Source organism: Rattus norvegicus, chromosome 3 (genome assembly GCF_021556685.1).
Source record: "Rattus norvegicus strain SHRSP/BbbUtx chromosome 3, alternate assembly SHRSP_T2T, whole genome shotgun sequence".
NCBI lineage: Eukaryota > Metazoa > Chordata > Mammalia > Rodentia > Muridae > Rattus > Rattus norvegicus.
Window position 1 is genome coordinate 139079295 of NC_141536.1, and position 72089 is coordinate 139151383.

At 41.6% G+C, this 72089-nt stretch overlaps 1 protein-coding gene, 1 long non-coding RNA gene and 1 pseudogene across 39 annotated transcripts; all 3 read right to left on the reverse strand.

The window, feature by feature from the left end:
• Positions 1–4009: 4009 nt before the first annotated feature.
• Positions 4010–31572, reverse strand: 1810024B03Rikl (RIKEN cDNA 1810024B03 gene like). 38 transcript variants are annotated; one of them, XR_015683894.1, is made up of 15 exons: positions 31402–31555; positions 30368–30498; positions 28309–30091; positions 26992–27741; positions 26740–26882; positions 25880–26395; positions 21496–21692; positions 20389–20540; positions 19877–19972; positions 17979–18122; positions 8387–8522; positions 6896–6985; positions 6004–6171; positions 4630–4786; positions 4010–4135 (listed from the first exon to the last, which is right to left on the reverse strand). XR_015683894.1 is itself a non-coding variant. In XM_087654996.1 (4 exons), the coding sequence occupies exons 2-4, from the start codon at positions 30378–30380 to the stop codon at positions 29245–29247; spliced, it is 822 nt and encodes a 273-aa protein (XP_087511122.1). In that variant the 5' UTR covers positions 30381–30498; positions 31402–31541; the 3' UTR covers positions 29146–29244. The 38 variants fall into 38 exon arrangements, 1 of the variants encoding a protein (XP_087511122.1); XR_015683899.1 differs by lacking the exon at positions 21496–21692 and having other exon boundaries at positions 17979–18098; positions 25880–26108; XR_015683895.1 differs by lacking the exon at positions 21496–21692 and having other exon boundaries at positions 6004–6275; positions 25880–26108.
• Positions 31573–49866: 18294 nt separating this feature from the next.
• LOC148006571 (uncharacterized) lies at positions 49867–54884 on the reverse strand. Its single transcript, XR_015683916.1, has 2 exons — positions 54752–54884; positions 49867–51258 (listed from the first exon to the last, which is right to left on the reverse strand). It is a non-coding gene; the product is annotated as an uncharacterized LOC148006571 (long non-coding RNA).
• Positions 52252–53220, reverse strand: LOC148006572 (induced myeloid leukemia cell differentiation protein Mcl-1 homolog pseudogene; annotated as a pseudogene).
• Positions 54885–72089: the final 17205 nt, after the last annotated feature.

Genomic DNA, 72089 nt, shown 5'->3' on the forward strand with positions numbered 1-72089 from the left:
CACTTGTCATTGAAAATTTTAACACACTAGAGGGAGGGAACAATGATACCTGTAAAACCTCTTAAACTTTCTGATTGTACAGAGGTGAACCAGTGTTCCTACAGTTGCCATAGTATTTAGGGACCCTCTACTGGAGCAGTTAGGAGACAACAAAAAGGACTATATGAGGTAGAGTGTGCCTCTTCCCCTATCTACACTGAAGTGGGCATTCCCAGAAAAGTTCTGACTCCATCATTGACTCATCTCAAAACAAGTCTTGCAATGAGACTGAGTGGAGCACAAGCATAAAGAAATTTAACAACAAGCAGATAGTCACAAAAATCAAACTTTCCTATTATCACCGAGAGAATTAAGAACCCAAGCACAAGTATGATCTCCTCAATGTATTGGAGTAAGAGCACAAGGATAGAATCTACAGAAGACAGCAGCCAATTCTGAAGGAAAGAGATGCCCAGGAGCGACTATGGTGCCTCTGCATAGGTGTGAATATTTGACCCCGCAGGTCCACAGCATGGCACAATCTGAAGAACTTCTCACTGATATCTGCAGCCTTGAAGTGGTCTTCTGCTTTTCAGTGATAAGGCTTCTTAATTAAGAGACTCAGAAAGTTCAAATAAGAACATAGATAGAATTTGTTCTTTCTGTGATCACCTCATTGTCTCTTCCAAGAATTTGAAGTGCCGTATGTTTAAATAGTAACAAAAATAGGCCAAAAATGATCACTGCATGGCACTCCTATGGAAGTTCTATGATGTAGAATCAATATACGTTTCTTTAGAAGCAATCCAGAAGGACACTACCCAAAGGTAGCATCAGAAATGTGTTAATGGGGTTAGAAATACAGGATGTCAAACATATTCTAAAATGGCAAAACCACAGCCATGTGATGGTAACTTATCTTAATTTTGAAAAGGAAGTCCTCCTGATAGAACAAATTTAAGCACAATAAAGGGCAGTGTAGTACACGGTCACATTTACAAACTCACCAACTTCCTCTCTATTTGTAAGGAGAACCACTTCCCCTTCCTCTCCCACCTTCCTGTTGCCTACTCTGCCTGAGCTTCCTGGACACAGCAGGAAAGGCTGTAGGAGGCACAGAATTGCTTCCATCCCGTGTTCCTGGAACAAATCAAAGGGCAGATTCCATGCTGAGACTTGTATCCCAGATGAATTCTCCCCAGCGCGTAATGATGTACGTCACCATGTAATGACAGTGGATACCGGCCCTTTCATTTGTTTTGCCTTTCTTGATTTTCTACGATGACACTTATTCATTCGTACAACCCACAGTTTGTCCTTGATTTGCTCTGATATTTCCCTAAGCCCTTCATCTATGTTTTGACTGGTTCTTTAAGTATCTGTGATAATTCATGTCAGGATTTATACTATAAATGGCTTATTCTAGATATAATTTACTTCCCTAACATCAATATTTGCTGTTGGTAGTTTTCATGTCTTTCAAAAAAAGCAAATTCTGATGCTGATATGGGAGCTCAAGGTCAGTTTCTCTAAAGAGAACATTTTTACAAAATGTGTTATCTCTTGGCACCCTAGGGTCAGAGCCCTTTGTTTTCTATCCTATCACTCACTACCTGGTGGCCATCAACTTCTGAGAAGGGACAAGTGTCCAGGTGCCTTGATTAGTTCTCAGCCTGGGCTCCTGAAAACATTGCCTCATGCTCACATCACACAACTGCTTCAGGCCATGGAGACAAGGAAAAAGTCCTACCTGGTTATGGAGTATGCAGCATAGGGAACCCTGCTGAAATTGGTTGCTACCAGTTCATATGTAGAGGAGGCCCATCCTCTCTTTACAGAAATTACTTTGGCTATCATAGCTTTGTATAGTCAGTGTGCTGTTAGTAACATACTGAGCATGAAAACATCTCAGTAGATTAGAGAGGGCTCATTAAACTCTGTTATGTTCGTTTAGAAAAAAAAGACTCTACTCGAAACAAAAAGGTCACAAGTTTCATGGTATCAGTGAATACCGTTCTCCCAAGGTGTTGTGGCACACAGAGTCTGAAGGGCTTCTATTGACATGGTGTGACCTATATTGATACTATATTATTTAGTAACATGACATCTCCCACGTCAGAGAGAGAATTCAAAAATCAAAAAGCCAGGTTTACGGATGGAAACTTTGATACTTAATAACATTTCCCAAAAGCTTAAAGATCTACTAAATGAATAATTGAACATAAAATACAAACGGTCCTTTAATTCTGGTCTAGATTCAGAAGCTAGATAAAAGCACATCCTTCTTCACAGGAGTATTGGGTTCTTTTCCAGGGAAGATACCCACAGGAAGAACACAAGCATAAAACCTATAAATGTTAGAAGCCTGTCCTTTAGTGAAACACACCCTCTGCAGCACTTCAAGGGTTAAACAGGGTTTCTATTAAACTGATCATTGTGTCCCTGGGGTACTGAGAAGCACACACACTGAAGCTCTATGAACGTTCCATTCTTAGAGGCAGAATTCAAAGGCCAAATGGTAGATACCTTCATAAAACTTATACCCTCACGTCATCTAACCCCAGAGCCTGAAAATCTATATAATCAATAAATTGTGGAGGATGCCACAACAGGCCCATAATTCTGGAGGTTCTGGCACACTTGCTACATGATCCAGGTCAACAGAAGAAATCTGGAAGGAACCAGGCTTCATAAATGGAATGGAAAATATGGGATATCAAATACTCTTTAAAGTAACAAAGTACATGGAACCACATTTAATTATATGCTAGAATTTAATTTGCCAATGAATATTTGAACACAACAGAAGCAGGGAACAAAGACCCAAGTAAAATCTCCAGAACTCCCTCTGCTTCTAAAGAGGGAAACCATTGTTTCTACACTTGCCACAGCTTCTACTCTGCCTATGCAAAAGAGGACATTACCAGCAAAATCTGCCCCCATCACTTAAGACTTGTCTCAAACAGGACTCACAGAGAGACTAGGGGTAGGTAGTATTAGCTCTGAGGAATTATTACCGAGAAGCACATATTTACCAACCTCATACTATGCTGTGACCACTGACATCACAAAGAACCTAGGGTCAAACACAGGCTCCTCTCTGGACTGAGGCCCTTTTCTAGTGAAGATGTTCAGAGTAAGAGCACAAGCCTAGAATCCTCAGAGACAGCCCATCCTCTAAGGAAAGAGATGCTCAGGAGAAGCTGTGATGTCTGTGCAATGGTGTGAATAAGGCGAAATACTGTGCTGCATGGGTGGTCAGGAGGATTATCTGAAGGGCTTCCCACTGATACCTTGGGCCTTGCAGTTGTCCTCTGCTTTTTAGTGATGAAGAATTTATATTGAGACTGAAAATTCAAATAACAGCTCTTATCCATGAACAAAATTTATTGATATAATATATATATATATATATATATTTAATTGTCAATGATTCTTTAAGAAAAAATCCATAGGGACCTTGCACAAAGGTATCATTAGAAACATTCTCAATGTGGTAGGAAAATATCAAAGGCCCTTTAGAGAAACAGTACCATGAAATAAAAACCTACTTAATCCTGAAAACGAAGTCCTTTTTGGTAGCACAAATTTGCCCACAATAAAGATCAGAGCAGTATCATGAAATATTCATGACCTCTCCACCCTCCTCTCATTCTAAGGAGCAGAACTAGGTCACATTTACAAGTAGAGCCTTGGAGTGGTCCTCTAAGTTTTAGTTAACAATCTCACCCTAGTCAGAAAAACAGAATTTAAGGTTCAATATCAAACTTTTTCCTGAAACATGTGTCCTCAATTGTTTCTCCCAAAGCATACACATATATTTCTTTGAGTACTAATAGCAGTTGACGGAATGAAGTGTTTTAAACACCCTAACCTGCGCTTTGATGTACATACATCAAAGATTTCAGCAGTCAAAATCCTATAAGATCCAGATCTCAATGTTGCATTCAAAATGTTTTTAACAGGATACAAAAAGTTAAGTGAAAATGAAGATGACTACATGTCGAAACATAATTACAGCTGCAAAACATTAGAGAACAAATTTTTATTAAATTAACCCTGAAAGTCAGCATCACATAAAAAGTGCTGTAATTCTTCCAGAATCACTGTAATCCCAACAGGCAGATTAAGGGCAGGGACAAATCAGCACTGTGACCTAAAGATAAAAATGTTTACATTAGTGGTCAGCCCATGCAAAATTGTGTATTAATACTGCAGCCCTGGTACCATTAATAATAAAAATACAATACTTGTGTGTTTTCAAGGAGCTCAATATTAAAATACAATGTAACCTTAAGTTCTTCCTGCCTCTGGGCTTTGTTTCCCCAGTTTATTCAAACCTGTCTGCCACTGCTCTATAGGCAGTGGACCTAGGAGAATGGAGCCCCAATATAAGGTATATTAAAGTCTTATGCTAAAGCCAAATTCATTTAAAGCCTCAGTGTGTGTGTGTGTGTGTGTGTGTGTGTGTGTGTGTATTTATATGTATGTATATATGAAGTTCAAAATATAATTCTCCTGATTTCAAGCTGTATACAATCACAAGAACTAGCTACAACCTGCCAAATATGGTTTTCCATAAAGGTATATAAAGGGTAGTTTAAACACTTACAATAGCAAGCAATAATGAGTAATTTGAAGTAAACTCACCTCTATCCAAGACACCAGGGAGGAGCATGAAAACACAGTCCATGGACAATTTGGTATTTTGAGGAAACTTTGGTCACAAGGCCAATGTCTGGATTTTTAGGAATATTCTCACAAGCACTGAGAAGTCTTCTCACAGTACTCTATTCTTCGACCATATCTGATACCAGACAAAGTAATATAGTAGTTTACAGAGATAGATAATTAATGGATTATTTCTTAATCTTTTATTAGATTTATTTCTTTACTTATATTTCAAACTTTATTCCCCTTCCCGATTTCCTGTCCATAGCTCCCATTCCCTCCTCTCCCTCTACCCCGTACGGGTATTTCCCCTGTACATCCCCCTTATTGCCCACCCCCATTATTCCCCTGCACTGGGGGGGTCAAACCTTGGCACAACCAAGGGCTTCCCCTTCCCCTGGTGCCCCAACAAGTCTATTCTCTGCTACATATGCAGGTGGACCCTGGGTCAGTCCATGTATAGACTTTTGGTAGTGGTTTAGTTCCTGGAGGCTCTGGTTGGTTGGCATTGTTGTTTTTATGGGGTTGCAAGCTCCTTCGACACTTTCAATATTTCCTCTAATTACCCCTAAGGTACTAATGGACTATTAATTTGAGCAGAATGCAAGATAAACCATCTATCTTATGCTTATGGTCCTGACACAGTAAAAAATGTATGAAATTTAATAAAATTGTTTCATTCATTAATATTAAAAATAACCTAGAATGCAGGGACTGTTTCACTGATAAAATAGAGCATCTCAATGAAGCTGTCTGAGGTACACACAGGGAGCTACGCTCAAGATTGTGCTCTATAGAAGTACTAACCAAAATGTCACACAAAGGGTAGGCAAAACAATATACTTCAAGAATAATGTTACTAATATTGAAATATTTTCTACATAAGCTAAATGCAATAATTCTCTGGTACATATACATACAAACATATATATACATATTAGATATGTATGTATGTATGTATGTATGTATGTATGCATGTGGAGAATGTGTGTGTGTGTGTGTGTGTGTGTGTGTGTGTGTGTGTGTGTGTGTGTAATGATTACACTTCCACAGCACTAGAAATCATCAGAGGATGTCAGGATAGAAAATCAAACAGGGCAGGAATCTGTAGGCTGAAGCTGAAGCAGAGGTCATGGACGGGTGCTTCTTACTGGCTGATAACACATGGCCTGCTCTCTGAGACATTTTCTCAACTGTGACCCCCTTCTCTCTGATGACTCTAGCTTGTGTCAAGTTGACCCATAACTATCCAGCACATCCACTTTCCTTAAACCACTTCATTTCCCTGCATAGACTGCTCTTTTGCCCCAGCAGAATGTGTTACATACAGGCTTTTACTTTCCCTTCCCTTACCTATGGTCCATATGAGCACAGCCAAAAGTCCCTGTGTGTGTACTCTGCAGGGATCTGTAACTCATCCCCTTTTCTCTATGTCCCAGACACAGTGATGTCTGTTCCAGACAGATCACCTGGGAGCATCACAGTCCTCTGTCACGCTGCTGCAGGGTCTCCATAAGAGGACTAAATATAAATGAGTAATAAGCATGATAATGTGAGCTTGGCACAGCAGCAAGTTGTTGTGTAGTTCTTTTCCAGTTGGTTCTCATTACAGAGCTGTGCTCCTACTGAGAAGGGACATGGAGACAGAATTGTGCCATTTTTTTCTGACTGCTAATTATCAGCAAGTGTTTCATCCACCCACAAAGCAGACTCAAGACTGAGAACACAGGGTCCTAATGCACGTTCTTCAGAACCCTCCCCAAACCACATCCAATCCCATCATATGTTGTTCTTCTATTGATCAGTGAATGTGTTCACATTCTTGCCAAAGCTCTTCCCCAGAGAAGATCATGAGAATCTGTAGGTGACAGGAACACACAAATCACTTCCGTAAACCTGGAGGAGTGACAGATGCCAGAGCCATGGGATGGTGGCCCATTTCCCATGTCCCCGTGTCCCAGACTCGTCTCCACTGCCTTTCTAAGTACTGTGTCTCTTCCTAGCACTCATGCCCTCTCTGCCTTTTGTGTTCAGTGTGTGGAGCAAGGACCAAGTCACCAGGCTCCCAAAGCCTTTCCACAAACAACTGCATGAAGAACAGCAGTAGGAAAGAGCACTCTCATGAGAAGCATCATTCCTGACAAGGGCAGTCTTTCGGAACACCATAGGGATCCAGCAGATGCTCTGCCTGCTCTCTGCCACACCCACATTCATTTGAGCAACTCTTCTGAAGACCATACCTTACCTATAAAAAGCTTGTCTGGCCAATGTGCTGCTGGAATAGTCACAATGACTTAGGAAAATTGTATCTGTCTCTGGGCCTCAGTTTCACCAACTGTAAAATGAAAGAAGAAAACCCACGTGGTAGTTTGATAGCACAAGGTTGACAGTTTTAGTAGATTTATTGCTCTGCATCAATCAATCAATGCAAACTAAATGGTACTCTGATTTGCACTTGCCTAACAAATTCTGAGTCTTGGGATGGATTGATGGCTCAGTACTTTCTAGTTTAATTATCAGTAACCACATGGGTAGCCAAAATTGGCTATGCTCCTGGTGTTCAAAAGTGATCTCTTGATCTCCTTATTTATCTCTGTTTGTGTGCCCATATCCACCATACCCTACACTGATACAAATATACTGCACATAATCAAAAAATAAAGCACCCAGATTAAAGTCTCATAAAGAAAGAAAACAAACATCCTGTTTTAGAGTTAAAATGGCTAAGAACCAGAGCTCCCACATGGTCCTCTGAGGACAACCTCACAGCGGTGGCATCATTGCAGCTGGCAGGCATCCATAACAGGTAGCAGGATGAAAATGATGCCAGAGATATTCCTTCCCTCCAAAGGTTTGACTTGAATAAATTATAAATCTCCAGACCAACCCAAATGTGACTGTGTTGCATTAAGGAAAATAAATTCAAGGGCAGAACTACCCCAAGAGCAAGCCCAGATTAGAATTCTCTACTTCTCTCTCCCTAGGTCTTGAGTTTTTCCTGTGTGTTCTATGAGTCTGAATTTGTGCCTGCCTGAATGTTGTCTTATTAATTTGTTTACATGTCTGTGTTTGCATTTCTGTCTCTGTATGTCTATGCCCCAAAGATCTTCATTATCTCTTTCCTTGAACAACACAGAAAATATCCCATGTGGTGAGAATGAGGAATACTTCACAGAAATCTTTAACACTCATAGGGGATTGAGTCACTGACTTCAGCTGACCCCACATTCCACAGGTAACAACAACAAGCTGTTTTGCCCATATACGGCTGATCAATTGTCATTTAGTAGCAGTGCTTTCAAACTGTATTTTTCCTTCCCAGCATGCATTCCCATAACTGCTAATAGTTCAGAAGCATCGAAGAGTAGATCATTTGAAAGCTTAGGCTGTAAGAGGGGTTTTCACTGGAGATCCAAGGCAAGTACAGTTGTTTGTCATATTGTTCTCTTAAAATCAGATTCAGCAGACAGCCTGATTACACAGTGAAATATCACTCTTAAGTGACCTCACAGTGTCTCACTAACTGTGGCTCTGAGGTCCACGGAAAGTTACAGTGTGTTAGGAAAGAAGAGATACTTTCAGAATAACGCGTCATCACACCAATGGAGCTTTCACAAGGTGGGCATCTAGTACCCTAATCATGCCACATTGGACCCCACCTCGGAAAATGTATACTGTCTCTCTGTATTACCAGGCCAGGTAGAAGTACTCAACCTTAGATCCATGTGTAGTATACCTTCAAATCATCTCCAAAGCATGCATAAACAGAGACAACTGTCCTTCGGTTAACTTATCTCTTGAACTCTTTCAGCGGAGATATTTACTCAAGTGACTGAAAGAACTTCCTTTTGGTTGTTCTTAAGTCGGGACACCTAGGAACACATGAAAAACACAGCTCAGCTTCTGAGAGCAAAAGCACTAGAGATGTTTACACTGTGGAAACCAAAATTAAAAGGTAGTAAGTAACTCATACAGCCCCAATATGCTTCAGTGGGCTCCCAGTATTTTAGAAGGCTTGGGATATAAACATTCAACAAAATTCGTGTTTCTGCACATTATTGCCCACATCTGGCCTTCAAGTACTGCACAAGGGAAGGTACCCTTTTGTAGGTATCAAGACCTCACAGAAGACCAATCTTAAAAATTCTTCCTGTCAAATCTGCAACTAACAGGGCAGAGGAAAATAGGGGCATCTCCAGGAAGAGACAGAGACCTGGGATAGGATAGGTGCCTAAAAGTCAGTGTGGGTCTCATTAGCTGTGACTCACAGCAGTGGGAATATGAAGCCTGAGGAGGTTGCCTCTTGTAGCCATGCAGGAATCCCAGTGGAGAAATAGGCACATGAAATAACCCACAAAATGTCAACCCAAAACTTATCCTGTCTATAAAAGATTCAGGGACAGGGAATGGATCGGAGATTAATGAACAGCCAATCAACAACCTACCCAATTCGAGACCCAACTCGTGGGTAAGCACCAGTTCCTTACACTATTAATGATACTCTGTTAGGCTTACAGACATATGTTCTCTGAGAGCCCCCATTCAACAACTGACTCAGATAGGTACAGACAACCACAGCCAAAGAGTGGATGGAGTTTGAGTGGAAGGAAGGATTACACCCTGTAAGAGGATAGGAACTCTACAGGAAAATCAATAGAATCAACTAGTCTGGATGCTTCGGGCTCTCAGAAATTGAACCACCAACCAAAGAACAGTATCAGGCTGGATGGAAGCCTTTCCGTATATAAGTAGCAGATGTGCACATTGGTCTTCATGTAGATTCCAAAGAACTTGATTGGGATCTATCCTAAAAACTGTTGCCTATATGTAGGATATGTTCTTCCAACTGGGTTGTCTTGTCGAGCCTCAGTGGGAGAAGAAACTCCTAGCCTTTAGAGACTTGAACAGCCAAAGTTGGGGGATACTCAGGTGACCTCTATTTTCTTAGAGCAGAAAAGCAGAAGGGGATGGAAAAGGATTTTGGGAATGGGACAGTGGGTGAGTAGGATGTTCATTTAATTGACTAATTAATTAATAATTATTCCTCATTGGAACTAGAAAATATCCTGGGTGAGGTAACCCATATGTGAAAGGACATGTATGTTATGTACTCATTCAAAAGTACATATTAACCATAAAGTACAGGCTATACATGCTACAATCCACAGACCTAAAAGAATCTAAAAACAAGGAAGGTACAAAGGAAGATGCTTGAATCTCACCCAAGAGGAAATAAAATAGTCATCTGAGATGGAGTGTGAGAGGGAACTGGAAGGGATAGAGAGAACAGAAACTAGAACAAGGACATCAGTTATAGGGGAAACTAAGAAGAGAGGGTAGGGGAAAGTGACCAAAAGTGTTTTTGTGTGGGTGGGTGGGTGGGTGGTCATTTGTAGAATGTGCCAGAGACCTGTGATGAGGAAGAGTCCAGAAAGTCTATAAAGGGGATTCTAGCTGAGACTTTTGGCAGTGGGGAAATGGAGCTTAAAGTGGCCACCTGCTGTGGACAGCCAGAACTCCCAGTGGAGGGAAAGGGCAACGACATACCCACAACATTTCAACCCTAAAATTGGTAACTTATAAGAAATACAAAGACAAAGAGGTTGCAGAAACTGAGGAATTGATGAACCAACTTGAGATCCATCCCATAGGCAAGAACTCATTCATGACACTATTAATTAACAGTCTTTTATTCTTGCAGACAGTAGACTAGTGTAACGGTCCGCTGAGAGGCTACACTCCTCAACAGACCTAAACAGATGAAGAGATGCACAGTCAAAAATTAAACAGACCACGGGCATCTTGTAGAAGAGTTGGGGAAAGATTGGGGGACCTGGAATGGAAAGGAACCCTTCATGATTCCTACATAAATCCCAACAGATTCAACTATCCTCAAAACTTGGTGGCTCCAAGAGACCTAACCACTAATCAAACAGGATGCATGGAGTAGATCTAGCACTTTCAAGTCATATGTAACAGATTGCAGCTTAGTCTTCATAAGGGGTCCTCAACAATAGGAGCAGGGAGTTCTCACTGATTTGTGAGGGGCAAATTAGAAAGGAGGGGATGATGCAGATATAAAGTTAATATAAGTGAATAAATGAATAAATAAATAAATACATTTATTAATTACTTCAAGTACTAAAGCTCTCAAAATGGCAGCTGAGACAGAGTTTTCTCTAACAGCAATCATCAAATTAGATTTTAATTATAGATATGAACAGGTATTATCTTTTGGAGAGGCCACGAATCACAAAATGCTCTGAGTAAACTTGTGACTAGAAGATTTGGGAAAGAGCCCAGTAGCGGGATCCCAGAGAAGACAGATCTAGGACATCAGACAAGGACATGTAGAAAGTCGACATTTAGACATGGTTGGGATGGGTGAGAGGTTTGCTAGATAAAGAAGGCATAGACTGATTGAATGGGTTGGATTGCATTCCCCTCTCTTTCATGTATAGCACTGCATGTACGGTTTACTTGGTCTGTCAGTGCCTGGACTTTTAGTACTACAACCTGCAGACCAGTATGAGATAGGATCCTGTTTACCAGATCTATACTAGACATCAACATACTATGGGATCATCTATTGCCAAGGAAGTACAGGCAACATAATAGTTGTTTCATAGCTACCAGTTTTTCCTTGATGTCAGCATGTGATTGATCATCCAGGCACCAGACCATAATGGAACATCATAGAGTTGGCCCACAAAGTTGTACTAGGCTTCTCCCATTGGGCATTATTTGAGTGGCACCCTGGATTACTACTCCATTCAGAGCATTGTGAGGGCAGCCTAAAGCCTACTGCTTTTAGACCCAGGATAACTGGGCTTGGGCTGTATAATCAAATCTTAGGCTTTTTCATACTGGGAGCCTCTTGATAACTTGGCTAGCACCTGATGGCAGTGTGATCACAGCCCCTCATTTAATGGTTAAGTTCTTGGTGGCATCATGAATGCATGTAGTGATTTCTGTTTTATTATGGCACTAGAAGGAGCATGTATGTTTTACACTTTGGGGTATTGATGTGCTTGCTAAGGCACAAAGCCACTCTCCACACAGTGGGTCATTTGTGGTGACCTGGCACTTAGTTCCTTAGAGAAAAGTAGAATATCAGAAGAACCTAAGCCTCTGCCCATGCCCTTCTCAGTGATCTCACAGACATGATATATAGAGAAAAACCGCTAACGTTAGCAAGTCAGCAAAGTGAGCAAATACTGCAAACAACAAATCGGAAAGCAGAGAAACAACAATTACAGGAAAATATCTTCTCAAAGAATCTGTAACTGCAATTTTAGATGTCAAAAGACATCTATTAAAGTATTGACACTTGATTTCAATCTCTCCTTTGGGAGGCAGATCTCGGTGAATCCTAAGCCAGCCTTGTCTGCCTAGTAAAAGATACAGGATGGGGAAGCAATGTAGTGAAACTGTGCCGAGAACAACAACAACAACAACAACAAGAAACAAAGCTTTACCCTCACCCTCGTGAAGGATATTATTTCCTTTCTCTGTAAAACAGGATATTCACCTGTGATCCAGAGCTGACCAGGTGACACAGCTATCCACACCTGAATCCCGCCTGGAGAGAGCTTGTCTCCCAGGAATGCTAGCACACATAATTCCAGAGGCTCACAGGCCCATGGGCTCACAGAATCACAGGAAAACAATCTCCAGACAGAGACAGAAAGACCAGGTAACACCAGAGATAAGCAGATGGTGAGAGGTAAGCAACAGAAACCAAGGCTACTTGGCATCATTAGTACCCAGTTATCCCACCATGGAAAGCCCCTGGATACCCCAATACACCAGAAAAGCAGGATTCTCATTTAAAATCACATTTCATGATGATGATGATGATAGAGGACTTTAAGAAGGACATAAATAACTCCCTTAAAGAAATACAGGACAGAACAGCTAAACAGGTAGAAGCGCTTAAGGAGGATACACAAAAGTCCCTTAAAGAATTACAGGAAAACCCAATTAACAGGAGAAGGACTTGAACAAAACCATCTAGGATCTAAAAATGGAAATAGAAACAATAAAAAAATCACAAAGGGAGATCACCCTGGAAATAGAAAACCTAGGAAAGAGTTCAGGAGTCCTAGATGCAAGCATCAAGAATGGAATACAAGAGATAGAAGAGAGAATCTCAGGAGCAGAAGACGCCATGGAAAACATTGACACAACAAAGAAAATGCGAAATGCAAAATGGAAAAAGCTCCTAACCCAGAACATCAAGGAAATCAAGGACACGATGAGATGATCAAACCTAAGGATAATAGGCATAAAGGAGAGCAACAATTCCCAACTCAAAGGTCCAGTAAACATCGCCAACAAAAGTATAGAAGAAAACTTCCCTAACCTAAAGACAGAGAGGACTATAAACATAACAGAAGCCTAAAGGACTCCAAATAGATTGGACCATAAAACAAATTCCCACCTTCACATAATAATCAAAACAGCAAATGCACAAATCAAAGAAAGAATATTAAAAGCAGTAAGGTATAAAGCTCAAGTAACATATAAAGGGAAACCTATCAGAATTACCCCCGGCTTCTCAACACAGACTCTAAAAGACAGAAGGCACTGAGCACATGTCATGCAGACCCTAAGAGAACAGAAATGCCAGCCCAGGCTACTATACTCAGGAAAACTCTCAATTGCCATAGATGAAGAAACCAAGATATTCCATGACAAAACCAAATTTAAACAATATTGTTCCAAAAACCCAGCCCTACAAAGGATAATAGAAGGAAAACTCCTACACTAAAAAAAGCAAGAAAGTAATCTTTCAACTAACCTGAAAGAAGATAGCCACACAAACAAAATTCTAGCATCAAAAAACAGGAAGACACAATCACTGGTCCTTAATATCTCTGAACACGAATGGACTCAATTCCCCCAAGAAAAAGACATGGACTTACAGACTGGATATGTAAACAGGACCCAGCATTTTGCTGCATATAGGAAACAGACCTCAGTGACAAAGACAGACACAACCTCATAGACTGGATATGTAAACAAGATCCAGCATTTTCCTGCATACAAGAAACACACCACGGTGATAAATACAGATACTACCTTAGAGTAAAAGGCATGAAAAAAATGTCAAAACAAATGGTCCCAAGAAATAAGCTGAAGTAGCCATTTTAATATCGAATAAAATCGACTTTCAACCAAAAGTTATCAAAAAAGATGAGGAAGGACACTATATACATCAAAGGAAAAATCAACCCAGATAAATTCTCAATTCTGAACACATATGCTCCAAATGCTAGGTCACCCACATTCATAAAAGAAACTTTACTAAAAGCTCAAAGCACACACTAAACATCACAGCAATCATGGGAGACTTCAACAACACATTCTCATCAATGGATGGATCATGGAAACAGAAACTAAACAGAGACACAGTGATACTAACAGAAGTTATGAACAAAAAGGATTTAACAGATACCTACAGAATATTTCATCCTAAAAACCAAAAAAAAATATAAATAAACATTCTCCTCTGGACTTCATGGTACCTTCTCCAAAACTGACCATATAATCAGTCACAAAACAACCCTCAACAGATACAGAAAGATTGAAATAATACCATGCATCCTATCAGATCACCATGGAATAAGTGGTCTTCAATAATGACAAAAACAGCAGAAACCCCACATATGCATGGAAGATGTACAATGCTCCACTCAATGATAACTTGGTCAAGGAATAAAGAAATTAAAGACGTTTTAGAATTTAGTGAAAACTAACACATAACATACCCAAACTTAAGGGAGATTTTTCCATCTTTTCATATCTTCCTTAATTTCTTCAGATATTTAAAAATCTCAGAAGAAGGAAAAATCTCCCATGCTCATGGATCAGAAGAAATAACATAGTAAAAATGACCATATCACCAAAAGAAATCTACAGATTCAGTGCAATCCCCATCAAAAATCAAACTCAATTTTTCACAGAGATAGGAAGAGAAATTCTCAAATTCATTTGGAAAAACAAAAAAATCCAGGACAGCAAAAAACTATTCTCTACAGTAAAAGAACATCTAGGGGAATCACCATCCCCGACCTCAGGATCTACTACAGAGCAATAGTGATAAAAACTGCATGGTATTGGTACAGAGATAGAGAGGTAAATCAACGGAATAGAATTAAAGATACAGAAATGAACCCACGTGCCTATGATCTTTGACAACGAAGCTAAAACCATTCAGTTGGAAAAAGATAGCATATTCAACAAACTGTGCCGGATTAAGTGGAGGTCAGCATGTAAAAGGATGAAAATTGATATATTCTTATCCCTCAGTATAAAGCTCAAGGCCAAGGGGGTGGAGGAGTCAACAACAAATACACTGAACCTATTAGAAGGGAAATTGAGAAAGCCTTCAATACATAGACATGGGCAAAATTTGCCTAAACAGAACACCAATGGCCAAGGCTCTAAGATCAACCACAGACAAATGAAATCTCATAAAATTGCAAACATTCTGTTAAGTCAATGGATGCTGTCATTAGGACAAAATGGCAACCAAGAGATTGGGAAAAGATCTTTACCAATCCTATATCAGATAGAGGGCAATATCCAATATATCCAAAGAACTTAAGAAGCTAGGCTCCAGAGAACCAAATAACCCTATTAAAAATGGGGTACAGAGCTAAACAAAGAATTCTCAACTGAGGAATCTCAAATGGATGAGAAACTCTTAAATAAATGTTCAATATCCTTAGTCTTCAGGGAAATGCACATCAAAGCAACCCTTAGATTCCACCGCTCATGAGTCAGAATGACTAAGATAAAAATATCAGGTGACAACAGAGGCTGACAAGGATGTGAACTGTGAACAAAGACAAACACTCCTCCATTGCTGGTGGGATTACAAGCTGGTGAAACCACTCTGGAAATCAGTCTGGCAGCTACTCTGAAAATTGGACACAGTACTAACTGAGGAACCAGCAATACCGGTCCTGTGTACCCAAAAGGTGCTCCAACACATAACAAGGACACATCCTCTGCTATGTTCATAGCAGCAATATTTGTAATATCCAGAACCTGGAAAGAACCAGATGTCCTTCAACAGAGGAATAGATACAGAAAATGTGGTACATTTACACAATGGAGTACTACTCAGCTATTAAAACAACTTCATGAAATTCTTAGGCAAATGTATAGAACTAGAAAATATCCTGAGTGAGATAACCTAGTCACAAAAGTACACACATGGTGTGTATTCACTGACAATCAGATACTAGAAACAAAGTTCAGAGCCCATGATTTAACTCGCAGATGTATCATATGAGCTCAAGAAGAAGGAAAATCAAAGTGTGGATGCTTAGTAATATTTAGATGAACAAAATGATCACAAGAGGTAGAGGAAGGAAGGGACCTGGGACTGAGAGAGGAAGGGGAGTGGGAGGGGGCAGGATCAAGTGTGGGAGGAGACAGGAAATATAGACAGAGGATTAGGAAATTGAACAGACTTGTGTAGTAAAGGGGGATAGGAAATTAGAGGTAGCCACCAGAAAGTCCCAGGTGCCAGGAAAGCAAGAGGTTCCCAGGCACCAACTGGGATGCCATTAGCTGAAATAACCAACAAAGGGAAGAGAGAACCTGTGGAGACCATATACAGGGGTTAGGAACAACCCCCTTTTGAGGAATGGGGCCACCCACCCCTTTGAAAAATATTAACCCAGTATTGCTCCTGTTTAAATACAGGGACAAAGAATGCAGCAGAGACTGAAGGAAAGGTCATCCAGAGTCTTCCCAGGCTGAGGATCCATCCCATATGCACCAAGCAAACCCAGACACTATTGCTGATGCCAAGAAGAGCTTGCTAACAGGATCCTGATATAGCTCTCTGCTAGAAGTTTTACCAGTGCCTTACCAATACAGATTCGGATTACTGCAGTCAACCATTGGACTGAGCCCGGGGAACCCACGGGAAGGTTAGGGGAAGGTGTGAAGCTAAAAGAGTTTGCATCCCCATAGGAAGAACAATAATATCAATGAACCAGAAGCTCCAAAGTTCCCAGGCACTAAACCACCAACTAAAGAATATACATGGAGGGATGTACCCATGGCTCCAGCTGCATATGTAGTAGATCATGGCCTCACCTGGTATCAATGGAAAGGGAAGCACTTGTTCCTCTGATGACTAGATGCCCCAGAGTAGGGGTATGCTAGGTCAGTGAGTGAGGCAAGAGTGCCAAGGTAGGTGGGGCAGCACTATCACAGAAGCACAGCACAGGGGAGATGGAATAGGATATGGGGTTTGTGGAGGAGAAACCAGAAAGAAAAATAACATTTGAAATGTAAATAAAGAAAATAACCAAATACAAAATTTAAAAAAATTAAAACTTGGAATTCCCTCTAGAATTAGTATTACAACCTGTAGACCACTATGACATAGGATCCTGAGTACTCGACCTGCATTAGACATCAACATGCTATGGGACCCTCTATTGCCAAGGAAGTACAGGAGGCATACCTGTTGTGCATAGCTACCGGTCCTTCCCTGATGTCAGCATGAGATTGATGTCCCAGGAACCAGATAAAAATGGAGCAGCAAGCAGGTGGTCTGCTAAGTATTGGGTTTCTTCTATTGGGCCTTATTCTAGTGTCATCCTGGCTACTGCTTCATTCAGAGCATTGTGACATCAAATGGGGAAAGGTATAGAATTGATAGAATTGGGGTTCAATTAATTCATCTCATTGAATTTAGACTTTTATGGCTATTCTATCAGAGTCCTTGCTTTACTACTGAAATTTATGCTAATTTTTTGCAAGAATAGGGCTTGTATTTTTGTGACCCAGTGACTCTAAGAGGGTGCTCACCTCAAGATTATTTTCATTAACACACAGTAAAGTTGGACTTTTTCATATATAGTTTTGCGAATCAATACATATGTAGAATTGTGTAAGCACTACTGGGATCCGGAGAACTAATCTTATCATTGTTCCAAATAATTCCTGTGACATTCCTTACAGTCATTCCTCTCTCCTTACGTGCCCCTCTCACTGCTCACCATTAATGGGATGTCCTTTGAATTCTCTTTTCAAGAATATCAGAATATACTAATACAGTATGTAAGTTTTTACACTGGATTATTTTTCAGTTATCAAAATGCCTTTGAGATTCAATGATTTGTGCATGTGCATATTAATGATTAAATGTATGTAGGAGCATGTGAAGGAAAAAGGACACCTTCAGGTTTTAGATCTCAGGATCTATGTGTTTTTTCCCATTATTGTTATTATTATTGTTGTTCTGTTGTTGCTGTTGTTGTTAAGATATTTTTATTTACTTTCCAAAATTTGCCCACCTTTTCTGTCCCCTCTCCCTAGGTTCTTCATCCATATCCAGCTCCCAGATCATCGAAGCTCCACACTCCAAGATGCCAAGAGTTTACAGAAGACGTGAGCTCCCAGCATGCCAGGACACACTACGACAAAGAAACTGGTGAGGTCTAGGAATGAGACAAAGGAGTACAAGCCCTCAGAGTGATATTTTTTAAAAAGCCTTGTTAAATTGGGGAACTATGTTTTTATGAGGCAAAAGGTCTGGTCTCTGTCACCTCCCAAATTTTCCCAAATACCTTCACAGTAAATCACACTGAGACTCAAAGATGCTGGGCAGCAGATTGGAGATCTTGTGTGAATGGGCATACCCAGTCAACTTGATAGTTCTCAACCAACCAAGAGTTATGGCTAGAATGGAGTCCCCTTAGTGGGATGCTGGTGATCCTGCTACAGCTCATGCTGTGTCACTTGGGAGCGATCTACTATTGGCTTATATGAATCCACCAATGCCAAAGGCTTCTGAAATATCTCTGATAGGAGAACCCTGGAGATGGGTGGAATGATTTTCACACCTTCCCTTTCCCTCTCACAAGGGTGATTGTTTTATTTCAGGGAAAGAAAATAGGTGACAAACAGGAAACTTTTGCACAGACTCATGCCTGATTAAAGTGTTAGGAGTAAGCAACCATTGAGTGCCCAGCAGAACATGGATATCTATCCTCCAATGCTAAGAAAACACCATGGAAAGAGGGAGAAAAGTATATGAGAACCATGTGACAGAACTAACTGCTGTGAAGCACTAACATGGCCATTACACTCATGAAACCACATATGGTTATGAGGATGAGGAGTCATTTGTCACATTTCTATACTAAAATGTTCTTAACAGTCAATGATTGCTAGGAGGAGAAATGCTGTGCTCTTCTGGAGGGATGTTTTCATGTTCTCCTGAATAAATTACACCCACACTCACATAGCACCCCTATTTAAACCTAGTCCATCGAACACTCAATAGAATGAAAGATCTCAAAACTGGACAGCTACTCATTGAGAAGAATTGGTGGTTTAGCAGGTATTGGAAGCAGAATTAGAAACAATGGGGTGGCATGGGGGGAATGTCCATGAAACCCAGCCACTATTGCTGATGCCAAGAAGTGTTTGCTGCTAAGAGCCAGATATGGATGTCTCCTAAGAGACTCTGATAGAGCCTTACTGATACAGATGAGGATGCTTGCAGTTAACCATTGGGCTGAGCATAGGGAGCAAAATGGAGAAGTTAGAGAGAGGACTGAAGGAACAGAAGGAGTTTGCAACCCCATAGGAAGAACAATAATAGCAACCAACCAGACCCCAGCAGAGCTCCCAGAGACTAAACCACCAACCAATGAGTAAGCATGGAAGGATCCATGGCTCCAGCTTCATATGTAGCCGAGGATGGCATTGTCCAAAATCAATAGGAGGAAAAGCCCTTGGTCCTGTGAAAGCTCCTTTCTCCAATGTAGCAGAATGCTAGGGTATTGAGGTGGAGTGACTGGGTTGGAGTGGGAGCCTCTCATGGGAGAGAGAGAGAGAGAGAGAGAGAGAGAGAGAGAGAGAGAGAGAGAGAGAGAGAGAGAGAGAGAGGGAGGGAGGGAGAGAGAGAGAGAGAGAGAGATGAGTAGGGGTTGGCATGGTCAAAATATACCTATACATGTATAAAGTAACACTGGTGTCATAATTGTATGGAATTGATTGTCATTAAAGTAGAAATAAAATTAGAGATGCCTTAAGGAAACAGGGTGGAATAACCAGCATGCTACTTCTGTGGATCCCATGACAATGGATTCCATGTTTGGAAATTCGTTCTTCTAGTATATGGACTCCTGGGCTTACGTCACACTTTTCATTTTTATTCCTCTACCTCCAGGTTATGCATACTTACAGATACAGGTTAGGACTTCCCAATCCAAGTTTACTGTTGAAGTTCTCTATTTCCACTGCTACATCCTGGTATTCTTTCGGCAGCAGAAGAAATAATCTATTTAAAAGTACAAGGCAAATAAAATCTGTAAACATTTTAAAACTCATTTTGTTTAAAATAATCTCTAAAGGTAAAAACCATTCTTTCTGTGACATTTTAGCTGCAGGACTAGCTCCTGATATTGACAAACACTAACTTTCGCCCTTGATCCATCACCAGAAGCAAGACAAAAAGATCACGCATAATCCTTGACATCTCACAGAGCAATGAAGACATACCCTGGCACTCTGCCCTTTTCATTCATGGATGCTTGAAGCACAAAGAACGGCTTCTCTCAAAGTCTGACTTTTACATATGTGTGCTCATCCTGGGAGACAGAAAGCGGGCTGCCAAGAAAGTTTCTAACAGTCACTGATAAGAGTCCCAAGTATCTAAGAGGTACAAAACCCAAGTCATTTCCGCTGAATACCTACCTCTCTGGGAATCTGGGAAGTTGGCTTATCTTAGTCGAAAACACTCGTGTGACAAAACAGCAGTAAGCTCTGGCATCACATTTCGTTCTGTGTGTTTTCCCCAGGCAAACATTTCACACGTTTGTGACGCGGGGCATTGCCAGAGAAATGTCCTATGGGATTGTAAGAGAAGTCTCTTATTTGCTCCTATTTCCTTGCCTCAGAAGTCAACCACTCACATCTCTTAATAAATTATGCTGCAGGGCTCAACTGTGCTCTGAGACCCGTGTATGCTGCCTAAGTTATCTGTGTTAGTGCCATTTGGGGAGCTTGGTCTAGTTCCAGAATATTTCATCTTTTGTTATTAAATTCCTTAGCCTTATTTCATGTCAAAGCACTTGGAAGCATACGACACAGTGTGTTCTCCTGTGGGAACCAATCACAGGATCTTCTGTTCAGTTTAACCCAGAACAAATTTGATACCCTGTTTATCAGCATTGATGGTATTGATTAAATTATTCCCTTTAAATCAATTTGTAATCTGGGGTTTGGCCAGCCTCATTTTTTTATTGAATTTGTTTCTAGATTGTAAATGATATTTCTATCATTCTGTGTGAATAAATCATTGAGTGGTCCAGAAAGAGGCCAGCATCATTTAAGCAAGCAAGAAAAGTGGTTATTTTAATTAGATTTAAGTGTGAGTAGTTGTTTGTATGTGGGTGGACATCAGGCACAGTTCCCTTGTGAAGGTCAGAGGAAAACTTGTAGGAGTCCCTTCCTTCCTCCCAATAAACGAGTTCCAGAGATTGAAGTCCCCTCATAAACCTTGGTGGCAGATGTCTATCAAGGTTTAGCCTTTGAGCAGCCATCTAAATAAGTTTATATACAAAATCTTGGAATTGTTCTGATACTTTAGCAACTAGTTCAGAATATGTCGAGCAACTTCTGGATTCACTAATTCCATCAACAAAGCAATAAAAATTCTACTGTTATTTAAATTATGATCAATATCTTCAATATTAAAAAGATTGTGAAATTAGCACCACAAGGGAAAGGATGCAGACATCCATGAAAATAAAAAAAAAAAACATTAAAAGAATTGCACAGAAATTCCATCAAAATCATCACCTCAGGCAGGAGTCCCAGCAAGCAGGACTCAGAAGTAGCCACTGGGACATGATGTAAAGTCTAGAGTGAATCACCAGAAGCAGCTGAACACAGCATCACAGAAGACGCAGTGATGCACTGTGCTAACGCTAGGACAGGCCGGTTAGTGCCAAGGGCTGACCACTGAATTTGAATGCGAAAAAAGGGCTTTCTGGGACCTGCAAGACAGCAAGAATTTTAATAAAGTAAGAAAGATGAAAGTCTACTTGATGTGAATTCCAACAAAATCTATGAAAGCTCAAGAACTCAGTACAAGCAAGGCAAGGAACTTCTACAAAAAGCAGAAGGGCGCGGGGTTAGAGAGTGATAAGGAGAGATTGTATTGGTTTGTATGCGTTCATGAGTATGTAGGTTTTGGTGCACACATGCATGTTTCCATGTGGTCCTTAAAGGAGGACAAAGCTGTGGCTACTTGAAGACATAGTTACAGGAGACAGCACTCACTTCACCTGGTTAACAAAAAAATGCCCTGCTGCAGTTAGAGGCCGGAGAAATAAGTGAACCTTATCTAACTATAATGTGTACATGTGGGGAATTACTGAAGATAAGTTATTTTAAACCAGTGTAACTTAGGGCGGAAGTTCTCGTACATACAAAATTAAAAGACCCAGGCTATTGTACTTGTATTATAGAGTACCGTTATGCAGTTGCGTATTTTTAATCTCTCTCCTACTTAACCCCTTTTTACTATGGCAAAAAGCCCACAGACTCCAACTCCTGAGATGCTCCCAGAGATCTCCATGGCAAGAAACAGGAACACCTATGAACTGTTTTACTCAGAGGCCTTTGAACCCTAGTGCAGTACCTGAGCAACTGCTTCACCCAGCGCCCTTCTTTTCCTCGCGCTACTCCCAGTCAACAGCTCTACCCAGAGGCCTTTGCGCCTTTGTGCTATATCCTGTTAAGTACTTCACTAGAGGCCTTGCAGTCGGGTTGCAGAATAGACAGAAGGGTTCCTGGCACACATTTCTACCCATCGCCATTGTACCAGTGGCAAGGAGTTCTGCCAATCCCACTGACGGAAGCATAATCTAGCTGGAGGTGGCAGAAGGGCAAAGGGAGCCTTAGATTTCCAAGTGTTAGATGGGGATTACGAAGATGAATTTCTGAAGACTTGAAGTGAGTTGGAATGAACTCCATATCCTATGAGAAATGTGTGATTTTTTAAGGTACTCCAGTGAACGAGGTGTGATTACAGCCATGGACTTGTAGAAACCAAAAGTGACTTGATGTGAAGCTTATGCCGTATGAGAAAGAGCTCTGTTTTCCAAGGTCCTGCGGAAGTCCAAGTGTATCAGTTGCATAGCTCTTTGTGTTCTAGGGAAGAGAGAATTTGGTTCTGTAGAGAATTTGGTTCTGTGTGATAGAAGGTGAAATACGGACCACCAAGCAGAGAAAGTCTAAACCTCCTACAGTGTTGCTTAGTAAGTGCAGAGTTTACAGTTAAGCAGCTAAATGCATGAACCATGCACAGTCAGAATTTTATTCTGGCGTAGAAGGGTTTACCTTGTTGGAATCTTTATACTCATAAAGGTTTGAAAGATCCAGACACTATCGTTACAGATTATCACCATAAAGTGACAGATTTGGAATCCTCAGCTATATTTGGCATGCAAGCAGCTGGGTAAAGACTGCTATCACAGCATATTTCCAAAAGCTATGGGATCAGAATCGTGAGCTGACATTCAGGGCTGTCCAGAGAGCATTATATGGGCCTGAGCAAGAGAACTGATAAAGCTTATAATAAAATAAAACCTACTCATGTTAAAAGTCTTGGAAAGATCAGGAATTCATGGCAAAATACCTAAACATGATAAATGTAATATTGAGCAAAACAACAGTCAACACCAAATTAAATGGAGACACTTGAAGTGATCCCCTAAAATCTGGGAAAAGACAAGGGTTTCAATATAGTTCATGAAATTCTAGTTGGAGCAATTAGACAAGAAAAGAAGAACAAGGGAACACAAATTGCAAAGGGAGAGTCGGGCTGGAGAGATGACTCAGCAGTTAAGAGCACTGACTGTTCTTCTAGAGGTCATGAATTCAAATCCTAGCAACCACATGGTGGCTCACAACCATCTGTAATGAGATCTGTTGCCCTCTTCTGGTGCATCTGAAGACAGGTACAGTGAAATTATGTATACTAAAGAAATCTTTAAAAAAAGAAAAGGGAGAGGAATCAGTATTCTCAGAAGATATGATCATATATAAAAATGATTCTCAAAATTCAACCCGATAACTTTTTACAGATGATAGCTTCAGAAAAGTGACTGGTATCAAATTAGCTCAAAGAAATCAGTAGTCCTTCATAAAAGCATTATATGGGCTTAGAAGAAGTTAAGGAAAGGGCTCCCTTCACAATGGCATAAATGATATAGAAGATATTGGTGTGATTTTATCTAGGAAAGTGTAAGAAATGTATGACAAGAATTTCAAGTCCCTGAAGAAAGAAATCAAAGAAGACCTCAGAAGATTCAAAGATCTCCCATGCTTATGGATAGGTAGGATTAATATAGTGAAAACGGCCATCTTGCCAAAAGCAACCAACTGATTCAATGCAATACCCATCACATTTCCTCCTCAATTCTTCATAGAGTTAGAAAGAGCAATTTACAAATTCGTTTGGAATAATGAAAAACTCAGGATAGCAAAAACTATCTTCAACACTAAAAGAACTTCTAGGGTAATCACCATCCTAACTTCAAGCTATGTTACAGAATTATAGTGATAAAAACTGTATGCTGTTGGTTCAGAGACAGGAGGTAGCTCAATGGAGTAGAATTGAGGACACAGAAAAGAAGGCACACACCTATGGTCATTTGATGTTTGACAAAGAAGCTAAAACCAGGGGGAAAAGATAGCATTTTGAACAAATGGTGCAAGTTCAACTGGAGGTTAACATGTAGAAGAATACAGTTGTACCGTCATGTACAAAGCTCAAATCCAAATGTATCCAGGACCTCTACATTAAACCAGATACACTCAAAGTTATAGAAGAGAAAGTGAGGAAGAGCCTCAAACATAAAGGCACAGTAGAAAATTTCCTGAACAGAACACCAATGGCTTATACTCAATGATCAAGCAATGACAAATGGGACCACATAAAATTACAAAGCTTCTGTAAGGCAAAGGACACTGTCATTAGGACAAAATGCCCAACCTATTGGGAAAAGAACTTTACCAATCTTACATTTGATAGAGGGCTAATATCCAATATATACAGATAAGTCAAGAAGTTAGAGTGCAGAGAATCAAATAACCCTCTTAAAAATGGGGCACAGAACTAAAAAAGAATTCTCAACTGAGGGATATTGTATGACTGAGAAGTACCTAAAGAAATGTTCAACATCCTTAGTCATCAGGGAAATGCAAAGCAAAACAATTCAGATTCCACATCACACCAGTCAGAATGGCTAAGATCAAAAACTCAGGTGACAACAGGTGCTGGCAAGGATGTGGAGAAAGAGAAACACTCCTCTATAATTGGTGGGATTGCAAGCTGGTGCAACTACTCTGGATATCAGTCTGGAAGTTCCTCAGAAAATTGGATATAGTACTACCTGAGGACTCAGATATACCACTCCTGGGCATATACTCAAAACATGCTCCAACCTATAACAAGGACACATGCTCTTCTGTGTTCATAGCAGCCTCTTTTTATAATAACCAGAAGCTGGAAAGAACCCAGATGTCCTTTAACAGAGGAATGGATAGAAAAATATGGTACATCTACACAATGGAGTACTACTTAGCTGTCAAAAACAATGACTTCATGAAAGTTTTAGGCAAATGGATGGAACTAGAAAATATCATCCCGAGTGGCGTAACCCAATCACAAAAAACCACACATGGTATGCACTCACTGATAAGTGGATATTAGCCTAAAATCTAGGACTACCCAAAATACAATCCACAGACCACAGGAAGCTCAAGAAAAAGGACGACCAAAGAGCAAATACTTCAGTCCTTCTTAGAAGGGAGAACAAAAATATTTATAGGAGGAGTATGGAGACAAAGTTTGGAGCAGAGACTGAAGGAATGGCCATTTGGTGCCTTCCCCACCTGTGGATCAACCCCATACAGCCAGGAAACCAAGAAATATTGCTGATATCAAGAAGTATAAGCTGACAGGAGCCTCATATATCTCTCTCCTGAGAGGGTCATGACAAATACAGAGGTGAATGCTAGCAGCAAAACATTGAACTAGGTTAGAGCACTAGGGTACTCATGGGAACTGTTCCACCCTTTTTCATTTTTTACTGCAACAGCCCCCACTATCTCTCCTTGTCCCATTTGTACAGGAATGGAGGTGATAGTTGGATGGGACATGAGAAGACCTTACCCTGGTCACTTGGATCTTGCCAGAACAGAAAGGAACTGTTCCCAGTGAGGAAGTTCTTCAAGCTGCCTCAGATAGTGTTCTCTCACCACCCTGGTCAGGATAAGGTGCTATATGCTCCTGGAATCAGAACATATCTTTCTTTTCTTGTACTTCTTGACCCATGCACTTGTGGGTCTGCCTTTGCCCCACATCTGTATCAATCAACAGGAGCCTCTTCTCTGAAAGAGATCTGAAAATAAGGAGTTTTTCAAAGAATTAGAAAAGGCCAGTTGTGAATCTGTAAATGACTGTCCCTTCCCATATGGCCTGAGCCAAGAAGCGCCAACTGTGTGCCTCTCTTCCACCCAGGTTTTCTTTGCTCAAAAAGGTATAGCCTTTCCCAAGTCCTTGCAGGTGCTGCTGGCTGTAAGGGTTATTCTGTGTTGACTGACATTACTGGTGTTTTCTGCAGTTTCCTGAGCATGAGGCTTTGGAATGCTCACTTATTGGTTCCAGAAGCTCCTGGCCCTTCCCAGCCTGCAATGGACAAAACAATGAAGCAGATGCACCAGAAGCAGAAGCAGAAGCAGCAGCAGTAGGGGTGACAGAGGTAGCAAGGATCTGAGCATGCCAAGAGTAAGTTCTGTGGTAGCAATGATCAATATACAACTAATAGTTTGCAATAGAGAGTGGGGTCAGAGGATAGAGAAATCCAGTTCCTCCTTAACACACTTGGCGGTCCCTGTGTCTTTGTACTTGGTGGAAATGGGGCAAGTCACCATGGGCCAATCAGAGGAAACCCCACACTGTCATATCAGGGGATCTCATCTGTTTTACCATCAACATATCCCTGCCCCACCCCATCTCGCAATATTTCTTACCAGCACCTTCTCTGGACTCAAGCACTTCAGACCTCACCTTGGATCGCCTCAAAAGACAGACCATAGGTAAGCCTCACTTAGCACATGGCTAGGTACCCTTGCCCAAAGTGGGGAACAAGACCCATACTGGCTTCCGATGACTCCTAGAAAGCAGTACAATAGGTAGTTAAAGTGTCAGAAGGGAGTGGAGAAAAGAGAAAGCTGATTTGGAGAAATGTTTCCAGAAGGCAGAATCACTCAATATGAAATTACCTGGTTTGGAATGGGGATTCTCTCCATTTCAAATAAAACTCATTTGTGTGTGTGTGTGTGTGTGTGTGTGTGTGTGTGTGTGTGTGTGTGTGTGTTTGTGTATGTGTGTGTATGTATGTGTGTATGTGTGTGTGGTGTGTGTATGTATGTGTGTGTGCGTGTATGTGTGTATGTGTGTGTTTGTGTATGTGTGTGTATGTATGTGTGTATGTGTGTGTGGTGTGTGTATGTATGTGTGTGTGCGTGTATGTGTATAGAATGTAAAGAATACCTATCAAATGACTCAAATTTGAGTGCACCATATAAAATAAGTGACTAGAGCTGGTAGATTTGTGAGGGCTTCAGGATCCATCTCGTCGTGACTGTGCTATGGAGGACTGCAGCAGAGCTGTGTGGCTGAGCGGTCTCTGCACCCTCTGAATTCTCTTCTCTGCTCCAGATGTGCTTTCGCTGCTTCTCAGTTCTGTTGCTGCCTGTAACCAGTTCACACAGATCTCTTGGAGACATGGAACATAGTCCTCTGAGTGCCTCCAGGACCACTGTCTCCTCAGCTCACAAGTACACCAGGAGACAGGCAGCAGGGCTGACACTCTCACTGTGCTTGAAGGTTCTTTGGAGTCTCGTGTTTCTTCTCCGTTTTCTTGCTAATTACCAGTACTGCATGGATGTTTCTTCCAGGGGCTTCTGAGTGCTATGAAAAGCACTGTACTGGGCCATAGCTATTCCGGGACTGCAGCCCAGGGTGGAACTCTGTGCAGAGAATAGGCAGAAGGAACAACATTCAGACTTTTTTCCCAGAATCTTCCTTCAGACTTCAGGGAAAAACAACATTGTACCTCTACTTTAAGTCAGCAACATGGACCTCTGTCCCACTGTCACACAGCCACTTGAAATTCCATCCTGACTCTATCCTCCCTGCTACTGTCTGCATCCTCAGCAGACTCCTCGACACTCTCTGCTGCCATCCTCCAGGGACCACAGAGCATCCTACAGCACTTTAAACAGACAAGAATTCTTAGCACAGATTTGTAGGACTTATGCTTCTCTGTGCTCTCCCTATGCTGACATGGGCCCTCGGGTTGCTTCTTCCCACATGCTCCATGAATCCCTTCTCCAGCATCCTTGCCTAGCAATGGACCACTGTCTTCTGCTGTCTACAAGTAGCTCAGGTTTTGGAGGACTCCTCATAGGAGGGAGGGCAGAATAGGATTTTCACTCTGGCATGGTAGATAAAATGTCACCAAACCCCACAATGTGCATGCTGACAAGGGAAGAAAGAACTAGAGAGTGTATCCTTTCCCATCACACCCCACCTACTTGTCTTAGCCTGAATCTCTGCAGCACTCTTCATTGGCTGCCATGATTTTGTTATTTGTCACTGGGATGCAACAACACAAGGTTCTTAGGGCTTTGCCAATCCTCTTCTTCAGGCCCTTCCATCCCGACCTTCTCAGAGGGACTCTGGGTACACCCTGGCACTGCATTCTGAGTTTCTTCTCCTGAGTTGTGTCTATGGAAGACGATGTGGTATTCTCTTCCTGGATCTTCTTACTGGGGAAGGGGCTGCTGTTTGTGGACACCCAAGAGGATGTGCTGCTACTTGTGTCTGGATACTCAGAGCTCTCATTGACCGAATGTTGCCTGCTTTCAAAGGTTGAGATTTGCGATGATGTGAACAGTGAGGAAGTGGTTTCTGATGCAGTGGTAGTTATTGGCATTGTTGTTGACGTTGCTGTTGTTCTTGTAGCTGTTGTTGACTCTCCTTTTCTTGAAGATGAAGTTCTAGAATCAATGCTGCCCTCCTTCTTTCTGAATTTCCCCTTTCTGAAATGAGGCATAAGCACCTGCAGTGGGGAAGTGTTTTCCAGGAAGCTACCCTTAAGTAAAGAAAGGGTAGGAAGTGAACTGTGCCTCCTCTTACAGACTCTTATCCCATCTCCACGCACCTCAGAGTGTGTGTGCAAAGTGAACATGGGAAGGTTAGGGGCACTTACTACTCTCCTTATAGGCCACAAATGGTTGGTAGCTTCTCTACGGTCCAGTGTACTACTGTGCCCTCCATCATGATAAAATTGGGGCTGCCAGGGTGATTTCTTTTTTAAAATAAGATATGTAGCCATGGCCTCATTATATTTCCTTTCCCTCAAAGCATCTCTGAGCTCTTGAATGTTGAATCCCATTAGGAACATGGTAAAAGCAATGTTGGACTCAGGATATCTAGGGATTTCCCCTGAGGAGCTCAATGTCTCTTGATCATGGCGCAGCCAAGGGTGGGCCAATATTTCTGTTATAGATGGTCTCATTGTGGGCTCTATTGTCATTAATCTTCTCAATAGATTTTGGAGCTGTGGAGAGAGGTGATATGGTATCCACCAGCTCCGGGATAGTATTTGATACTTTATCTTGCTGTGCACTGTACCCTTAAATGGGAGATTTCCGATAACTAAGTAATATAATAAAATTCCCATGCTCCATATATCGGTGGGGAGCATATCATATTGTGTGTGACCGAACACTTCAGGAGCGCAATATTGTGCCGTGCCACAAAAGCCCTTGGCTTTTTCCCCAGAGGTCAGTCTTTTGCTTAAACCAAAGTCAGAAAGCTTCACATGCCCCTCCCAATCTAATAGGACATTCTCCGCCTTGATGTCACGGTGGGCAATATTCTGACTGTGAATATAGTTGACGGCCAAGCACAACTCCCTAAATATGCTGCGTGCCTCTTCCTCATCCAGAGGCCCACGCTTGTTGACAAGTTTCCGCAGGGATCCCTGGGCTGCGTATTCCATCACAAGGAAAGTTTTGTGCTTGGTGTCAATGACCTGGAGAAGCCTTATTATATGATTATGGTATAGTGATGTCATGAGGTCAATCTCAGAGATTACTAAGAAGTCTTTTCTTGTGCCCCTTTTCAATATCTTGATAGCTACCAGAGTCTGGGTCATAAGGTGGAGAGCAACCTTGACTTGAGCAAAGGACCCTTGCCCTAGGGTGCCCAGTATGTAGTAATCCTCTATCAGAGTGTTCCCTTCGTGGCCACTGGACTCAAGCTCCCTTGACTTCATCACAATTTGCTCATCTTCATCTGGGTTCCCAGAAACTACAGCATGTAAAAATGGCAGAGAAACAAATTAGAATTACTGCTAGGAAAGCTTAGTACTAAAGATTCTAAGATTAACAGTCAGAGATACCTTCAAAAAAAGTCTGGCTATGCCTTGAGGGCACAGGGAAACCAGAACATAGCAAAGACAAACACAGTGAATGGAAAGAAGGAAGAAGGCTCACAGTAGAAAGAAAGCAAGGGCAACAGAAAACAACATTTTCCTCAGGAGAACAAGGATTCCCATTTCAAAGGACAACCCTTTGAATGACTTACCTAAGACATCCATTATGAAGGGAAGCACTGAGTGAAAGGCTGCACTTGATCAAGGTAGCCTTACCCAGAAAGGCAATGGATATAAGCTGCCCCAGTATATACACGGGATGGGGGCAAGAGTAGCACAACACCTATGAATAAGAATGAAAACTTGTCATTTTTTTATGAAAATGGATTCACCTTGATGTCACTGTTATTTATGGAATAACACAGCCCAACAGAGATAAATACCACAAATTTTTCCTGATATGCAGTATCTTGGTGGTTGGTGGCAGAGTTAAAGGAAAGGGGAACTATGAGAGGACTGGAGGATAAGAGGTAGGATGAGCTATTGAGTACCAGAAAGTGACAAAGTCAAAAGATGTCAGGAAAAGAAATACGGATGTTGGCTAGTGTGATGGTTTGCATATGCCTGATCCAGGGAGTGGGACTATTAGAAGGTGTGGCCTTGTTGGAGGAAGAGTGTCACTATGGCGGTGGGCTTGGAGACCCTCTTCCTAGCTGCCTCGGGAAGCTCTCGTCTGTTCCTGGTTTCCTTCGGGTGAAGATGTAGAACTCAGCTTCTCCTGTACCATGCATGCCTAGGTGCTGCCATGTTCCTGTCTTGGTGATAATGGACTGAACCTCTGAACCTGTAAGCCATCCCCAATTATATGTTGTCCGTTATAAAACTTACATTGGCCATGGTGTCTGTTCACAGCAATAAGACCCTAACTTAGACAGGTAGACAGGGTCCTACTTAGGTTTGTCCCCACACAACGAAACCCAGCCTCCAAAGAACAAGAAAACCGAACCAAACTAAAGGAGACTGGACGAAAGAAAAAAAGGCAAAAGAAGAGAAAGAAGGAAGAAAGAATGAAAGCAGAATAGATATTAATCCAGGAAGCAAAAGGAAATAAATTAAACAAACAAACAAACAAAAAAAGAAAACAAGCAGGCAAAACTGTAAATAAACCCTACAAATGAATAAAGTGACATAAACAGGAAACTAAACCTCTGAGCTTGTGGAAAGAAAACAGCAGGAAAGAACTCACCCTGTGGGTGTAAGTGTAGCTGATGATCAATGTCAAACTCCAGTCACCAAATCCAAATCCAATCCAATCACCGACCTCCAATTTCAATCCGACCACCAATCTCCCAAGTCCCACAGTCCACCACCACCAAACCACTCTCTGTACAGAAGGACACAAAACAGTCCAGACAGTGAGTTATATGATCAGCTGTTGGTCATTTCTCACAATGGCTCTCTGTGACATCACAGCATTAGTGACCACTCAGAGCTGGCATAACCCACAGTGACTTTTCTTACTACTTAGTATCAAGGGGCTCTACCTGTTGCTGTTCATTTTACTGAGACCAATGACCAGACAAGAGGCACCTTAAGGGACAGAGAGTTCATTTAGATTCAGGGTATGAGGGACTTGCTCAGAATGTTGGGATCCCCCCTTACTGGGGCATTAGTCTCCTGTGAAAAAGAATGTTTTAGATAGGGGTGCTTTGGGAAACATCTAGATGATTCCAGACAGGAAAGAACAAGATAAATATATATATGATCTCTCTCTGTCTCTCTCTTCTCTCTCTCTGTCCCTCTCTCTCTGTCTCTGTCTGTCTCTGTCTGTGTCTCTGTCTCTCTGTGTGTGTGTGTGTGTGTGTGTGTGTGCCCATTTTTGTGTGTCCACCCTGATGTGTAAAATTACAGCAAAATTCACGTGGGGAGTTTGGGGGGAAAGAAACATCTCTGAACAAGCAACAGCAAGTTGAACAGCAGTCAAGCCTTAGATTGGATTCCTTAGTGGCCAGAGATTTCTAAGGGTAGGCATTTCCAAGATCAGAATTGCTGGAATTTCGTGTCTTGATCTTATGGAGATCAGAGATGGGTGGCTTTTCTGCTCAGGATCTGGTGACTTTTCTTGCTCAGTGATTACTCAGGTTTGTTTTTCGGTTTAATTGCTTGCTTCACCCGGTTTGTTCCTACACATGGTCAATTGTTCAGGATGGGAAGTCCTTTCAGGCCACAGGATGCTTGACTTAGGTTCTAGGGCACAGTCATGGAGCTCTTCAGTAAGTGTGGAAAGGACGTCTGCCCCCATGGCAGCCCCTGTGGTGTTACCTCACTCTGATGGCAGGCAAAGTCTGGAGAGTAAGTGTCATTGCCCTGGCAGTTCCTGCTGAGTTACCTCACTGTGGTCCCAGGCTGAGGCTGAAAAGGAGGTGCAGTGGCCTTGGCAGCTTCTGCTGCTGTACCTCTTTTTTTCAATGTTTCTTTCATTTGATCTTTTTAAATTTACATTTCAAATATTATCCTCTTTCCATGTTTCCCTAAGAGAAACTCTCTATCCCATCCCCCCTTTCCCTGCTTTTGTGAGTGTGCACCCCCACCCACACAACCATCCCCTTCCATTTCCCCACCCTGACATTCCTCTACACTGATGTACTGAGCCTTGACAGGACCTAGGGCCTCTCCTCACATTGATGCCTGCCAAGGCCATCCTCTGTGATTTATGCAGCTAGAGCGATAGGTCCATCCCTCTGACTCATGGGATGGTGGTTTAGTCCCTGAGACTTTGAGGTGGTATGGTTGGCTGATATTGTTGTTCCTATGGGATTGCAAACCCTTTCAGCTCCTTCAGTCCTTTCTCTAACTCCTCCATTGGGGACTCCATTCTCAGTTCAGTAGTTGGCTGCAAGCATCTGCCTCTGTATTTGTCAGGCTCTGGCAGAGCCTCTCATGAGACAGCTATATCAGGCTTCTGTCAGCATGCACTTTTTGGCATCCACAATATTGTCTTGGTTCAGTAGCTGTATGTGTATGGGCTGGATCCCCAGTTTGCGCAGTCTCTAGATGGACTTTCCTTCATTCTCTGCTCTACAATTTGTCTCCATATATCCTTCCTTGAACATTTTGCTCCCTCTTCTAAGAAGTACTGAAGCAGGTCTTTCTTCTTGAGCTTCATGTGGTCTGTAAATTGTATCTTGGGTATTCCGAGTTATTCTGTTAATATCCATTTATCAGTGAGTGCATACCATGTGAGTTCTTTTGTGACTGGGTTACCTCACTCAGGATGATATTGTCTAGTTCCATCCACTTGCCTGTGAATTAAATGAATTCATTGTTTTTAAGAGCTGAGCAGTATACCATTGTGTAAATGTATCACATTTTCTGTTTCCATTCATGTGTTTAAGGACATCTGGGTTCTTTCCAGCTTCTGGCTATTATAAATAAGGCTGCTATGAGCATAGTGGAGAATGTGTCCCTGTTATGTGTTGGAGCATCTTTTGGGTATATGCCAAGTAGTGTTGTAGCTGGGTTCTCAGGTAGCACTATGTCCAATTTTATGAGGAACCACAAGACTGTTTTTCAGAGTGGTTGTAGCAGTTTGCAATCCAATCAGCAATTGAGTGTTTCTTTTTCTCCACATCTTTGCAAGCATCTGCTGTCACCTGAGTTTCTGATCTTAGCCATTCTGACTGGTGTGAGGTGGGATCTCAGGGTTATTTTGATTTGCATTTCCCTGATGACTAAGGATGTTGAACATTTCTTTAGGTACTTTTGGTATTCCACAGTTGAGAATTCTTTGTTTAGCTCTATACCCCATTTTTAATAGGGTTATTTGGTTCTCTGGAGTCTAATTTTTTTGTGTTTTTATATATATTAGATATTAGCTCTCTATCAGATGTAGAATTGATAAAGATCTTTTCCCAATCTGTTGGTTACCATTTTGTCCTGTTGACAGTGTCCTTTGCCTTATAGAAGCTTTGCAATTTTATGAGGTCCCACTTTTTGATTTCTGATCTTAGAGCCTAAGCCATTGGTGTGTTGTTCAGGAAAATTTCCCCTGTGCCTTTGTGTTCCAGGCTCTTCCCCCTTTTCTTCTATTAGTTTGAGTGTATCTGGTTCTATGTGGAGGTCCTTGATCCACTTGGACTTGAGCTTTGTACAAGGAGATAAGAATGGATTGATTTGCATTCTTCTACCTGCAGACCTCCAGTTGAACCAGCACCATTTGTTGAAAATAGCTAAAACTACTCTCAGCAATAAAAGAACTTCTGGGTGAATCACCATCCCTGACCTCAATCTGTGTTATAGAGTAATCATGATAAATATTGTATGGTATTGGTACAGAGATTGACAGGTAGGTCAATGGAATAGAACTAAAGACCCAGAAATGATCCCACATATCTAACGTCACTTGATCTTTGACAAAGACCTAAAACCATCCAGTGGATAAAGAACAGAATTTTGTACTCATATTGCTTAATTGGATGAACTTTCCTGACAGCAAGCCTTTCATATCACACACTGAGGACACATGTTCCATAAGCAAACATTGAGAGAAGTTGCTCTTAGTGCTTCAAGCACCCATGGGCAGAAAGGATAGACTCCCAGAATGTGTCTCCGTTGCTCCAGAAGGTGTTCAAGGAATCTTGGCCATGATGTCTTTCTCTTGGTCTTTGTGGTAGTCAAAAGATGGAAGTTAGGTTTTTAGGAAAAGGACTGGTAAAATGTTATATGAAGAATATTTTGACCTTTAGAGATTATTTTAAACACAAATATTTTATTTAATTAATTTTTTGTGAGACTAGTGAGTTTATTGGCCTTTTTGTAGAACATAGATGAAGTTTACTAATAGAATCAGAATTGCTGCTAATCAACACTCCATCATGGATGGTATCCTTTTAGAAGCTACAACTTAAAGTCACTTTTATTTCCACATTCTACTTTTTCCATAATACATCATTTCCATAGATCACTCTAAGCTATGTGAGGGGTAATATGTAGAATTCCTACTTAGGGAATATCAACACTTCATTGCAATTTTCCTAGTTATCACTGTTTTGTTCTCCTCTCCTTGTCATGGTCATGAGGCAAAAGTCCAGAATGGCTTCTATTTTTCAATAATACACTATTTAAAATTGAAAACACAACTTTCAATAACTGCAAAATGTTTGACAAAAGAGAGTGTAATGCCATTGTCATGCAAATTTGTAAGTTTTCATAACAATGCAATACTCTCCTGGAAACTTTTTCTTATATGGAAATGGAAATAGCAAAAAGTGACTTGCTGTTTGCCATCTGATAAGAAGAGAATATTTTACTAATGCAATGTTTGAGCTCATTTTATTTGTGCATCATTGAGATGGCTTAGTAGGAAATGTCAATGGTATGCAATGCTGGCAACCTGACCTTGATCATTACATAAAGATGGCTAAAGTAGGCACTATAATTGTGTCACCCAGTCTCCACGTATCTGTCATGGCTTAAAAGCCCATAATCACATCCAATTTGTTATATACAGAGCACACTTAATAACATTTGTGGAAGGTTGTCCTCGTGGGCACTACATCTTCACTAATTTTGATGTGAAAAGGAAGCAACACAAATAATTGTGACAACCATACAAATTCGACTGTCTATATGATATACATTTAGGAAAAAATAACTTGGTCATTTTCTTTGTAGTAAGAGTACTAGGAACTGAGGTAATTCATTTCCAATGGAACTATTTGAACAAATAATTCAGCATACATTTAGTGATATTGATCAATAGAAAGCATTAAAATCAAATGAGGTGGGCTGGGCATGACAGCATATCCTTTAAATGTGAACACTCAAGAGGCAGAGGCAGAGGGTCTCTGTGATTTGGAGCAGTCCTGGTCTACAAATTGAGACTAGGACAGCCAGATCTCAGTTACACAGAGAACCTCTATCACAAAAAACCAAAATAGATAAATAAATACATAAATACTTAACTAAATGCATGCATACATACATACATCAAAACAAAATGCCAGTTACATAGCCTTAGTTATGCATGTGTGTATATTTGTGCTGTTGGAAGTTGTTTGCCGCTTCTCTAAAACAGGGAAAGGAGAGAGAGAAAGTCTGCTTACCAGGCAGAGTCAAGGCAGGTCAAGCCTGTGGGCAGATTTCCAGGCCTGAGAGCCATGGGATGGTAAGGGGATCTGCATTTAAGGCTGAAGGGCTAGGAGCTGAAGATTCTATTTTCCTGAGGGGAAGGAATAGGGAGACTTTTGAATGGGAACAGATGCCCATGTTTATTTCCGCAATTGTTTCTGTTACATTGTGTCTTTGCTTCCTACCGTACTGTGGAGTATAAAAAGGCTAAGAAGAATAAACTCAAAGCAGCTGTCTGCAGCTGTTGAGTAGTGACTGGCAGTCCTCCTACTGTGCCAGGAAGCATCTGTGAACCCCCCGCACCGCCCCCCAAAAAAACCCACCAAGGAGTTGATTCTGGTGCAATCACATTAGGGTCTCCTTATTGAAAGTTTGAGCTTGGGTACCACGGCAGCACTGACACAGCCAGATGGGAAAATGGAGCCCCCAGCCCAGCTCCAGGCAAGCATTTATAGAGGGAAGAAGGGGTTAAGTAGCCTGGTACACCTGATTGTGGGGGCCATTATGTCCTTTACCGTATTGGCTGGTGCTGGGAGACAAACCATAATCTTAACTTCTGTTTTCCTCCTGATTGGTGGTTGTTAGGAAGTAAAACGTCAAGGGTAGCCTTGTAACCTGGAGGTGTAGATTTCTTGTGCCTGGAAACTGGTGCTATGTACGGGCCTGTTAGGTCAACCTAATGTCAGGTTCTCTAAGATGAAGTCTGAACCCAAAAGTTCTGGTCTCTCCCCTTTTCTCTGGTAATTAGAAGGTCCCATCATGGGAGTTCCTAAAGCGTATAGGTGTCGTCATAGAGAGACTGGTAGTGACTCTTTATGACCCTAAGCTGAATAGTCTCAAGCTTTTTTATATTAGTGTACATTATTTGTCTCAGCCCATTATAAAGTTTGTTTTTCTCATGGTGTCCCTGGGCCTTGGCTAGGGGCCCAACAATGGGAGACGGGAGAGTAATGCAGCTCTTTCTTCCTGTCAATCAGTGTTGTCTTCAACTGCAATTGGGGGTATGGTGTTTCCTAGATGCAATCACATTGACCTTCAGGGATGTGGGTGTGGTCAAGTAGAAAACACCTGAACCTTTTAATGAGGCTCAATGAGCCCTGGCTGGAGGGGGACCTGTTTCATAGAGCACACAATGTTTAGGCCAAACATGTTTATAAGCCTACTGGACACCTTTGAGATTGTCTAGCAATTGGTGATCCTCAAACTCAGGGATGACTTCTGCTCGTATGTTAATAACAATGAGGTTATGAAAGGTATCTTGACCATGATTTTAAAAGGAGTGAGATCCATCTGGTAAGGGGAGTTTCCTACCTGGCAGAAAGCTAAAGGAAATAGAGTTACTCAGTCATTTCTAGTCTCTTAGGTCAATTTAGTTACGGTCTCTTAGGGTTTTGTTCATTCTCTCTACCTATCTGGAACTCTGGCGTCTATATGCACAGTATAGTTTTCAATCAATCCTCAGAATATTAGCCAGTTTCTGATGTATTTGGGATGCAGCAGGTGGTCTATTTTCTGACCCTATCATCTCAGAAAACCCATCCCTTTGCAGTATGTTCTTTAAGATCTTCTTTGTTGTTGAGGATGTAGTTTCATGTTTGGTGGGGAAAGCCTCAATTTAACCTGAAAAGGTATCTAGAAACATCAGTAAATATTTATATCTAAATATATCTGGTTTTACCTCTGAGAATTCAATCTCTTCGTAGACTCCATGCCTCCTGCCTCACTGGCAAGCTTTACAGTAATAGACAATCACAGCTAACTTTGAGTTGTCATCTCTAATCCTGATAGTAGCATGTCTTTTCAAATCCTGTGTTCTTCAGTCCAAATATGGGAAGAGTGGTAGATCTTCTTAAATATGCACAGTCCCATTTCTTCTGGCACAATGAGTTTGAAATGTGCTGTTCTCCACCATCTGTCAAAATGTTGTGGAATGGCAAATTCCTAGCCCAGATTATCTCATCTTTTGAATAAGTAGGGTGGTCATGGAGCATAGGATTCCCCAGATCCAGGGCAGTCAGGGGAATGAGAGGTCCAAGCATGATTGGCTGCTTGATCTGCCCTATTGTTGTCCTCCAAAACTAGGTCCTTCCCTTTCTGGTGTCCCAAGCGGTGGATGATAGCCAGCTTTTTTGGGCCTCAGTAAGACTCTAAGTAGGGAAAGCATTTTGTTTTATAGTATTTCTTTCTGCCATCAGAAGGCCTCTCTCCCTATAAATAGGCCCATGTACATGAGCAGTAGCAAAGGCATTTTGTCTTTTCCCAGCTCTAAAGCATTGGTTAAAGCTACCAGTTCAGCTTTCTGGGCTGACATTCCTTCCAGGAGTGACCCCATGCTTGTGATCTCTGTGTTTGGAACCACTGCTGACCCAGTATACCTCTGTCTGTCCTAAATGAAGCTGTTGCCATTGGTGAACCATGTTATCCTCTGTGTCCATCAAGGGAGTATCCTGAAGATCTCGTCTCATTCCATGGATGGGGGACAATATAACCAAGCAGTCATGCAGAGACCCATCAAGGTCTGTATCAGGCAGCAGGAGAGCTGGTCTTAGGGAGGCTGGTGCCTGAAAGGATATCCTGGGAGCACTTTAGAGGAGAGGCTAGTAATGAATCATTCTAGCCTTGGTGATGGTCAGGATTTGGCTCAATGACAGATTGGCAGCCTCTTTGACCAGAAGGTCCTTGGCTAAGATGATGTGCAAACAGTTGGCTTTGGTAACTTGGTCTAATTTCATGGACAGATAGGTCATTGGCTAGTGCCAGGACTCAGAGTCTGAGCCACTATCTCTTTCACTATCTCAGATCTCTCCTCCATAAGGGGTGGAGGGTTTAATCACTTCTGGCAACCCCAAAGGAAGAGGGAAGGCAATATACTATATTTGAATTTCAAAAAACATAAATGCTAAATAAAAATAGGAGTTAGAGAGTTGGTTCAGCATTCAATAGAACTGAGTGGTGTTTAACATCCTCAGGGTCCTTTCCTAGAATATTTGTGGTTCCTAACAATCTCTAGTCTAGGGGATCTGTTACCTCTTTGTGGACTCTACATGGTGTAGAAATACATACAGACAAACAATCACAGTAATTAAAAAAATAAGGGAAGAAAGGAAGGAAGGAAGGAAGAAGAAAGAAAAGGAAAGAAGGAAAGAGAGAAGGGCAAAAGAAAGATAAAAGCAAAGAAGGAAGACAAGGAAGGAAGGAAGGAATGAAGGAAGAAATGAAGGGAGAAAGGAAGGAAGGAAGGAAGGAAGGAAGGAAGGAAGGAAGGAAGGAAGGAAGGAAGGGAAGTTTTATAAAGATGTCTTAGCCGTGAGATAGGCAGCAGCCAGGTCTCGATAAATGAACTCTTTATGATTTTTCACTGAAGCAGTCTTTGGCAGTCTTCTGAGCCTGACTGCTCAAAGGCAAAAGCAGTTTTATTCTGAGGATAGAATAGCAATATCCACAGTGCTGTTAGGTAACTTTTCATTGCTGCTTTTCTCTATGTGTGTCCTCTGCCCTTCATATTTGGTTTAATTGAGGCACTGATACAATACATCTGTCTTTTAGATCACACATCATGATTAGCAAGTAGCATTGGATCTCAAGAAATCGACTTTCAGTGTCATTTACTTGACTTTCAGCTATGATTTTCTGTTACAAGATGAACATTCTAGAAACATTTCTGTCCATCATTTTTATAATTTACATATGTTTCTGCATAACTTTAATCAAATAATAGCCAAAAGTGCCTATGCTCTTACTATGCGACCGTGTCCAGAAGTGGATTTCTTAATTGACCAAGGATAGGGATAGACAGAACTCTACATGAACTTGTTTACACTCTAAGTAAAATCCCCATGCTTTCTTTTGGAAGAAAAATATTGTTTTGGAGATGACTCCCATGTTCGCCTTCCCTTCTATAGGTAAGAAATCTTTCTTAGCTCTTCTGTCTTGGCTCTTGTGAATGCTATTCTTGTAGTCAAAATGATTACATCTGGAATCAACTAAAATACCCCAAACAATTGCGAGGGATTTTTACTAAATAAAGCTTTTGAAGTGGGTAGGCACTTCTTTAATCTGGATCCATCGAGATCATAAGATTAATCTTTAATCCAGGCCAACACTTCTAGTGACTGCCTACATATATAATGAATATTTAAGAAGGAAGATTTCACTCTCTGCACTCTTGCATTAGATCTGGCAAGAAAGTTCATTACTTTACGGACATTAGAAAGTAGGGGGATTTGTTTATTTTTGTTTGTTTGTCTGTTAGTTTGAATTCTGGTACCTATTGAAGACGAGCTGAGACATCCAGTCTTAGGTATTGAGCAACTACTAAATTCTTCAGCTTTCCATAGGTAGACAGCCATTCTTGAATTGGCTGAACCACAGCCTTTGAAACATTCTAATAATGCACTTTCTAAATATATCTATTCATTTTACCAGTCCTCTTCATGTGAGTAATCTTGACTAATAAGCCTCTGTTATTTTTATCTACCCACTGTGGGATTTTCTGGCTAACATTAGTATTTATAAAGGCATTCTTTTTTGTTCCATTTTTCTTTAAATATTCAACTTATCATGAACCATAAATTTTTAAAAAATGTTTATTTTTCAAGAAATTGACCTGAATTCAGAAAGAAAACTGCCAAAGCAATGGTGCCATTGTCCACATTCTTGGTAGGAGAAAGATCCATCATGATGTTTGTCACCTGGGCCTGGCTATTGTCTCATGATTGTGTGAAGTCCCTGTGATTACCAGGTACACAGTACCTTCAAATTTACCTGACCACTGCTTGAAAACTCTGAACAAACATCACCCTTTGTGTCCTAAACTCGCATTAACCAACAATATTCTGGACACCCTTCTCATGTGGGTCAGGGAAACTGATCCACTCCATGTTACATAATGGGCTGTGTGAGCTAGTGACATTGTGTCCAGAAGGAAGATAAAGAAGTTGGGATGGAGTGCAAAAAGACAGAAGGATTAGCCACTGGAGGCCATAGGCATGCACTATAGAAAAGGATATCGCTGCAGAATTTGAAAATGTTGTAGTCTAGAGTGGGAGCCAACACCAGAAATCATTGTGCAGTGTTTATTCACCCTGCTGTAACTTAACTCTAAGGACAGGTCTCATGTCACTCTGGCCTTATTAGCCAATCATGACCTCCAGTCAGACCAGTCTGAAGTGATGCAAGGTTCTTCAGAGAGCCAGGATGCAGGCTTGGCTTTGTTAGCTGAGCCGGTGCTAATGGGATTGTGTGTTGCTCTGAGTGCAGCTGCAGGAGATCTGAGGGAATCATGGGTGAGCTTGAAAGCCATGGCTTAGTAAGCAAGGTACTGCCATCCCCAGGTAGGAAGGATCCTATGGTAAGTCAAGAGAACTTGGGAGGCTGGTCCTCCCTGAGGAGGGGTGGGAACCCGAGGAGAGAACCAGTATCCTGTGAGGTCCCATGCAGTACATACATCTCCCTGGACCCAGCTGCCAGCTTTTGAATATCTCGCCTCAGTGGACTGCATCTTCAGAGTATTGGACAGAGGGAGCTGTGTGTACAAATACCCTTGTAGTTAAGGTCACTGTGCTTTTGGTGCATCCTAGATATGCAGGCTGACGAAATCAGAGAGGCGTAGTTTCTCCAGTATCTTCCACAAGTTCTGCACTCTGAATTTAACAGTTTGGTGTAAGTTTCATTCTGGTTAAGTTTATGAAGATTGTAAATGGCTTCTCATGTGTTGGGTAGCAGTATACTACTAAGCTGTGCTGTAGAAGAATACAGTTGATGATATAAAGGATTTGTCAATGTTTAGGAAATAGTAAATTACACAATATAAAATACCCGAAAAATAATGAGTATGCTAACCAGATATGAGGTCGCTAGGATACATGTTTCTTCCTTAGGATTGTCAAGACATTTGTCTCCAAAACCTGACAAAGGAGACACCACTGACTTATAACCAACTACTAGGCCCATATCCATATTAAAGAAAAGTCCTCTAAAACACTGCTCATGGAGGCATTACAGGATCACAACTGATGTTAATGCCTGGTGTGGCATAAAAGTCCACTTTCCTTTTTGATAAAAGCATGTTTCTTACACATGGGCAACAGGATGCTGGGTGACAACTATTTGAAAAGGAAAAACATAGTTGTGTTGAGGGCTGGACTGACCAAGCAAGAGCTTTGCCTTAAGCATGCATGTATGAGGAGACGAAGGAAGGTAGCTTCTTCTTAATCCCAAGAACATCCTTGGCAAGGCCAGAAACAGCTTGAGACCTCAGCAGTATTCCCTAAAGTTCTGAGGTATAGAGCAAACCCAAAATATCATCCCTAAAACCAGGAATAGGCTTAGGAAAGCTTGCAATGGATTATGGGCAATACCTTTAGGAAGAGGTTTCTTCAGATCCTGAGAACCCAAGTCTTCCCAAAATATGGAGCTCTGATTATCAGTTTGAATGCAACTGTGAGCTTGGTTAATAATTTTCTTGAGATATCATAGGTTTCTGTTGTGCAATGTTGTTTATTTTTCTGCCACTGAAGTTTTTCCCAAGGTGTGATAGTTTCTGCTGACTTCACAGATGTCTGTGATTTTCTTCCTTTCTGCCCTGAAGTAGTTTGTAAGCTACTTTTCTTAATAAGATTGGATGCATGAGACATAGCTATGCAAGACATTTCCCACCCACTTTTATCCTGTCCTGTCTTCCACTTTTCTTATTTTTCACTCCCCTGGCATCTCCCCCTCAGGGTCTTATTACAGAACAACGATGTGCTGTTTCATGTCATCTGTGTACTTAGGAAATAATTCTGGGAATATCTTTACTGTGTAGCTCTAGCTTGCTAAGTGGTTAGACTTTCAGTCTTCTGTATCTATTCAAGTTGTTCAAATGTAACCTAGGGCTGGAACCTAAAAGACACTTAAGGATGATGGCATACGTGGAACACAGAGTCTGTTCTACATTGGCTCCTCCTAGCAATAGCCAGAGCTAGATAATCTCTATTATTAAAGGTTTTCTTTCTTAACCTATTGTTGTTGATTCATTTTATTTATTTATTTATGAATGAATATCAACCATTCCTCTTTACCCAGTATCCTCCTCATTTAAGTCACCCCCATTCACCTTAGAAGGAGAATCTTCATTCTGGGTGTGAACATCTCACACACTCATTCCATCCTCACCCTCTCATCCTCCCAACTTCTAGCTCCAACTCATTATCTCCTCACCTCCCCACCCTACTTATCAAGTTTCTCTGGGACTAGGCGTATTCTTTCCCACTGAAACCAGACAAGGCTGTGCATTTAGAGGTGCAGGATCCCTAGGCAGGCAGGTAAGCAACAGGCTCAGGGACAGCCACTGTTCCAGTTGTGTGGAGACCCACATGAAGACCAAGATGCTCATCTAGTGCATATGTGCATAGGGCCTAGTCTAGCCTGTGCTCACTCTTCTAGTGCATATGTGCATAGGGCCTAGTCTAGCCTGTGCTCACTCTTCTAGTGCATATGTGCATAGGGCCTAGTCTAGCCTGTGCTCACTCTCCTAGTACATATGTGCATAGGGCCTAGTCTAGCCTGTGCTCACTCTTCTAGTACATATGTGCATAGGGCCTAGTCTACCCTGTGCTCACTCTTCTAGTACATATGTGCATAGGGCCTAGTCTCCCCTGTGCTCACTCTGACTGGTGATTCAGTCTGTGAGACCCCCCAAGGGTCCAGGTTAGTTGACTCTATTGGTGTTCGTGTAGAGTCTCTATCTTCATTGCCTAACCATGTGTTGTATAAGTAAACCATTATTTTCTCTATCCATTCTTCAGTCAGGGAACATCTGGGTTGTTTATAATTTCTGGCAATATATATATATATATATGGTGGAACATGTTTGGATATATGCCTAGAGTGGGATTAGATGAATCTTCAGGTAGAAGACACAACTGTACTCCATTTTTTTAAAAATTGGGTTATTTGGTGTTTTGGGTGTTAATTTCTTGGGTTCTTCATATATTTTAAATATGAGTCCTCTATTTGATGTAGAGTTAATGAATATATTTACCTAATCTGTAGCTTGCCTTCTTGTCCTATTGACAGAGTCCTTTGCTTTGCCAAAGCTTTGGAGTTTCTAGAGGTCCCATTTTCTAATCATTGTGCATGTAGCACTGGCCATTAGTCCAATGGTCAGAAAAATTCTCCTGTGATATTTTCTACTTTCATTCTATTAGATTCACTGTGTCTGGTGTTAGGTTGAGGTCCTTGATCCACTGTGAGTTGAGTTTTCTTCAGAGTGATAAATAAGGATCAATTTACATTCTTCTAGATGCAGACTGCAATTGGACCAGCACCTGTTGTTGAAGATGCTTGCTTATATTTCCCCACTGTATGGTTTTTGGCTTCTATCTCAAAGATAAAGTGTCCATGGGTACATGGGTTTCTTTATGTATCTTTGATTCTGTTCCATTGATTGAAATATCTGTCTCTGTATCAATATCTTTCAGGATTTATTATTATTATTATGGAAAATATATTATTAATATTTACTATTATTAATTCTTTCTTTATTCACATTTCAAATTTTATCCCCTTTCATGGTTTTTCTGAAATCCCGATCCCATTCCCTGTCCCCATGCTTCTATGAGAGTGCTCCCCCACCCACCAACCCTCTCAGGAGACAGCTATATCAGGCTCCTTTCAGTATGCACTTCTTGGCATCAGCAATATTGTTTGGGTTTGGTGCCTGCAGGAATATGGGTTGGATCCCCAGAAGGGCAGCCACTGGATAGGCTTTTCTTCAGTCTCTGCTCCAAACTTTATCTCTGTTTTTCCTCCTGTGGATATTTTTGTTCTGCCTTCTAAGAAGGACTGAAGCTATTATAAATTGGGCTGCTATGAACATAGTGGAGCATGTGTCCTTATTATATGTTAGAGCATATTTTGAGTATATGCCCAGGAGAGGTATAACTAGGTCCACAGTATGATTATTTTCATTTTCCTGAGGAACTTTCAGACTGATTTCCAGAGTGGTTTTACCAGCTTCCAATCACACCAACTATGGTGGAGTGTTCATCATTGTCTACCTCCTTGCCAGCGTCTGTTGAATCTTGAGATTTTTATCTTAACCATTCTGACTGTTGTGAGGAGGAATCTCAGGGTTCTTTTGATTTGCATTTCCCTGATGACTAAGGATGTTGAACATTTCTTTAGGTGCTTTTCAGCCATTGATATTCCTCAATTGAGAATTCTTTGTTTAGCTCTGTACCCCACTTTTTCATAGGGTTATTTGGCTCTATGGAGTCTATCTTCTTGAGTTCATTGTACATAATGGATATTAACTGTCTATCAGATGTAGTATTGGTAAATATCTTTTCCCAATCTGTTGGTTGCCTATTTGTCCTATTGACAGGGACCTTTGCCTTACAGAGTCTTTGCAATTTTATGAGGTCCCATTTGTCTATTCTTTACCTTAGCATAAACCTTTGGTATTCTGTTCAGTAAAATTTCCCCTGCACCAATGTGCTCGAGACTTTTCCCCACTTTCTCTTCTATTAGTTTGATTGTATCTGGTTTTATGTGGAGGTCCTTGGTTGACTTGGACTTGAGATTTGTACAGGATGATAAGAATGGATCAATTTGAATTCTTTGATATGCTGATTTCCAGTTGAACTAGCACCATTTGTTGAAAAATGCTGTTTATTTTTCCCACTGGATGGTTTTAGCAGCTTTGTCAAACATCAAGTGTCCGTAGATGTGTGCATTATTTTCTGGATCTTCAATTCTATTCCATTGAGCCACCTCCCTGTCTCTGTACCAATACCATACAGATTTTATCACTATTGCTCTGTAATACAGCTTGAGTTTAGGGAGGGTGATTCCCCCAGAAGTTCTTCTATTGTTGAGGATAGTTTTTGCTATCCTGGATTTTTTGCTATTCCAAATGAATTTGCGAAGTGCTCTTTCTAACTCTACGAAGAATTGTGTTGGAATTTTGATGGGGATGGCATTCATTGAAGCTGTAGATTGCTTTCAGCTAGATGGCCATTTCACATTATTAATCCTATCTATCCATGAGTATAGGACATCTTTGAATCTTCTGAGGTCTTCTTTGATTTCTTTTTCAGGGACTTAAAAGTCTTGTCTTACAGGTCTTTTTCTTGCCTGGTGAAAGTCACACCGATATATTTTATATTATTTATGCCATTTTGAAGGTTGTCTTTTCCTTAACTTCTTCTGAGCCCATTTAATGCTTTTATAAAGGGCTACTGATTTCTTTGAGTTAATTTGATATCAGTCACATTTCTGAAGCTATCACCTCTAAAAGGTCTCAGGTAGAATTTCGGGAAAAAAATATATATATGTATATATATTCATATCATCTGAGAATACTGATACCTCTTCCTTTTCTTTTTTAAAGATTTCTTTGTTATACATATTTTCACTGTAGCTGTCTTCAGACACACCAGAAGAGGGCATCAGATCTCACTACAGGTGGTTGTGAGCCACCATGTGGTTCCTGGGATTTGAACTCAGGACCTCTGGAAGAACAGTCAATGCTCTTAGCTGCTGAGCCATCTCTCTAGCCCGACTCTCCCTTTTCAATTTTTATTCCCTTCATCTTCTTTTCTTTTCTAACTGCTCCAGCTAGAACTTCATGGACTCTATTGCTTATATAGGGAGAGAATGGTCAGCCTTGTCTTGCCCCAGATTTTAGTGGGACTCCTTCAAGTGCCTCTCCACTTAATTTGATGTTGACTGTTGTTTTGTTCAATATTAAATTTATTATGTTTAGGTATTTTGCCTTGAATTCCTGATCTCTCCAATACTTTTAACATGCATGGGTGCTTGAATTTTTAAAGGCTTTATCAGCATCCAGTAGTCTTAAAAACAATGATCAAGGTTTTTCAGTAAAAGTGAATCAGATAGGCAGATGAATTTGTATAATTGTCCAAATACCTGTGTTGCTTCCTTTTCATGTCAAAATTAGTAAAGATGTAGCAGTTATGTGTACAGCCTTCCACAATGCATGTAGAGTAGAGGAAGGCTACTGATTTGTTTGAGTTAATTTTATACCTGGACACTTTGCTGAAGTTGTTTATCTGGTTAAGTAGTTCTGTGATGGAACTTTTGGGGTCACTTAAGTACACTATCATATCATCTGCAGGTAGTGATATATTGATTTATTCCCTCCCAATTTATATCCTTTTGACCTCCTTTCACTCTCTGATTGCTCTGGCTAGGAGTTCGAGTACTATATTGAATAAGTAGGGAGAGCGTGGGCAGCCTTGTCTAGTCCCTGGTTTTAGTGGGATTGCTTCAAGTTTCTCTCCATTGAGTTTGATGTTAGCTACTGGGTTGCTGTATATTGCTTTTCCTATGTTTAGGAATGGGCCTTGAATTCCTGATCTTTCCAGGACTTTTATCATGAAGGGGTGTTGAATTTTGTCAAATGCTTTCTCAGCATCTAATGAAATGATCATGTGGTTCTTATCTTTGAGTTTGTTTATATAGTGGATTACATTGATGGATTTTTGTTTATTAAACCTTGCCTGCATCCCTGGGATGAAGCCTACTTGATCATGATGGATGATCGTTTTGATGTATTCTTGGAATTGGTTTGCAAGAATTTTACTGAGTATTTTTGCATCAATATTCACAAGGGAAATTGGTTTTATAGTTCTCTTTCTTTTTCGGGTCTTTCTGTGGTTTTGGTATAAGAGTAATTGTAGTTTCATAGAAGGAATTTGGTAGTGCTCCATCAGTTTCAATTTTGTGGAATAATTTGGACAGTATTGGTATGATGTCTTCTATGAAGGTCTCACAGAATTCTGTACTGAGTTAAGTGAACTATCTGGATCTCTCTGGAGAGCAAACATATCTCTCCCACAATTTTTTCTAATGGGATTTTTGAGATCAGAATTCCAAAGTATTAGACAACTGAAGCAGCTCTCTTAAATGTTTTCTAGCAGCTATTCAGATAAGGTTGTCTGAAGAGCAAACACAGCTCTTTCAAATTTATTATTATTGTTGTTGTTGTTGTTGTTGTTGTTGTTGTTGTTGTTGTTACTGGTTTTTGCTTTCTGGTTTTGATAACCTAAGAATTACTTTTAGAATTTTTCTTTTTGACTTGGCCACTAGATAACAGTTTTTACCCATGATAGAACTATCAGAATTTTCACTAGCAGAGCGCTTTCTTCTGCAGAAAGCTAACTGTCTAAACCAGAGAGTTTTTAGAATAGCAAGAAAAACTGTCTAGAGAGGAGCAAAACACACACACACACACACACACACACACACACACACACACACACCAGAGTGGGGGGCTAGGAATCCATCTCACATCGCACCAGGAAAACCATTTTAGCAGAACATAAGCCACCAGCTTGGACCCATGATTTGACTTCAGGTTGTTTGTTTGTTTCCCTGCTGCTCTCAAACACCCCTTCTCTTAGGAACCCAGACCTATTCAAGGTTGGTCCTTAGCTGTTGTGTTCTTTGTCCTTTCTATATGTGAGAATAGTGGCACTGGTATAGTCATTGCTTAGATCACAGGTCATGATTAGTAGCATTGGCTCTTTAGCCATAGGCTTTACAATGTCATTTGCTTGATGTTAGCTAAGACCTTGTACTGCAAGATGGAAACTCCAGAAAGGCACTGTTGTCCATCATTTTCATGATTTGCATTTGTTTCTGCATGACTTTGAGCTAAGAATGCGCCTAAACATCCCTTCTTTTCCATTATCACAGTGTACAGAAGAGTATGTAACTTAGCATGCTAAGAAAAGGCAAACCTATATCTGAAAGTATCCACATTCCCTAAGTAAAGTCTAATATTTCCTCTTTAAAAGAAAATCATTGCTTTGGAAATGGCTCCCATGCTTTCTTTAACTGCCACAGGGGGAAAAAATCTTTCTCACCACTCCTGTCTAGATTGTTGGACTGGCAATTCATAGTACTCAACGTGACTCTATCAGAAATTATCTAAAACAAAATAGTTGGTTATTGTGGGGGATTTTCTTAAAGCTTTTGAATTTGGAAAACCGTTCTTTAATCTGGATCTTTTGAGTTAATAAGATCCATCTTTAATCTGAGCCACAGCTTACATATATTAAGGACACTAAAGATGATAGATACCTCGTTCTCTTTGTCTGCTTACCCTACCTCTGCCTAAGAAGGTTGTTTGTTTGTTTGTTTGTTTGTTTGTTTCTGGTATTAGAGCCTGTGTCTTAGGAATTCTGATATATACTGAAGACCAGGTGAAGCATGCAGCCACATGGACTAAACCACTACTGGATTCTTCAAGTTTTCACTGGTAGACAGGCAAAGGTGGTCTAGTAGAACAACACAGCTCTTAATCCAATCTAATAAATCCATTTGCAAAATGATAGAGATTGAATCTATCAGTTCTCTTTATCTAGAGAATCTTTACTAATATAGCTGTGGGTTTTGTTGTTGTTCTTTGTTTGTTTATGGTACTGAGGAAGATGTGCTGCTTAACAAGAATGCTCCACCCTATTGGTCATATGATTCCTCCTTTGCTCTGAGGGTTGTTTCATGACTATCACGCAAAAAGGATTAGCAGTTTACTTGAACACAGAAGAAGACACAAAACAAAAAAATCGCTCCTTAATCATTAATATTTCGGGCACCAATGCAGATGGTGGTACCACAGATAACCTCACTGCAAATTTAGAAATGGGCTGTGCAAGTTATGTGCCCTGATTCTAGGAAGAAGAGGGTGAAGTGCTTACTGAGTGCTTTGATTTGAGCTCAGGCAAGTTCCAAAGCTGCAACGTGGGAGGACAGAGACACTGTCCACAAAGGGGAGAAGCAGGTGACTGAACATCTGGAAGCTGGAGTAATGGGTCCTCCCTGGACCTGGGTGGGAAAACAGATAAAAGTTGTGTGAAATGCAAAGCTCTGCAAATCTCAAAAGGGACTGGTCTGTGAGGAGTAGCCTTGGCCTGGAACTACTCCACTGAGTCCCTCAGCACACTTTAACCCTAAGGGTGGTGCTTATGTCACTAAGGACTCACTAGCCAATCAGAACATCCAAGTGGACCTGCCAATCAGAGTAAAAGGCCGGCTTTTCTGGATGGTTTCCTGCAAGTTCCTCTCTGAAGCTGAGCAGTCAGGAGTGTTTCTTTTTTATTTGTTCTGAGTACAGCTGCTGGGTGCTATGCAGAGAACTCAGGCAAGCTCAGAAGTCTGCACATGGTAAGTGCAGGGCCATCTCCAACAAGGGGGAGGGAGCTGGTGTGGTGGGTTGTCCCTGGGGCTCTGTGGTAAACAGCAGCCAGACAGAAGCAGTGACTTGTGAGGTTCCTTGTGGTTCTGTTCTCTTCCTGAATCAGGAGATGGGCTCTGAACAACTTCAGTAGGGTGGCTCCATCTGCACAGAGTATTTGGAAAAAGGGCTTCTGTGTATAAACATCCTTGGCAGGATGCCAAACTCGGAGAGACCTAGTTTCTCTGCTATCTTCAGTAAGTTCTGGCCTTAGCAGTTAGCGTTTAGCTGTTAACATGAAGGTGTAAGATCCATTTGGAGTTAATTTTGTGAGGGCTATAATACAAGGCATCTCATATGTTGAGTAACTCTCCAATATTAAGCTGCTATGTAGAACAGTAAAATTAATGATGGAAAGGATTTATCAAAATTTAGTGACACCAAGTAGAATATTTCGGAGGGTCCACTGCCTCTAAAACACCCGACAGGTATGCTTGCCAGTCCTGTTAGAGAATAGAATGCTAGTATACATGTGTTTCTTTACATTTGTCTACAGACCATAACAAAGGAGACAACTCTGGCTTATAATAAGCCATAAGGCCCATCTTGATATCTAAGAACAGGCTTCTAAGAAGTGGCTCAAGGGGGCAATACATGGTCACCACCAATATTAATGTTTGGTGTGGCACGAGGTCCGCTCTTCTTCTTCTTCTTCTTCTTCTTCTTCTTCTTCTTCTTCTTCTTCTTCTTCTTCTTCTTCTTCTTCTTCTTCTTCTTCTTCTTCTTCTTCTGTAGAAAAGAAGTACATATTTGTTTTATTGATACCAGGCTTAAACTCATGTTAAACAAGTAAACCCTGAGAATAGCACCGTGGTTAAGATTAGTCTTCTTTTCCAAAGCATTGTACAATTTAGTAAGTCAACAGGGGATTAAATGTCTTATATCTACCTGTGATCCTTAAATACAGAAACAGATTGGATAATTAACCCTGCACAGTTATAACTCGGATTTAGTCTACTACACCAGTTCACACACACAACTAGCTCTGCATATACACTAGAACTGATCATGACAAAGTTTTAAAAAGCTGTAAGAAATACATTTCTAACTAGAGAAGTTGCAAATTTCAAAAGGGCATGCAAAACCTAAACCCCAGACTCCCTTCTTAATGTTCAAAGAAATAGACTTTCTGTAAAAATATATACAATTTTTACAGACAAATACATTTCATAAGTTTTCTTAAAAATTGAGGCGGTCCAGTTTCATAACTAACTAATGAACCTTATTGAGTCAAGTACCTTTGGCCATCACTAGACTAATAAACTTAAGCATACCTGGGCCTGCTTAGAGCGCCTCCTCCTTCACCCTCGTGTACAGCACTGCGGCTTCTAGCCAGAGATTGGTTACTTGTAGGTTAAGTATCCATTTTACACAAGTCACCACCATTGTCAGGGCTTCTCTGCCAGCACTAGGAGCAGAGTAATGGATGCTGCATACTTATTGAACTCTAGGACCAACCTGGTGACTGGCCCCTCTTCCATCTCCAGACAAGGAAATCAAACCTTTCCATTCACCCCTTTCATTCATTCTAGAAGTCCTCCATGGCCTCCCAAAGTTTGCTGAGAGTGAACTTCACTTCATTCAGACAGTGACTCTTCCAGAGGGAGCACTTTTCCCATGTATTTATTCTCGTTAGCCACAAATCTGTAGCCACTTTCTTTCTGCCCTGTTAAAATCCCGGGCAGCTTCAAGTGCACCTTCATAAACACATTTGTTCTCACGGAAGCATGTAGTTGGTGGCTGGAGGTTTTAGAGTCACCTATTGCACTCACAAGCTACCTTATTAGATATGCCAGACCAGCCCCTACTCCAGCAACACCCACAAAAGCCAGCAGCACATTTCTGATGCTGCCTTCTATGTCCTGTAAGTGGAAGAACTCACAAACCCATCCCAGCCTCTTTGTTTCACAAGCCAGTCCTGCTTGGTCCTTACAAGAACCTCTGTGATACTTTCTTCTAAAGGTGTATGCAGCTTTCTTGGTTTAGGCTCTTTAAGTGTTTGGCCACAAAGGCACCAAAAGAAATAAGAGTCACAATCCTGTCCCAGTTTGTTGCTCGATCTTTGAAAACATGAGTCATCACTCGAGAAAAAGATTTAACATCGTCTTCGTTTTTAATGTCCAGTTTCAGAAGCACGCCCTGGAAGGCTGTCTCCTGGTTGAGCTGCATGCTGTCGCCCATGCGCCCCAGTGTCTCCAGCGCCCCAGTGTCTCCAGCGCCCTCTGGCCTGCCCTGTGCCATCCTTGCCCAGAGGCTTCAGGTCCTTGGAACTGGTTGCCTGCTCCCTCGGGTAGTGGGAGGGGCCTAGAGACTTGGGCAGCAGCCTTCTCTGTGCCCATGGGCAGCGGCCAAGCAACAACCTGCATGTGAGGCAGCAGAGCGGCCTTCCCTCCCCACTTGCACTGGGCCTTGGCCATCCCTGCCTGAGAGCCACAGAGGGTAGTGCAGCAGCAGTATAGGTTCAAGCCGATTACAGCGTTTCTCAGCAGGCCAAACATGATTGGGCAGGCTCAGGTCTGGCGAGAGCAGGGAAGGCCGCGACTCCAGACTAGAGCACTGGGGAGTCAGAAGTACGGTTTTCTTCTTAAAAAAATCACAGTTTGCCACATGGGAAAACCACATCTGGTGACAACTCTTTGATACTAAAAACAGTGTTGTGTTGAGGACTGACCTGATCAAGCAAGGATACATGAGGCCTTCATGTATGGAGAATGGCACAGCTCCTTCTCACTCTCCAGAGCCAGTAACAGCCTGGGGCTTAGGCCTTAGGAGCTTCCCTAAGGTTCTGATGTAGTGAGAGTAAAATAGAGCTCCTTCTCTAAAGCAAGGAAGGTGCTTGGGAAATCAGGTAGTGGTCGGACCAGGGCCTTTGGGGTTGGGTTGCTTCAGATCCTGAGATCCCAGCCCTTTCTACCACATGAGGCTATGCTTCCAGTCCCAAGTCCAGTGTGGTCTTGGTCAGTAATGCTTTAGATGTATTAGATCCCTCTGGTGCTTTTCCCATTGTGTGATAGTTTGTGCTGACTTCACAGAAGTCTCCCATCTTGTCCTCCTTTTCCCTGTAAGAAGTATACAAGATTCTGTTTTTTCAGAAGCCTACTTGGCATAAATTTGTACAAGACATCTCCACCCCAGCTTTGATCCTTTCTATAATCTACTTTTCCTGCCTTCTGATTTAAGGCACCTCCATCTCAGGACCCTATCACTAAAGAATAACCTGATGTTTCAGGGCACTGGTGTACTTAAGAAATAATTCTGGTTATATCTCTGCTGTGTGAATCTCCAATCCCAGTATATACATTAACATTCCAAAATGTCAGAGTGAGGAAACGCTTGACCAAAGCAGGACCAAAAACAAGATTGGCAAACTCCAAACCCTGCATTTCCATATCTGATGTCCAATTCCTTTCAGCTTTGTTGACTACAACACAGTTCTTTCTCTTGAGCTCGTTCTGTTTGTTGGCAGCTTTCCAAAGCAGGTAACCCACAGTTCTGGCCTCTCTAACACCTTGATGTCTCCTAGGCAACTTAAACTTCAGGCTTCTAATTCCATGACCTGGGATCCTCCAAGGGGCTTGGGTCAGGTCTCCAGCTCTGCCCTCTGTAGCACTCTAAGCTCTGGCTGAATCCACTCCACAGCTGCTGCTGCTCTTAGTGGTCATCCCATGGTATAGGCATCTTCATTATGCTGGAGACTTCTGCTACAACTAGAAGAATTCTGAACTTTCACTAATAACCTCTCATACGATCACGTCTTAGTGCCAACCCTCATTATCACCTAGGCCGCACTTTCACCAATGGCCTTTTCCAGCCTCTCCCAGTGCAAACATCAGGAGTTCTCGATGATCCATTCATGTCTTCAAAACCTATTGGGAGTGATGCCCTTGAAAGCATCCATTATTGATATTAATATTATGGTTAGAGTTAAGTATGACTAGGTTAATGCAAAATGCCCAGCCAGCTGCAGAAGACTAATACAAATCTTGTGGTCAGGATGAATAATGATTTGATAAAGTTCTGACCTTCCTGAGAAATACATCTGACGTCAAGATGCCCAACATAACAAACCTGTAACCTTTCTGAAAAACCAACATCCTGTTGATATCAGCTGATCACACGAATACTGTGTCCTTGGCCTGCGTAAGAGTTTCCCACTTGCCCCCTCTCTCTGTTACCTCTGTTATGGTATAAATTCAGCCTTGGGAAAAAATAAAATTGTCACCTTGATCAGACTCTTGTCTTGGCGTACTTCTTTGCATCTCTTGTCCCCCATTCTCTTCCAGGTATCCTCTGCACCCTCCTTGACAAATGGCGCCCAGCATGCAGCTGTTTGGAGGTCTCCTGCAGGAGAACATCGTCCCCGTGAATAGACAGGCCTGTCTTCCTTCTTCGTCAGAGCCTTTGCTCCCCCTCGGAGCCTTGGCTACCCCCTGGGAGCCTTTGCTCCCCCGCTTCTGGCAACCATGGACTGCCCAACCTTGGATCAGAAACTTGGTATGTTTCTTCTCAGACGACGCAGAGCTCAGTGGTGAGTGATGGGACAAGCATTCTACAGTCAGCTTTTCTGACAGGACTCAGGGAGTCACTCAGGAATAGGGTTAAGAAAAAAGATTTAAAGAAATTCTTAGACTTTGTAGAAATATTTGTCCATGATTCCCCAAGAAGGGAACAATTGATACAAAAGATAGTGCAGAGTTAGTGATTGTTTAATGGATCGGCTAACCCTGTTGCTGAAGTCCACCCTCTGTAATGAATAAAAGTTGTGTGAATTTTTGGTTCGAGGTTGCCTCTCCCTGTGTGTATGAGCAACCCCACATATGTGGATTAAAACCCTCATGCTTATATCCTCATGCTATTGCAGTGGTCACTTTGTCAATCTGTGCTCTGTGGGTGGTGCTCCTGAGGTAAGGCCACTATGGGGTCTTACAACATTTTGGTACGTCAGCTGGAACCTGCGCTCCCCCCAGACCACAATTGGTGAGGAGATTGGAGGTAAGCTCGAGCAAATCTGTGTTTTGTGTTCTGTGTTGCTTTCCGTTTTGTCTCTGTGTCATGTTGTCTCGTCTTTGTTTCATGTTTTCTTGTGCTGACTGCATCTGCTGTCTGAAGGGTTCGAGTCCCTTCAGAGGGGCGTTCGAGTCCCCTCTGGAGAGGGGTTAGAGTCCCCTTGGTGGTTTCTGTGGGTCCCATGAGGGGCTTACAGCTGTGACAGGCAGACATGCCAGTTGTCACAGGCCACAGACCCTAGAGGATGCTCTAGGAGGAGAATGGAATCTAGAGGACACTCTAGAATCCCGTTGGGGGGTGGAATCGATGGTCCGCCTCATCCCTGAAGCAACTAAGGTTAAGCTGCAGTTTGGGCCAGGTACTGAAGGTATCAGGCATCTGTGGAAATCACTTATAGGACACCTTGTCTTGGTCTTGTTTGTCTAGTTTGTTTTCTATGGTATGTCGAGTGTCTTTTTGGCTTTTATTTCGTTTTTGGACTTGGACTGATGACTGTGTTTGAAATCATGGAACTGTTTGTTTTGTTTGTCAAGGAGTTTTACTTGGTTCTCGTGGTGCTTAACTTGGAAATAATTTGCTTGAGAGGAATTGTTTTCTGCCAGGGAGTTTTGTCTTTCTCTCTTGAGCCTCCTCCCCAAGGAGAGATGCCCCTCCCTTTGATCCCCTTGACCAGTCTAGCTGCTGTTAACAGTTCATCACACATGTGTATGCAGGACTACAGGATAGTGAGTGACCCTGTCTGAAGCAGGCATTAGCAAGAACCTGAAAGCTTTGCCTTGGATCCTGAAGAAAGGATCTCCCTGTTGTTTAGACATTCACAGCTTCTAAAGAAGAGGCAGCACAGAGTGAGGAAGTGTGGGGCTGAGGGTGGCAGACAGCTGCAGGCTGCATACAGGCAGGCAGTGGTGCAGCTCAATCCATGTCGGCGTAAGAGAGTGAGGAAGTGTGGGGCTGAGGGTGGCAGACAGCTGCAGGCTGCATACAGGCAGGCAGTGGTGCAGCTCAATCCATGTCGGCGTAAGAGGGAGGAGTTTCAAGGTGATGAGGCTAGCCGGGGCTGATGCTTTGACAGCAAAAAGATAGTGGAGAGTTAGTGATTATTTTAAAGACTATTGTGAGACTTTTGGCCCTGAAAAAAATTCCAGTTGCTGCCTTCAGTGGCTAGACTTCAACACTTGCTAATGGAAGGAGCGCGTTCATTAAGAGAGTTCTTTAAGGGAGCCGGCCTTATCTGCTGGCCCTATTCCAAGAGAGAGTTGATCTCCAGCATTAAGTCACCTTCCCCGTTAGTCATCATTGACATAGAGAGTGCCTCTGATCCTATCCCCGCAGCAGTCAGTTCCTACCCCGGTGGTCAAAATGCCACAAGTTGGGGGGCAGAGGAGCCCCTAAAGTAGTGTCAGAAAGAGTCTGCAGCAGACCGAGAGGAACTTTGTTTTGCCAGACAGAATTTGGAACAGGCTTTGACTATGTTCACCCTACGATGACAACAGGAGAAAGTCTTGGCATGGGCTCTTCAGCTACTCCAACTGGAGGCTGTGGCCAAGGCCAGGATCAATGTTTTCTTTTCCATGGCCCTCTAATCCAGTGAGACAGCTTGGTGAAGGGCTACTACTGCAGTCCTGGAATTCAGAAGCACAGGGAGGGCTGTAGTACTACTATTAAAGGCCAGTACTCCAGTGTTAGCAATCTCTTTATTGGATATAAGAGGCAGGAAGCCCCACTCAACTGTGACTCCTGCCTCAGGAATGGCAGTGGAAAGAGTCCTTATAGCCAGTTATCTCTGACTATAGCGTACTCTCTGATACCCAAGGCTTCAATTGGAGCACACACACACACATACACACATACACACACACACACACACACACACACACACACACACACGGGTGAGCCTCAGTTCAACACTCTAGAGGTTCAGATGCTTTTCTCCCCTGGTCTCTTGACTCAAGGTTGCCAGGAGTGTCTGACATCCTGAAAGAAACTTTCCCCCCTAAATCTGACGAGCCATACATTTCTTTTCTCAGAGCTTGGCATCTAGCACCCAGGTCCTAACCATCTCTCCATCCTTTTGTTATTAGTTCTTACTGGAAACCCAGTGACGTTTGGAGGCTGAGTCTCTTGAGAGGCAGAGGCACTGAGCTGACACTGAAGGGAGGTACTCCTTAAGGGGGAATCTAAGTCCAGAGAGACAGCCCATAACAGACTCCAGCTGCACCTCTACTCGCCTTTCTGTTTCACAGGCACAAAGCTTGCACTTTGTTTTCGCACTGGCCTTTTTGTCCCAGAAAGCTTCCTCATTTAGCTGTGTGACTGAATGCTATTTGTCACCTGATCTGGTTGTTCTCTCACTTGGCCACCCTCTAGCTTTCTTGCCTGGCCCCTTTCCCCTGTTCCTACGAATTTTATCACCTAATACACTGTGTTTGACTTATAATACCTCCCGTCCTACTAATATACATGTCCCAGATTCCCCATTGTGAAGGTTCTAATCCTAAAACAAGGGGATGGTACATCCCCATAAATATTAAATTTACCTCCATGGGTTGAAACCAGGATTGGACACGTGGATATACTTTGGGTCTTAGAATGTTTCAATCAAGTGCCGATAGATACAGGGATTATATTTACCATAAAATTGTTACAAGAGCCTGTGCATTCCTACTCCCGGCTTCTGGGCACTCATCCCAAGAAAGAGCCCATGGAAGCGCTGTATATGGCACAGAGCGCACACAACTTCATCTACAGCCTGCACTCCACCCAGAGGAGCTGCTTGCTCAAAGAACTGCACCGCTCCCAGTCCATTGCCATCGCACAAGAAAAATTGGAAGCTCTGCCACCCACTCCAGGACAGCTGAGATATGTGTTCTTCTACAATGCGATACCTTTCGTAGGGTTTGGCTTTTTGGATAACACAGTTATAATTGTTGCAGCCACCCAAATTGAATTGTCTATTTGATTTATTTTGAGAATTTCAGCAATGTCAATCAACATGTTATATTTCCTTCTATGTGTCAACATATTATTTAATTTTCAGTTATTGATACTGTACTGTACTGAGTTTGGGTTTGCTTATTTATGACATAACATGCATGGGATACCTATTTATGTCTTTATTTTTTTTGATGGTTATAATTCAATGTTGAGGTTTTTCCAAGTTATTTAAGATTAAATTATTTAATCAGTTAAAATTGTAATTCCCTGCCTGGTGGCATCCCTTATGTGATATGTCACGGTTAATATTTACAATCATATAAATTCATTCAATTTTTAAACTTCCACATCTATCCAAAATGGAGCAGTATTTTATATCTGACTATTTTAATTTTGACCCACACTGTCTTTAAGAGTCAGAGGTTAATCAGAAAGAACAATTGTCTGGTCCCCCCTTTATTTAAACCATACATGCTAACAAGGGTACTTCTTTCTGATTGGCTTTTTACCTTTAAATTGCCAACTTTGAGCAATCACAGTGAACTCTGGTTTGTGAGAGAAAGGCAGCGCTTGGATACTTCCTGTGTCTTAGAATATGGTTAAAGAGAGCATGAAACACGTCAGAAAAGGATTGGAAAACAGAAAATGAGAAAAAGCTGAGAGCTGATATCAAAATTGGTTCTCCACCTACCCTTGGTTGTCCATCCTGTTTCCTTTCCTGTTGGACCCCCTAGTAGGCCTTCTTTGCTTATATCTTTTGGCTGTTGGACATTTAATTGTTTAACCAGCTTTATTAAACAACAGGTAGATAATATAGCAGCAAAACCTATTCAGGTATATTATCATAGGCTAGCTATGGCGGATGCTTTGATGATGGCCAAGCTCACCTACACATCTCCTCTCAGCCCAGGCAAGGACATTTTTGTCCTTCAGCCAAATGAGGCCAACATTCTTTTCTGCCTGCTATCCTGATGCCTTTGCTGAATCATCAATGAATCATCACCCCTGCATGCTGAGCTGGACAGTCAATGACAGGTAAGAGAGTGATATATTCACGAATAAAGGGGTTAAGACAGGAGGGCTGCCATTAGCTGCTGCCTTATGGACCCTGGACACGAGATTCTCTTGGCCATGTGACAAATATCACTCCAACCTAAGACCGACGCAGTTCCCAAGAGGCTCATTCCAGGACAGCAAGGTCATTTGGCCAACTTTTCATTTGACTATAAGAAAGGGGGAGATGTTGAGAGTGATGCCCTTGAAAACCTCCATTATTGATGTTAATATTATGGGTAGAGTTAAGTATGACTGGGCTCATGGAAAATCCCCAGCCAGCTGCAGAAGACTAATACAAATCTTGTGGTCGGGATGAATAATGATATGATAAAGTTCTGACCTTCCTGAGAAATACATCTGATGTCAAGATGCCCAACATGACAAACCTGTAACCTTTCTGAAAAACCAACATCCTGTTGATATTAGCTGACCACACGAATACTGTGTCCTTGGCCTGCATAAGTGTTTCCCACTTGCCCCTCTCTCTGTTACCTCTGTTATGGTATAAATTCAGCCTTGGGAAAAAAATTGTCGCTTTGACTCTTGTCTGATGTCATTCTTCAGGTCTCTTGTCCTCCATTCTCTTCCAGGTACCTCTACACCCTCATTGACAAAAACCAGCATCATCTGAGTTATTCTTATGTATTACCAAGTCTGGTTATTGGTATGTCTATTTCTGGAATACAGCTTGTGCTCTCAGAAAACACTTCCTGGAAGATTTCAGTTCAATGATACTGATCTCTTAATCTCAGCTAATTTCTTAGCTCCAGATAATTAGCATCACTTGTCCAAGTAACCCCTTCTATTCTTTACTCTAAAGCCAGTGCCACTTGGCTAAAGCTGCCATGTTCTGCTGCTTGCTGGACTTGGACATTGCCCCCTTGTTCTGTTACATCTTCACCAGTTTTTCTGTTTTCAATAATGTTCTCCACTGCCTACGTTTGACTGTTCTGTAAATTGCTCTTTACAATGACCTTGAACTCAGAGATCTGCATGCCTGTATATACTGAGTGCTGGGACTAAAGGTCCACCACTGTGCTTGGACCTAAGTTATTCTTTAATACATTCCACAATATCTTTTTAAACATGGCCACTATCCCTCAAGATCTGGATCACAGGTATGCTGTCCATTTCTCCATTGTAGTTCATTCTAGATATGGTCAAGTTGACTACCAATGAGTAGTCATCACAATTGGCATACAGGCATGTGGAGATTAAAAACTGTGTCATAGCATATCTCCAGTAGCTGTGGAGCCAGAATCCTGGGCTGACATTCAAAGCCGACCAGCTCTATGGGCATGGACAAAGAACCGATTTGTCCTGCCTGGATCTTCCTTATAATACCTAGATATAATCTACCTCCAATGAAGTTACGACATGCACAGTGCTTTGAGTAATGTCTTACACCTCCATGGTAGGACCTGGGAAAGCTTACTCATTTGTTTGAGTCTCTCTTGCAACCACCTGGAGAGCCTGGCCACCAAAGTACCACCTTTTCATTTCTCTGTCCCTCTTATAAAGACTCAGGTCATAATTTCCATATACAGTTTAGTGCCAAGAAGAAATTATTCTTTTTTTCTTTTATTGGATATATTTTCCCCATCTTTATTTACTTGAGTATTTCTTACCTACATTTCGATTGTTATTCCCCTTCCCGATTTGCAGGCCTACATCCCCCTAACACCTCCACTCCCCTTCTATATGGGTGTTCCCCAGCCCATCCTCCCCCCATTACCACCCTCCCCCCAACAATCACGTTCACTGGCAGGACCAAGGGCTTCCCCTTCCACTGGTGCTCTTACTAGGCAATTCATTGCTACCTATGAGGTTGGAGCCCAGGGTCAGTCCATATATTGTCTTTGAGTAGTGGTTTAGTCCCTGGAAGCTCTGGTTGGTTGGCATTGTTGTTCATATGGGGTCTCGAGACCCTTCAAGCTCTTTCAGTCCTTTCTAAGATTCCTTCAACAGGGGTCCTGTCCTCAGTTCAGTGGTTTGCTGCTGACATTCGCCTATCTATTTACTGTATTCTGGGTGTGTCTCTCAGGACAGATCTACATGCAGTTCCTGTCAGCCTGCACTTCTTTGCTTCATCCATCTTATCTAATTGGGTAGCTGTATATGTATGGGCCATATGTGGGGCAGGCTCTGAATGGGTGTTCCTTCTGCCTCTGTTCTAAATTTTGCCTCCCTATCCCCTGCCAAGGGTATTCTTGTTCCCCCCTTTAAAGAAGGAGTGAAGCATTCGCATTTTGATCATCCTTCTTGAGTTTCATGTGTTCTGTGCATCTAGGGTAATTCAAGCATTTGGGCTAATACCCAATTATCAATGAATGCATACCATGTGTGTTTTTCTGTGATTGGGTTACCTCACTCAAAATGATATTTTCCAGTTCCATCCATTTGCCTATGAATTTCATAGTCATTGTTTTTGATAGCAGAGTAGTATTCCATTGTGTAGATGTACCACATTTGCTGTATCCATTCCTCTGTTGAAGGGCATCTGGGTTCTTTTCAGCTTCTGGCTATTATAAATAAGGCTGCTATGAACATAGTGGAGCATGTGTCTTTTTTATATGTTGGGGCATCTTTTGGGTATATGCCCAAGAGAGGTATAGCTGGGTCCTCAGGCAGTTCAATGTCCAATTTTCTGAGGAATCTCCAGACTGATTTCCAGAATGGTTGTACCAGTCTGCAATCCCACCAACAATGGAGGAGTGTTCCTCTTTCTCCACATCCTCACCAGCATTTGCTGTCACCTGAGTTTTTGATCTTAGCCATTCTCACTGGTGTGAGGTGGAATCTCACGGTTGTTTTGATTTGCATTTCCATTATGACTAAAGATGTTGAACATTTCTTTAGGTGTTTCTCAGCCATTTGGCATTCCTCAGCTGTGAATTCTTTGTTTAGCTCTGAACCCCATTTTTTAATAGGGTTATTTGTCTCCCTGCGGTCTAACTTCTTGCGTTCTTTGTATATTTTGGATATATGCCCTCTATCAGTTGTAGGATTGGTAAAGATCTTTTCACAATCTGTTGGTTGTCGCTTTGTCCTAACCACAGTGTCCTTTGCCTTACAGAAGCTTTGCAGTTTTATGAGATCCCATTTGTCGATTCTTGATCTTAGAGCATAAGCCATTGGTGTTTTGTTCAGGAAATTTTTTCCAGTGCCCATGTGTTCCAGATGCTTCCCTAGTTTTTCTTCAATTAGTTTGAGGGTGTCTGGTTTGATGTGGAGGTCCTTGATCCACTTGGACTTAAGCTTTGTATAGGGTGATAAGCATGGATCGATCTGCATTCTTCTACATGTTGACCTCCAGTTGAACCAGCACCATTTGCTGAAAATGCTATCTTTTTTCCATTGGATGGTTTTGGCTCCTTTGTCAAAAATCAAGTGATCATAGGTGTGTGGGTTCATTTCTGGGTCTTCAATTCTATTGCATTGGTCTATCTGTCTGTCTCTGTACAAATACCATGCAGTTTTTATCACTATTGCTCTGTAATATTGCTTGAGTTCAGGGATAGTGATTCCCCCTGAAGTCCTTTTATTGTTGAGGATAGCTTTAGCTATCCTGGGTTTTTTGTTATTCCAGATGAATTTGCAAATTGTTCTGTCTAATTCTTTGAAGAATTGGATTGGTATTTTGATGGGGATTGCATTGAATCTGTAGATTGCTTTTGGTAAAATGGCCATTTTTACTATATTAATCCTGCCAATCCATGAGCATGGGAGATCTTTCCATCTTCTGAGGTCTTCTTCAATTTCTTTCCTCAGTGTCTTGAAGTTCTTATTGTACAGATCTTTTACTTGCTTGGTTAAAGTCACACCGAGGTACTTTATATTATTTGGGTCTATTATGAAGGGTGTCGTTTCCCTAATTTCTTTCTCGGCTTGTTTCTCTTTTGTATAGAGGAAGGCAACTGATTTATTTGAGTTAATTTTATACCCAGCCACTTTGCTGAAGTTGTTTATCAGCTTTAGTAGTTCTCTGGTGGAACTTTTGGGATCACTTAAATATACTATCATATCATCTGCAAATAGTGATATTTTGACCTCTTCTTTTCCGACCTGTATCCCCTTGATCTCCTTTGGTTGTCGGATTGGTCTGGCTAGAACTTCAAGAACTATATTGAATAAGTAGGGAGAGAGTGGGCAGCCTTGTCTAGTCCCTGATTTTAGTGGGATTGCTTCATGTTTCTCTCCATTTAGTTTAATGTTAGCAACTGGTTTGCTGTATATGGCTTTTACTATGTTTAGGTATGGGCCTTGAATTCCTATTCTTTCCAGGACTTTTATCATGAAGGGGTGTTGAATTTTGTCAAATGCTTTCTCAGCATCTAATGAAATGATCATGTGGTTTTGTTCTTTCAGTTTGTTTATATAATGGATCACATTGATGGTTTTCCGTATATTAAACCATCCCTGCATGCCTGGGATGAAGCTTACTTGGTCATGGTGGATGATTGTTTTGATGTGCTCTTGGATTCGGTTTGCCAGAATTTTGTTGAGTATTTTTGCATCGATATTCATAAGGGAAATTGGTCTGAAGTTCTCTTTCTTTGTTGTGTCTTTGTGTGGTTTAGGTATAAGAGTAATTGTGGCTTCGTAGAAGGTATTCGGTAGTGATCCATCTGTTTCAATTTTGTGGAATAGTTTGGATAATATTGGTATGAGGTCTTCTATGAAGGATTGATAGAATTCTGCACTAAACCCGTCTGGACCTGGGCTCTTTTTGGTTGGGAGACCTTTAATGACTGCTTCTATTTCCTTAGGAGTTATGGGGTTGTTTAACTGGTTTATCTGTTCCTGATTTAACTTCGATACCTGGTATCTGTCTAGGAAATTGTCCATTTCCTAAAGATTTTCAAGTTTTGTTGAAGATAGGTTTTTATAGTAAGATCTGATGATTTTTTGAATTTCCTCTGAATCTGTAGTTATGTCTCCCTTTTCATTTCTGATTTTGTTAATTTGGACGCACTCTCTGTGTCCTCTCGTTAGTCTGGCTAAGGGTTTATCTATCTTGTTGATTTTCTCAAAGAACCAACTTTTGGTTCTGTTGATTCTTTCTATGGTCCTTTTTGTTTCTACTTGGTTGATTTCATCTCTGAGTTTGATTATTTCCTGCCTTCTACTCCTCCTGGGTGTATTTGCTTCTTTTTGTTCTAGAGCTTTTAGGTGTGCTGTCAAGCTGCTGACATATGCTCTTTCCTGTTTCTTTCTGCAGGCACTCAGCGCTATGAGTTTTCCTCTTAGCACAGCTTTCATTGTGTCCCATAAGTTTGGGTATGTTGTACCTTCATTTTCATTAAATTCTAAAAAGTTTTTAATTTCTTTCTTTATTTCTTCCTTGACCAGGTTATCATTGAGTAGAGCATTGTTCAATTTCCACGTATATGTGGGCATTCTTCCCTTATTGTTATTGAAGACCAGTTTTAGGCCATGGTGGTCCGATAGCATGCATGGGATTATTTCTATCTTTCTGTACCTGTTGAGGCCCGTTTTTTGACCAATTATATGGTCAATTTTGGAGAAAGTACCATGAGGAGCTGAGAAGAAGGTATATCCTTTTGCTTTAGGATAGAATGTTCTATAAATATCCGTTAAGTCCGTTTGGCTCATGACTTCTCTTAGTCTGTCGACATCTCTGTTTAATTTCTGTTTCCATGATCTGTCCATTGATGAGAGTGGGGTGTTGAAATCTCCCACTATTATTGTGTGAGGTGCAATGTGTGTTTTGAGCTTTAGTAAGGTTTCTTTTACGTATGTAGGTGCCCTTGTATTTGGGGCATAGATATTTAGGATTGAGAGTTCATCTTGGTGGATTTTTCCTTTGATGAATATGAAGTGTCCTTCCTTATCTTTTTTGATGACTTTTAGTTGGAAATTGATTTTATTTGATATTAGAATGACTACTCCAGCTTGCTTCTTCTGACCATTTGCTTGGAAATTTGTTTTCCAGCCTTTCACTCTGAGGTAGTGTCTGTCTTTGTCTCTGAGGTGTGTTTCCTGTAGGCAGCAGAATGCAGGGTCCTCGTTGCGTATCCAGTTAGTTAATCTATGTCTTTTTATTGGGGAGTTGAGACCATTGATGTTGAGAGATATTAAGGAATAGTGATTATTGCTTCCCGTTATATTCATATTTGGATGTGAGGTTATGTTTGTGTGCTTTTCTTCTCTTTGTTTTGTTGCCAAGACGATTAGTTTCTTGCTTCTTCTAGGGTATAGCTTGCCTCCTTATGTTGGGCTTTACCATTTATTATCCTTTGTAGTGCTGGATTTGTAGAAAGATATTGTGTAAATTTGGTTTTGTCATGGAATATCTTGGTTTCTCCATCTATGTTCATTGAGAGTTTTGCAGGATACAGTAACCTGGGCTGGCATTTGTGTTCTCTTAGGGTCTGTATGACATCAGTCCAGGATCTTCTGGCCTTCATAGTTTCTGGCGAGAAGTCTGGTGTGATTCTGATAGGTCTGCCTTTATATGTTACTTGACCTTTTTCCCTTACTGCTTTTAATATTCTTTCTTTATTTTGTGCATTTGGTGTTTTGACAATTATGTGACGGGAGGTGTTTCTTTTCTGGTCCAATCTATTTGGAGTTCTGTAGGCTTCTTTTATGCCTATGGGTATCTCTTTTTTTAGGTTAGGGAAGTTTTCTCCTATGATTTTGTTGAAGATATTTACTGGTCCTTTGAGCTGGGGGTCTTCACTCTCTTCTATACCTATTATCCTTAGGTGTGATCTTCTCATTGAGTCCTGGATTTCCTGTATGTTTTGGACCAGTAGCTTTTTCTGCTTTACATTATCTTTGACAGTTGAGTCAATGATTTCTATGGAATCTTCTGCTCCTGAGATTCTCTCTTCCATCTCTTGTATTCTGTTGGTGAAGCTTGTATCTACAGCTCCTTGTCTCTTCTTTTGGTTTTCTATATCCAGGGTTGTTTCCATGTGTTCTTTCTTGATTGCTTCTATTTCCATTTTTAATTCCTTCAACTGTTTGATTGTGTTTTCCTGGAATTCTTTCAGGGATTTTTTCGATTCTTCTCTGTAGGCTTCTACTTGTTTATTAATGTTTTCCTGTGTTTCTCTAAGGGAGTTCTTCACGTCTTTCTTGAAGTCCTCCAGCATCATGATCAAATATGATTTTGAAACTAGATCTTGCTTTTCTGGTGTGTTTGGATATTCCATGTTTGTTTTGGTGGGAGAATTGTTTTCCGATGATGCCCTGTAGTCTTGGTTTCTGTTGCTTGTGTTCCTGCGCTTGCCTCTCGCCATCAGATTATCTCTAGTGTTACTTTGTTCTGCTATTTCTGACAGTGGCTAGACTGTCCTATAAGCCTGTGTCAGGAGTGCTGTAGACCTGTTTTCCTCTCTTTCAGTCAGTTATGGGGACAGAGTGTTCTGCTTTCGGGCGTGTAGTTTTTCCTCTCTACAGGTCTTCAGCTGTTCCTGTGGGCCTGTGTCTTGAGTTCACCAGGCAGGTCACTTGCAGCAGAAAAGTTGGTCTTGCCAGTGGTCCTGATGCTCAAGTTCGCTCACGGGGTGCTGCCCTCGGGCTCTCTGTGGCGGCAGCAACCAGAAAGATCTGCGCCGCCCTTTTCTGGAGCTTCAGTGCATCAGGGTTCCAGATGGCCTTTGGTGTTTTCCTCTGGCGTCCGAGATGTATGTGCAGAGAACAGTCTCTTCTGGTTTCCCAGGCTTGTCTGCCTCTCTGAAGGTTTAGCTCTCCCTCCCACAGGATATGGGTGCAGAGAACTGTTTATCCGGTCTGTTTCCTTCAGGTTCCGGCGGTGTCTCAGGCAGGGGTCCTGCCGCTCCTGGGCCCTCCCCCACGGAGCCCAGAGGCCTTATATAGTTTCCTCTTGGGCCAGGGATGTGGGTAGGGGTGGGCAGTGTTGGTGGTCTCTTCCGCTCTGCAGCCTCAGGAGTGCCCACCTGACCAGGCGGTGAGGTCTCTCTCCCACGGGGTCTGGGAGCAGAGAGCTGCTGCATGCCGGGATCCGCGAGTATGGGTTTACTGGACTTCTTTAAGGCACTTATTCATTTTATCTTGAAAGGCCTCTATCATCTTCAAAGGATTTGATATAAGGTCACTTTCTTGTGGTTCATCTATGTTGGAATATCCAGTGTTTGCTGTACTTGGATACCTGGCCTCTGGTGGTGTCACATTGCCATGGTCATCTTGTCCTTACACTGGCCCCTAGCTTTCTAGGTTAACAGTTTTTATAGGTTTAGGTGCTGATTTCTGAGTTTATCTTTGTTAGATGGATTAGATGGATAGGGTTTATGTTTTAGCTGTTTTCCCCCTTGAATTCTGTTTCTTTTCTGGTCTTCGGCTTTAGTGGCCTGCAGTTCTCATGACCAGATAGACGTCAAGTCCAGTAGGGTATCTCTACTGGGGTTTTTGTGATTTTGGGTTACCTTTGAGATTTGGGGAAACAACAGTGCCCCTGAGGTCCTTAGAACTGGCATGGCCTCAGGAAAAGCAGAGATTATCTGCTGAAGTTGTAGGCTTGAATATGTAACCCTAGAAATGGGTGTAGTTTAGGGTTGTTGGGTGAGTTTAAGGGGAGTTTGGGTGCAGGGAATGGTGTCTTACTTGTGGCCATTCGTGACTACACTGCTTCCAGGAAAGCTGCCAGAGTTATGGGCAAGAATATGCAGCCTGTGGGATAGGGTGTTATTTGGGACTGTTGGGGTGGTTTTAAGAGAGAGATGGTGGGCAGGGGATGGGGACTTACCTAGGGTCCCTGGTGCTTGCATGGTCTCTGGGAAAGCAGCCAGAAACTTGGCATCTCTTATGAAGAAACATTTAATTGGGGCTAGCTTACAGTTCAGAGATGAAGTTCATTATCATTTGATGGGAAGCAGGATGCCATTCAGGCAGACATAATAATGGAGAGATAGCTGAAAGTTCTACATCTGGATTGACAAGCAGAAGTGAGTGAAAGGGATATTGGACCTGCCTTTAGCATTTGGAAACAAAAGTCTCACGCTCAGTATCCCACTACTTCGAACAGGGCCACATATCTTTTTAGCATAGCCACATCTCCTAATAGTGCTACTCCCTGTGAAGCTATCAGGATCATTTTCACTCAAACTACCACATTCCATTTCCTTTCTGCAAAAGGCCTATTGTCATATAATAATGCAAAATGTATTTACTCTAAGTTAAAAAGTCCACATAACCACAGTACCAGAACTGTTTCAAACTCCAAAGTTTAAAGTCTTTTTACTTTGGTTTAATGTATTTAAGTAGCAAACTTACAGGAACAGTACAGCACAGAAGACAGACAACATTAAAAATATGCACTGGCATGTAGGACAACTCCGTTAGAAAAGTCTAGTGAATGGATGGAACCTACCATATAACAAAATGCTACAAACACCATTTAGTTGCCAACAATAAGAAATTTACCCTTATAGAAGAAGAGGAGGGGGCTTATGTCTGGGAAACCATGAAAGGGAATAACATTGAAATGTGCAGATCGATCCATTCTTATCACCATGTACAAAGCTTAAGTCCAAGTGAATCAAGGACCTCCACATTAAACCAGATATACTCAAACTAATAGAAGAAAATGTGGGGAAGCATCTCAAACACATGGGCACTGGAGAAAATTTCCTGAACAAAACACCAATGGCTTATGCTCTAAGATCAAGAATCGACAAATGGGATCTCATAAAACTGCAAAGCTTCTGTAAGGCAAAGGACACTGTGGTTAGGACAAAGCGACAACCAACAGATTGTGAAAAGATCTTTACCAATCCTACAACTGATAGAGGGCATATATCCAAAATATACAAAGAACGCAAGAAGTTAGACCGCAGGGAGACAAATAACCCTATTAAAAAATGGGGTTCAGAGCTAAACAAAGAATTCACAGCTGAGGAATGCCAAATGGCTGAGAAACACCTAAAGAAATGTTCAACATCTTTAGTTGTTTATGTTCCCGCAGCCTTATTTATAATAGCCAGAAACTGGAAAGAACCCAGATGCCCTTCAACAGAGGAATGGATACAGAAAATGTGGTACATCTACACTATGGAATATTACTCAGCTATCAAAAACAACGACTTTATGAAATTCGTAGGCAAATGGTTGGAACTGGTAAATATCATCTTGAGTGAGCTAACCCAATCACAGAAAGACATACATGGTATGCACTCATTGATAAGTGGCTATTAGCCCAAATGCTTGAATTACCCTAGATCCCTAGAACAAACGAAACTCAAGACGGATGATCAAAATGTGAATGCTTCACTCCTTCTTTAAATGAGGAAAAAGAATACCCTTGGCAGGGAAGGGAGAGGCAAAGATTAAAACAGAGACTGAAGGAACACCCATTCAGAGCCTGCCCCACATGTGGCCCATACATATACAGCAACCCAATCAGACAAGATGGATGAAGCAAAGAAGTGCAGACTGACAGGAGCCGGATGTAGATCGCTCCTGAGAGACACAGCCAGAATACAGCAAATACAGAGGCGAATGCCAGCAGCAAACCACTGAACTGAGAATAGGACCACCGTTGAAGGAATCAGAGAAAGAACTGGAAGAGCTTGAAGGGGCTCGAGACCCCATATGTACAACAATGCCAAGCAACCAGAGCTTCCAGGGACTAAACCACTACCTAAAGACTATACATGGACTGACCCTGGACTCTGACCTCATAGGTAGCAATGAATATCCTAGTAAGAGCACCAGTGGAAGGGGAAGCCCTGGGTCCTGCTAAGACTGAACCCCCAGTGAACTAGACTGAGGGGGGAGGGCGGCAATGGGGGGAGGGTTGGGAGGGGAACACCCATAAGGAAAGGGAGGGGGGAGGGGAATGTTTGCCCGGATACCGGGAAAGGGAATAACACTCGAAATGTATATAAGAAATACTCAAGTTAATAAAAAAAAAAAGAAAAGAAAAAAAGAAAAACGAGCAGAAAACTTACCAGTTGCAGGGACCCAAACTGTGGCTGGGTTTGAGGTAGGAACTGTTGAACCAGAAGGGTAAGAAAATTGTAATTAAATGTCATCCCTGCCAATCAAGTTTTTTTGTAAAAATAAATGACCCCGCACACAAATGTGTCCCAATACATAAAAAAAAAAAGAAGTCCAGTTAAATACAGACAGGTAAAGGAAATGAATAAAACTGTTCAAGACCAGAAAATGGAAATAAAGGTAATAAAGAAAACACAAAGCAAAGGAATCCTAAAGATGGAAAATGTAAGTAAGCAAACAGAAACTACAGATAGAAGTATCACCTGTACTGAAAGAATAAAAGAAAAATCCCCTAAAGTTTTGCAAAGCTATGGGAACATAAACATCTGAAACTTTCCAGGAAGAGGGCCGTTGGACAAGGACATCTGGTATTTTATAAATGATTCTTGGAAATTTAGAGATAGGGCCTGGAGCTGTCAGATGGACAGGGACTATTTCCTGAACCCCGGCTGTGGTAAGCTGATATTTGCTTAAGTTTAAAAGAGCCAACCAGGTACATTCCCTCAGTCCCCTCCCCATCTATGGTTTTATGCTTAAAAATGTGAGTGCAAGGCAGTTTGGAGCTCTTCTCCTCTCCTCCTGCATGAGTTACGAGTTGAGCATCAGTACGCAGCCTCTTGCTGATTGCATCAAGAATCGCCCCAGGCAGGTGATTGGGGGTCGCCGATATCCAGAGTGACTGAGTGTGTCTCCTAGGGGAGGGCTTTCAGTACAATATAAGAGATGGAAGGGATAAAAGATACAAGAGAAGAAACTTATATATAGGACAAAGAAAATGTTAAACCTAAAATTTTCCTCACAAAAACCACCCAGGGTGTCTGCGACATTATGAAAAGACCAAAACTGAGAATAGTAGGAATAGAAGAAGATTCCCAGCTCAAAGGAAAATATTTTCAACCAAATTATAGAAGAAAATTTCCCTCCCTAAAGAGATACTTATAAATGTACAGAAAGCTTATAGAACACCAAATAGACTGGACCAGAAAGAAATGACTTCCTACAACATAACACTCAAAATATTAAACATATAAAACAGAGAAAATAGTGAAAGTTGCAGGAGAAAAGGCAAAGTAATGTTTGAAAACAGATCTCTTACAACTGCAACAGACTTCTTAACACATAGTCTAAAAGCCAGAAAGTCCTGTATACATACCTTGTAGACTCTATGAGACCACAGATGTCATTCTAGACTATGACAGCAGGTAAAGCTCTGAATCGCCATAAATGGAGAAGATACTTCATGACAAAACCAATTCTAAACAATACCTATCCACAAAGTCTGCCATACCAAAGATACCAGAAGGAAAAGTACAATCCAAGGAAGTCAATTACAGCCAAATAAATACAGGAAATAATTGTACAACAGAAAACCAAAAAAGCAAAGCACACACAAAAGCATGCACACATGCACGTGTGCACATACACACATGCACACATGCGCAAACACACACACACACACACACACACACACACACACACACACATGCACATACAGAGCTGCTTAGTATCCTAAAGGGTGGATGCATACTGGACCTCAGGACAGAACAAGTTCTTACTGATTTGTGTAGATACTA

Excerpts from the sequence above, each read along its gene's own strand:
- 1810024B03Rikl (XM_087654996.1), bottom strand. Across the intron at positions 29,398-29,435 it reads GAATTTTATTATATTACTTA|CAAGATAAAGTATCAAATAC; the intron begins GTTATCGGAAAT and ends TACAGTGCACAG.